The sequence below is a fragment of the Protomyctophum parallelum genome (genome assembly GCF_964188405.1).
Source record: "Protomyctophum parallelum genome assembly, chromosome: 3".
Classification (NCBI taxonomy): domain Eukaryota; kingdom Metazoa; phylum Chordata; class Actinopteri; order Myctophiformes; family Myctophidae; genus Protomyctophum; species Protomyctophum parallelum.
Genome location: NC_139698.1, coordinates 28,104,720 through 28,176,808, shown reverse-complemented (window position 1 = coordinate 28,176,808; position 72,089 = coordinate 28,104,720). Strand labels below are relative to the sequence as shown.

The 72,089-nt window shown below is 44.0% G+C and overlaps 2 protein-coding genes across 2 annotated transcripts; both read left to right on the top strand.

Annotated features, from left to right (window-relative positions):
* Window positions 1-20,415: 20,415 nt before the first annotated feature.
* phactr4b (phosphatase and actin regulator 4b) lies at window positions 20,416-56,752 on the top strand. The gene is made up of 16 exons (XM_083762099.1): window positions 20,416-20,693; window positions 29,568-29,744; window positions 32,827-32,907; window positions 33,507-33,763; window positions 34,254-34,584; window positions 39,562-39,939; window positions 44,337-44,468; window positions 45,781-46,342; window positions 48,422-48,647; window positions 49,505-49,622; window positions 50,263-50,458; window positions 51,184-51,239; window positions 52,454-52,509; window positions 52,849-52,986; window positions 53,574-53,650; window positions 53,752-56,752. Exons 1-16 carry the CDS (start codon window positions 20,621-20,623, stop codon window positions 53,765-53,767), a joined length of 2,874 nt encoding a protein of 957 aa, XP_083618225.1. The 5' UTR covers window positions 20,416-20,620; the 3' UTR covers window positions 53,768-56,752.
* A 2,283-nt stretch (window positions 56,753-59,035) lies between these two features.
* On the top strand, window positions 59,036-70,191 carry rcc1 (regulator of chromosome condensation 1). Its single transcript, XM_083760926.1, has 10 exons — window positions 59,036-59,102; window positions 62,098-62,214; window positions 62,535-62,722; window positions 62,944-63,126; window positions 65,325-65,421; window positions 66,218-66,340; window positions 66,866-67,009; window positions 67,765-67,884; window positions 68,797-68,949; window positions 69,963-70,191. Exons 2-10 carry the CDS (start codon window positions 62,112-62,114, stop codon window positions 70,136-70,138), a joined length of 1,287 nt encoding a protein of 428 aa, XP_083617052.1. The 5' UTR covers window positions 59,036-59,102; window positions 62,098-62,111; the 3' UTR covers window positions 70,139-70,191.
* Window positions 70,192-72,089: the final 1,898 nt, after the last annotated feature.

Here is a 72,089-nt window from a genome sequence, read left to right as displayed (position 1 = left end):
GAGACGGAGTTGCAGGGTCAGATTGGCCCCTCCGGAGACGCTGTGCCGGTCGTAATCCTGGCAGCCGTCATGTTGGCTGTTGGACAACAACGTGAGGCATTCAGTGACTATGAGAGCAGTGTGAAACAATAGCCCGATGCTATGGCTATGTCATAGATGAGTTGGTGTGGCACCTTGAAAGCAGCCTATCTGGAATGCTGAGCATGCTAGGGTGGCATCGGCCATCCAACGAGGTTGCTACTCCCGACCTCGAAAAGGTTAGCTAAACAGCTAAACAAACCTAGCTTCACAATGTACATACCTGTAATGTTGAGGGAAGCAGTCGGTAGTCGAGGGTCGTTGGGGAACCACGTCGAGTGAGACTCATGCCTTCGACCGCTGCGTGAAGTAGTAGTAGTGTCGGTGGAGGCCTAGGACTGCATCCGACATCCCGTTGTCGCAACCACCCGGCTCAGGGGAGCCTCGTTGGTGGGCTGACGAGATCCCGCTGGAGGGAGAGCAGCACCCAGAGCAAGCCGGTGAGGCCTGGCTGATGTCTTGGGTCTGGCTCCACAGGCCTGTTTACCAGTGCGGTGAAGAGCATGTGGAGTTTGTTGTCGGCGGTCCGAGCCGCCTTCCCAGCAGGGGAGGAGCCCAGGAAGGACTCATCACGGTGTCTCTGAGACGCGTCAAGGTTGAGGGGTCTGAAGAGAGAGGACGAGGCGGTGGGCTGACGAGATCCCGCTGGAGGGAGAGCAGCACCCAGAGCAAGCCGGCGAGGCCTGGCTGATGTCTTGGGTCTGGCTCCACAGGCCTGTTTACCCGTGCGGTGAAGAGCGTGTGGAGCTTGTTGTTGGTGGCCCTTGTCACCCCCGCAGGCCATCTTGGGTGTTGGTGTAGCTTGAAGAAGGAACCAGCAGTCCAAGACATTGTAGAAGCACTTCACTTTTAAGTTATAATATAATATCATTATAAAATAATAATATATAATATAACAAAAATGTTGTGAGGAAAACTGTCTGTAACTCACAACCGGATAAAAGAAGAAAAGTGGTGGTGGAGTAGAAGAGTAGGACTCGTGGTGCTGGGAACTGGGGAGGGCTGTCGCCACCCCCGCAGGCCATCTTGGGTATTGGTTGTAGTCTGAGAAGAAACGGTAGCCCAAGAGGAAACTTCGATTTTATTTTATTTAATTTTTCCAAGTTATAATATAATATTATTGTTTTCCAACTAATAATATATATTACAACAGTAATGTAGTGTGAGGAGAAGTAGTCTGGTACTCACAAAACAGTGTAGAAAGAAGGTGAAGTTAAAGTTATAATATATAATATTATTGTTTTCCAACTAATAATATATATATTACAACAGTAATGTAGTGTGAGGAGAAGAGTCTGGTACTCACAGAACAATGTTGAAGAACAGGAGTCTAAACAGAGAGAAGCCACGTTTTCCAACTGTGGCGACGAAGCTTACAGCACCTGGTAATCTCAGGCGGTCTCCCATCCAGGTACTAACCAGGCCCAACCCTGCTTAGCTTCCGAGATCGGTGAAGCTGTTTAGCTGCTGTTGCTTGAAAAGGAGCCGTATTACGGGGAAGGCCGCAAAGCCTGGGGCTCGCGTAGCGCCTGACGGCCGGACACTTAGCTAACGTCTCGCGGAGCTAAGAGGCTAGCGGCTGCGTTAGCGGGAGCTAGCTAACCCAAAGGGCTAGCGAAACTGCGGAGGCTAGATAGAGCAGCACCTGGTTAGCTTGTAACTGGGCAGGTGAGCTAGTGAAAACTTCGGGTCGTGTTCTAAGGCTTACGGTAGTGCTACGTTGTGCAAGGCTAAGCTAGCAGAACAAAGGGACGCAACGTGGCTAGCAAGGGGGAAACAAGTTTCGGGGATAGCTAGCAGAGGACAAAACCACAAGCCGCCGTACGGCCCACTTGAGTTTTAATGTCCTTAAATGAACTTACGGGCTTTTAATGCTGGAACGTCCGTGAGTGAAGAGAAGGACACCAACGTAGGACTGCGAATTTCCGCGGCACAAGTCTGAGACCCGTCCTTATGGAAAACAATATTCAACAGCCGAAAAGGTGATTCTCTTTGATGAGACGTGTATGCGATAGCACAGAAAGCGAGGAATGACGTTGCTCAGGGCGGACCTTAGGTTATATACCTGGTGGGTGATCCATATAACCACGCCATGAGCGACAGTTCACGATCCAATGAAATTGTTCCGTGAGTGTATGTTAGGCTGTGTGCCTGCGCCATCTAGTGGCTTGGACCCCATATGACTCTCTCCGAGAGATACTTAAGATAACACAAAGTGAACATTTGGATTAAGCTGTGTCAGTCACAGGCCTGCCACAATTATTCTACACCAATTATTGACCAATTATTACATAATCGTGTAATGCAATTATTTCAGATAATCGCAATTATTTCGCATAATCGTCGATTGTTTCCACGTTCAAAATATTTCCAAAAATAACGAAATAGCAGATCTACAAGCTTACACCATGTCACGTGTTGTATAAGCTTATAATGCTATTTATTAAAAATAAGAAAAATTACATACATTTCTTTTGTTTTCTAGTGGAGATATCCTAAAAATTGTAAACGGCTCTCTACAATCAGGCGTCTTCCCAGACTCACTGAAGACTGCCGTAGTTAGGCCCCTACTCAAGAAACACAATCTTGATCCCTCTGTTTTGGGTAACTACCGACCCATTTCAAATCTACCCTTTCTGGGCAAGGTTTTAGAAAAATGCAGCTCCCATCAATTGGATGTATTTCTACAGAACAATAATGTGCACAACAAATTCCAATCTGGCTTTAGGAAAGGTCACAGCACAGAAACAGCACTTGTAAAAGTAATGAATGATCTTAGGGTGTCTGCTGACAAGAAACATGTATCCGTTCTCTTACTTCTAGATTTAACGGCTGCATTTGACACGATTGATCATTCAATTTTAATACAGTGTCTGGAGCACTGGATAGGCCTGTCTGGTACGGCCCTGTCCTGGTTCTCCTCCTACCTATCAAACAGAAGTTACTTTGTCAATCTAGCCGAGTTTGACTCAGACAAACACAACATCAGTTCTGGTATTCCACAGGGCTCGATTCTTGGTCCTCTGCTTTTCTCCTTGTACATACTGCCATTGGGCAAACTCATTACCAATCACGGAGTCAATTTTAATTTCTATACTGATGATACCCAACTATATCTTTCTGTGGCCCCAGATGATCCCTGTGCCTTAGACCCACTGCTGACCTGTCTGTCTAGCATCAAATGTTGGATGAGTGAGAACTTTCTCAAGCTAAATGAGGATAAGACCGAAGTTCTCATAATCGGTTCTAGCGAGCAGAAAGAATCAATAATAAGCAGGCTTGGCAACCTGACTGTAGAAAGTAACAGTACAGTAAAGAACCTGGGGGTTATTATTGATTCTGAATTGAATTTTAATTCACACATTAATCATGTTACCAAGATTGCCTTTTTTCACCTTAGAAATATTGCACGAATCAGAGCCTATTTGTCCTTGGACGATGCAAAAACGCTAATCCACGCCTTTGTTTTTTCTCGGCTTGACTACTGCAATGCGCTCTTGTCAGGACTGCCTAAGAAAACAACTGACAGACTACAACTTGTCCAAAATGCAGCAGCTAGAGTTGTAACTAGAACTAAGATGAGAGAACATATTACTCCAGTTTTGGCATCACTGCACTGGCTTCCTGTTTCCTCGTTTTTAGGATTGATTTTAAAATTATTTTACTTGTCTATAAAGCTCTCAATGGTCTCGCACCTCCCTACCTACTTGACTGCCTGCCTAAATATGTTTTTGCTTTTTGCTTTTTGCTTTTTGCTTCTGCCTCTGTAGACATTTTTAAAGCTCAGCTTAAGACCCACCTCTACAACATTGCTTTTAAGTGATCTTTTATTTTTATTTATTATTTTTATTACTGCTTGTTTTTAATGTCGTTGCCTTATTTTATCTGTTCTTATCTTTGTACCATTGTCCTATTGTTTTAACTGCTTGCCTGTTTTAATGCTGTTTTGTTTTGCTTTTATTATCTTTTCTGCTCTGTAAAGCACTTTGAGCTACATTTATGTATGAAAGGTGCTATATAAATAAAGTTTATTATTTATTATTATTAGTAAAAACAATAAATTATTAAATGTGTCAGTAATTTATTTGTAAAGTTATTTGTCATATCTGCCCTGTGCAGTGTATGATTATGAAGGTTAAAGCCAAGCAGAATTTAGAATTGTATTCACATTCCAACGTTGAATGCCAAAAACACAATTCAATCGCAGTTATTTGTCTTTAAGTCTTACATTTGTAATAATCGTGACAGCCCTATAGTCAGTCGGTGCGCCCTGTTCTTTCTCTTCAGACATTCCGTGCAAAGCATGTTTCATCCTAAGATGGAGAACTGAAGCAGTGTGTACTAGTAGAGCAGGGAGTGAGTCCGTCAGCCAAGAAGGCTGCGGCCGCGCTGGGCGGGAGTGTAAGAAACTTCATCTCCAACCGCACACACATCTGCAACCTCTCAGCGGTCGTTGGCTTCCATGCTAAACTCTGTCGTCTCTGGTCTGCGTGCTACAGAAATACTTGGGGTGATGTGCTTTATGAAATCAAATGCGTCCTTTAAGGACGCGCTGCACTGCAAAACACGGGTCCGTTTTCCACTTTTTCCCCGGTAACATCCTCAGTGTTTCTTTGCTGTTGGGTAGAAACCTTGTATCTCCATATTTCATTTTGTTCCCTTAATATATTAACACCCTACTTCATCATACTGCAGTGTCACACAGAAGTACAGTACTGTAGCAGAAATAGCCGATCTATTCTACAAGTGGAAGTAGTTAAGTGTGTCCGTGGGGTTTCTAAATATTGAAGTTGAACACAATGAAAAGTATTAACAAGAGCTTGCAACTAAATAATAACTACTACTGGATTCAATCATCACAAGTTCTTTTTTTCCATTTTCTGAAAGGTAACTGTTTTGGACATACAAGGTTTCCACCCTGCAGTGATGATGATTTGTAGACTCTGAGGTTGTACAAAATGCAACCAAATGGGACCCACAAGGGGTCCATTTGGTCGCATTTGGACATGCTCAGAGTCACAGTAACACTCAGGATACATTTTTAACTGCGTGGGAGAGTTCTTGGTCTCAGGCAAAATGAGACATTTAATAGTAGAGTTTAGTTTTTTTAGGGACATGTTACTGTATGTCGAGACCATGATGATGTGTCATCTATGGCCAACTTCTGCTTTTTGACTGGGAAGTTGACCCTTGACCCTGGCAGTAATTATAATGCCTGACTGTGTAGAAAGAGGAACAACGAGGCAGGGTGGCACTGGCATGACAGGTCAATATGCATGTGAGGAATGATCCTCCTCCTCACTGTGATCCAGTTGTTCTCATACCCATACCAGTTCCGGAAAAGCTGCCGTATTGGAGAGTATGCCAAGTCTATGCCGATCCGATGCCACGTAATCTTTCACGTGACAATATGTCATTTACAGCCATGTTTTGAATGCTTCAGTATATGTTGCAAACTACCGTTTCATACTCTTACTGTACTACATTATTATTTTTTACTAACTAGTATAGCTTCACTTTAACAATTAATGGAATTTTCATTCTTAGATCCTTAGGTTCTCAAACTATTTAATTTCAAGGACCATCATAATTCTGACCGTGTATAAATGGAACCAAATGGACCAGGTCCATTTCATTCCCCTTCAATGAACCCCTGGACCCCACTTTGAGAACCACTGTACGTAGATTATTTTTTAATTTACACGATTTTGCGAATCGACGGAATCGACTGATATACAAGTTAATCGTATCGGGAAGGAAAAACTGGTTATCACCAGCAACATAACATGATATCAGTGTATCCTGCTGATGTTGTAACGACACTGTGATTGTGTGTATTAGCCATGCATAGACTCATGATTGCGTCTATGTATTAGCCAGTAATAGCCGTGCATACAATACATAGCTAGGCATGTGTTGTGAGTTCGGTATGGCGTTCTCCAAACACTGCTTCTAAATATGCTGCGTGTTCTTCTTGGAATGAATTGCAGAAGGATCTGATGTTCTGAACCTATCTGAGCTGATCACTGTATTGGCAGTTATGGTTGCTTGCTTCTACATTTTTGTGTCTGCTTCTACACAACTAAATTGTTGTTTTGCACTTAAACTGGATATTGTGTTCAGTTGTGTCTTATGTGTGTGATATACAGTACAGTACATGTATATGATGTTTGTTTATTGTTGTAATAGTGTTGCCTCTTCTTGGCCAGGTGACTCTTGGAATATATATTTGAATAATAATTAATATTTATTTTATTTTATGATATTTTAATCTCTCAATAAGTAATTTCACCTGGTTAAACAAAGGATATGAGGAGGCATAGACACTGTGATGTGTGTATTTGCTATGCACAGTGCGGGATACGGCATTGATAGATGGATATATACTTTATTAATACAGAAGGAAATGTGTTCTGTTCAACAGCCCCAGTTGCCATACTGTGTACATTCATACAGATTTGTCCGTTGTGTGTAACATTTACAATGCGTTACAGTCAATAGCAATGGAATGCATTGAAAAACTACTAACTTAAAAGTTCAAACTCCTAAGCAAAAAACAAGAACAACACAGTTAAAAAATACAACTATGTCTATAACTACAATCTAAATATATTAGCTGACAAACCCCCTCCCACCCTCTCCCCAGTGCTTCATTGTACAGTATAGTCTTTGGAGTTCTTATAGTCTGTCTGTGCTACACTTCTGAGTTAGAAACCTATCACTGATAATGTGCTCTTCTGTGAGTAACGTGCTGTGGGTGGCTGGCGTCATCCAGTATGGATACTGTCTTAGCCAAAGTCCCCCTCTCTGCCATCGCCACTGGGGCTCGCCTGTGTATTTAGTTTCTGCATAGTGCAGGGTGTATACTGCTGTATACTATCGTCCATTGTTGACGCCGTGCTTCTTTTGTGATGTTTCCTCTGTCTATTGACTCACTGCATTAGACAACTTGTTGTATGCCTGACCACAGCAGAAATCCACTTTTACACTGTCATTGTCAATGGACCGCCTAATAGACTGCATGGAGTGATGCAAGACAGGCAGGGGGAAGTGGGGAATACACACCATCATCAGTATTGCCAGATTTAGTGAGAGAAATAAGCAATCGAGTCTATGAAAAGAAGACCAAAAGAAGCGACTACAGGCGACACAAGCACTTTAAAATGGATTATTGGAAAATAGATGATCATAGACGAGCACACAACGTGTCGCGATGCAACGCATTGTGAGCTTAGTTGTACATTGGCTATTTTCAAAATAATCTTGAAATAAAATGTGAAATATTTGCAAGATTTTTGAAACATTTTAACAACACAAATCTGGTACGGGGTTCCCTGGCACAAAACCTATTCAGATGGGGGTTAGCGATAGTGAGGGACAAAATTTTATCGGTATTTTGGAATACATGAATATGTTTGACCACTGGTTTAAACAACATTAGGCAGGAAGAACAAATAAGCAACTACACTCTAGAAACAAGCCCAACAAAACTGACCAACATTTACAAGCAACTTTACAGAAAAACAAGCCCAAAGTCGCTTATGATAAGCAGACATGGCAACACTGACAAATGTGTAGCGGTGGTGTTGTCCTGGCTCGACCGTTAAACATCAGAGCAAGAAATTGATCCTGATGCGTGTGTGTATTAATAGTTGTTGTCAATAGGCCCTCTCAGAGCAGAGCATCACCTGACTGACACAGAGTCGTATAGATGAGAGAGTTATGACAACTCCAGTCCGTTCACTTCATGGGGCCAGTCCAATGGCGGCTCTTCTACATATACTTCTATTGGCGAATAGTGACAAAGGCCTGAACCGGAAGTTTACGGAATGCATTGGATTCAATGGGCTTTAGAGTGACAAACGAGTTACATGAACCACATGACCGGGCTGTTTTCTGCCCCGTCATTGGCAGGACTCTCCTTTCAATAGCTCAGGACTGATAGAGGCTTCCGTTGCTAATGCTGCCGTTAGCCAGACCTACAACCTACCAACCGCACACAAATAAAACTGAAAGCCGAGATGATATTCAAGCTCATAAAACATTAGGCCTGCTCCAAAGTATGCCTTAATGCATGGGTCTTCAACAGGGGTTCCAGGACCCCAGGTTGTCTTACCCCCTGGTAATGTTTTTTCCATTAACTATATGAACCATAGAATAGTAGAATCCCTATTCTGAGGGGAACATTAGCCAAAAATAGCAGATCTACAAGCTCACAACGCCTCATACAAACGAGGACCCCCTCGAAAATGAGATGCACCTCTATAGGAGCTTATCCTCCAATATCAATTTCTATATTAAAATGCATATGGGTGACATGAACACAAACACCATATCCATATGGCTGATTCCTTTGGTGACACACCATAAATACAGTACAGTACTATGTAGCTCTATTGTGTTATCTCTCTGAAAACCAGAAGTTATTCACAGAAACCGGAAGTTTCAGCCTAGTAGCCTACCTGGAACCTTTTAGAATGGTCTGTTGGTTGTTGCGTGCGTACAGACGTCACTGGTCGCTGCTTTCGGGCAGAAACCTCGTATCGCCATGTTTTAACTTTGTGTTCTTTCGTAAATTAACGCCATATTTGTAACTTGATCATACAGCCGTACAGCGTGACGCAAAAGTAGCAGATCTGCAAGCTCGGAATGTGGCCCGAAGCGACACGTTTTGAGCTTTGTCCATCTCGACTATCTGCTACTTTTGGTATTTTTGATTTTGAATCGTATCTTGAAAAGTAACGGTTTTGAACATAATGAGGTTTCCACTATATTATATTCTACTCCATTCGATGGCTTCAGCTTATACATTCTTGCTATACAGTCATGTTATATTGATGAAGCACGAGTAGCTTATCAACGGTGCATAAAATCACAGTTTGGACTTAATAACCTTGTAAATAGATGATGCATGCAGCCAAGGTGTGTAGCTGTATAAACAAACATGCTATCTGGATTGATGGCCTTCGTTCCCCATAAATCATTCCAGAGTGCGGTATAGCATTGACTAGTCCAGGGGTTTTCAACTGAGTATGAACCAGGGACCACCACCCTGACTGAGAATCAACCTGGGGACCACCACCCTGACTGAGAATTAACCTGGGGACCATTGTTGTGTTGGGAGGGGGGATATGGTCATGGTGTGGGGGAAAGAAATTAACCTTCCATATTAAACTCATGTTGCTGTTCATTGTAACTTATTCTATGAGTAAGTAGACACTTGCGATTGATTATGGGCACAGTTCCTTGTAATGGTGACTCAACCAGGCAATCCGGTATGGTTTCCCTTGAGATTCTAACTCACTTTTCTGTGGAAGTTCTTGACATCCGACTTCCCAGTAACTGACAACATCGATGCGTCATAATTTGTCACCAGATCATTTACTGCATTGTTTCTCAACTTTCTCTAACCCTAACCCAATACAATAAATTCAAATACGAATCTTCACTTTCCTACATTACTAAATGCATGGTCAGGGACCACATGCAACACCTTCACGGACCACCAGTGGTCCACGGACCACCTGTTGAAAACCCATGGACTAGTCTGTAGGGGTAAAACGGTTAATCAGTTGACAGAAAATGTATTGGATTCTTGTAATTGAATAATTGATTTTGTTGATTATAATTGATGATTTATGACTTTGGTTGTTCAATGTATTCTTATTGACAAACTGAAATATATACTGTACTAGATAGATAGATATACTCAATATAAATAAATTGCTAAAAACTCCAGTGATTAGTTGCCGATTCGATGAATCGATTACTAAATTAGTTGACAACTAATTGAATAATCTATTCGATTACGATTAATCGTTGCAGCCCTATTGATAACGATTACTTTCTGTTTAAACCCAGGTATTCTGTTGTACATATCCATGTATGAATGGATTGTATGCACCTGTCTGGTTTGGTAAGCAAAAGAACAGTACAGATCTGCAGTCCCATACACACTTGTCATTAAATAATTCACTGACAAACAATAATGTTGTAGTGGGTTACTGGGTTGGTTTTAGCTGCTGGAATATAATTAGCCTGGCAGAGGCTGACCAAGTAATAGTAATATTCTGGTTAATTGGTCATTCTCTCTCTCTCTCTCTCTCTCTCTCTCTCTCTCTATCTCTCATATTTAGATCTGATCTGTTTAATCTTTCACGTTTTTCATTATCTTCCTGAGTCCTCTGGGGGGGGGGGGGGGGGGGGTCTCATTGTAACACCTCCCTCAATGTTTCTACTTCCTGCAACCTCACTGCATTCACCCCCCACCCTCACTGCACACATGTCAAGACAACAAAACAAAAGTTTGGCATCGGTTTTTACTATATGCTGCAGCAAACTACTGAACGTTACAAAAACATTGTCTCTCTCTCTCTCTCTCTCTCTCTCTCTCTCTCTCTCTCTCTCTTTCTCTCTCGGCAGAGTTGGAATACACCTTTACCGCCTGTCCTTCCTTAAGCCCTGTGGGGGGAAAAAAGTGGGGGAAAAGGCAAAAAGCCCTCTGTTACAGAAAATCTGTTGACTTGGCAACACTATAAATACATTTTAAACGTGTTCTTGAGGTTTAATATTTGTCCTTCTGTCTATGACGATGATGACCCTCTACATGACTCTGCACTGCTATAGCTACGTTATTTTCCCCAGGAGCGTTGGGGAAGAGGAGTGCTTGTTTTTGTTACCGCAATGTCCTTAAAACCCATTTTGGACGGGAACCCCTTTTGGTGTTAGCTTTATGCTATGCTTTAGCTATTGAAAAATAGCAGATCTACAAGCTCATAGCGCGCCACCGAGTGGCGCTCTATGAGCTTGTAGGTCTGCTATTTTTGAAGAATCGTGAAAAGTGACATGAAAGTGTTTGAGAACGACTGACATACAAAAACATAGCTTTTTCAAGAAAACAGTCAGGATTTAGAAGACATTTGCAGAATCGTTCAAAATGGGTTAAATCACTTGATAACAAGGCCAGCGTGCAGCGCCCCCTTCAGGCCCATGAACTGTGGCTCCAGTGAGTTGCAGACAAATGTTCATCGGCTGCTCGTGGCGACGAGCCGTGGTGGACGGTGCACCGTGTGACACAAAATGAATCCCTTCCTCCCAGGAAGCTGGGGAATTATAATAATACATCGCTTTTATATAGCGCTTAAAATTATGCAAAGAAATCAAGGGGCCGTGTCCACAGAAAAGTGTTTTTGAGTGGTGCAACCACTCCTACAACCAGCAATGTCTGTGTCCGCCTATGTGGCATTGGTCATGAGCACGAGTATTATGAGTAGGGGGCGCCAGAAACAGAGAGGGATAGTGCATGCTCTGTTGCCAGAGAGAGAGAGAGAGAGAGAGATGCCAGCCCAGTAATTCTTAGCAGAAAATACTTGTTTTGGAGAGGAGCACCGCTCATCAGTGCCATGTTTTGTCCCCTCCTGGCTGTGTCTGACAACCTGGTTATTTACGACTTGAATTTGAATCATTAGCACAACAATACTCATGAGAATGAGTCCATGTTATTTCTCCAGCTAGGCTATTTGTGGAACTAACGCACATGACACGATTGTTTGAGCACAACACCGGTTCATATACGGTACAATCACTCAAGTCAATCCCTATCATATGGAAATGCCAGTTAAAGGACAAAACAATCACACCCGTGTGAACTGAGTGGTGCCCCCAACAGTGCAGCACTCTCTCTCTCTCTGTTTCTGGCACAACAGCGCACAACAGCGCCCCTACTGGTACTAATAGTCATACTCGTGCTCATTAACGTCACACGGACACATAGACACATAGGCGTGAACACGGACATTGCTGTTCCTTGGAGTGGTTGCACCACTCAAAAATGTCTTATTTTCTATCAATTACACATGAAGCCTTGAATTCACAGAGATTTTTGTTTTTGTCACGTTCCTAAGACAATAATTTGATGACAAATATAAGAACTTATTCCTCCCTGTAGCATCCAGTATGGGATCAAATTATACAACATAACACAATGTTCTCTCCGGTGAATGACCCCGTCTCGCAAATATATCCTACGTTTTTGGGCCATGACCCAAAACCTGAGAAACACCTTCACTTTGAAAGACCTCCTCATGCCTAAATGGAGCAAGACGGAGGGCCCCTGAGGCCGCGGTGCTTGACTCCTACCGTTCCCACACACTTGTTCTAAATGTTTGATAAGGTTGTTTATAGTGGATAGCGCTACAGAGCCTACAGTCCATTGCTCCCACATTTATATTTGATTACTGTTCCCTGCCTCTGATTTGTCGGCCACCGATATAGGGCTACAGTATACAGTATATCTAATAGGGCTGATATATAATGAATAAACAATTTAATTTCTGTTTGCCTTTTAAAATGCCACAGAGCAATATGACAAACAACTTAAATGTACAAAGAATTTTATACAAAAATAAATAAATTCAGAAATGGCAAATGTATATGTATCACAATGTATGAAAAATGTGGAAACGAGTATGACGATTATGCAAAAATAATTGCAATTATCTCAAATAATTGAGTTTAGGCGATTATGTAATAATTGTGACAGGCCTAGCCACCGATACAAATGGTCCCGATTTTTTCACTCCACATGACTCTGTGATCGGACAAATTTAGAAACTAAATCGGACCTTTTTATTATTTATTGTTTTGATTAAAATAGAGCTTACCAAATTCAAAGTCTGTCGCTTAGAATGTGCCTGATATACTATATAGTGAAACATACTGTAGCCTATAGCTGATATATGTGCTGAATAATATCTGGTGTAATAATAATGGGCAAACAATCAAACCCCAGTGTCACTATTGTATCTGTACACAGCCTGTACAGATGCAATAGTAGGTAAGAGTAATCATCTAATTTTCTTTAGATTTGTCGTTAACCGTAATAGAATGGGTATTGATAACTGTGGTCTCATTCTGCTTTGTTTTTGCTTGTTTGTTTGTTTCTGTCAGAGGGGTTAGAGATGGGAGCAGACCTGAAGAACCACCAGTCCTACTGCTGCTGAGGACCACGGCCATCTGAGCCCGATGACTTTCTGCAGCGTACGTATTTTACCCCCTTTTCGCCCAATTAGTTTCTCCCCCACTCACACTTCTGTGTTGTCACTGCTGTCGTATCCTACTGACTCACCTGCCAGTGAGGAGCCCTCACCGGGAGGACGTAGAGTCCTCGTCCGACTCCTCCCGCCCAACACTCCCTGCTGACAGGTGCTGCCCCCCAGCCCGTATAGGAGTATGCACAGTGACAAATATCTCCCCCGAACCAATTGTGTCCGAATAGTAGACACTCGACAAAGCCGGCCGGCTGCACCACGGTGGATTCGAACCCACACCCTCCATGGTGGTGAGCAGGCACTTTACCACTGCGCCACCCGAGCTCCGAAATACCTGAGAGCTAATGTAACTGTATTAGACGTAAGGTTCCATTTCTACACACTTCAAAGTTAGACATCTGTAAGGGAATTGTTTACACTCTCAATTAGTAGAGTAGAGACAACAGCTCCACCTACTACAGATTATTCTATTCTATTATACTCAGATTGCAGCTTTAAGGTAGCCTGGTTAATAAACCAGACCGAATCAGCCGTTGGCAAAAAACAATTGCCTGCCGGCGGATTACGGTCTGGAGAGGCTCAATTGTACGCCCATTTCCTACACCAGAGAAATGGGGCGGCCAATCGGGACATGGTATGCAATATGGGCGGGCTTTGGTACAGTGACTTTCAATGCTTGAGACCTTTGACTGACAGTAGCTCTGACCAATTGCGTCAAAGAGAAAAGGTTTCAACCCGCCCCCCCCTGGAAATGAAATCCAAGCTGAGCCTCCCCAGACTAATATCCCGCGGTCCGTGCGATATTAGTCTGGTTTATTAACCAGGCTAGCTTTAAGGGACCGTGTTCACTGAGGCATATTTTCCTAGCTGAAAACGCAAAAGCGCTCACATAAAAAACAAACCGCCCGAATATTTCAGCTCAAGCTTCAAGCAGCTTCAATCAGATATAAACGCCACACACACTGTATATTATCCGCACTAGCGCAAAAATAATCGCTCGGCACCATGGCACGCTGCTGGGGTTTCCATGGATTAAAGTACTCTGTTGCCACGACTGATTCCAGTCATTTTGATTCCATTATCTTCTAGGAAGCGTGTTCCACAATGCAAATAGCAGATCCACAAGCCAAGCATTGAGAGTTTATAGATCTGCTATTTTCCGTTAAGATTAGAGCATTCGAAGCAGTCAAATGTTCAGAAACATCTTCCGTGAAACCATAATAGTTTCAGATATTCCATATAGAAGCAAAGGTTAAAGCCTCAATCTGTGATTTATTCACCTGGTTGACAAACTTGACAGTATGTAGAACAGCAGGAACAATTTTATAAAAACCTAATCATTTTACATATTGCAAATTTTTCAGGGAGCAGTGCTGGTGTGGGGCGCTCCTTTTCATACTGTTAAAAACAAATTGCACATTAGGACTTGGCTATACAAACATTCTCAGTCGTGAGATTTTATTTTGCTTTAATCCATGGGTTTCCAAAAAACCAAAACTACACCCAGGAAAAAAAGAAAACATATTGGTGGACACTGCCCCTATAGATATCAATTCGGAATGCAAGCCACATGCTGTATCTGGAGAGCTGAATGATGTGAAAACGTCTTCTTCACCAAAGACGAGACCAACGTCGTAGATCACTGGTGAATTGAGCGCGAAGCGATGGTGTGTCAACACACTTTGGTTTGCCTCGCTGGGGTTTAGCATGTGTCTCACATCAAACCTTTATGGCTAATCATGTTGTTTGTTTTTCTCCTTCTCTTTTCAGGAACCGTTGGTCGTTGTGTGTCAGACTCTGTAATGGAAAATCGTGGTGAGTCCTTGCATGGTGATGGTGGTTGTGGTTTGTTAAGTGCAATGACCCAGTAGGTGTTTATGGGACTGTCTCGACTCTCTGCCGAGTTTTATTTGCCACTTAGGTCTACACAGCAATAGGGTCTTCTGGACCAGCCATTTGCGACCTGCAGTGGGCCATACTGAGGCAGAGAAATATCTACAACTCGGGGTGCTCCAAACTTTGACAGTCCCAGAGTTTTGACACGGCAGCAGCGCCCTGGACAGCGTGTGCACACAGTACAGACAGGGGGCGGGTCTTTGTTCATACGCAACCCTATCAGGGTTTTGAATGACGCGTATAGGCCACAAATTCTTTCTGGATTCTCAATGGGTTCCTGATCCTAGAAACGTGCAGAGAAGTGGTGTAGAAGGACAAAATGGAGGGGACCGAGTATAGGCCCCTGGGGGACGCCTGTCAACCAAGTGCGTAGGGGTTGAGTGGTTAATTAATTTGGAAACGACACACCCTGATGCTCTCATGCACACTCTCAGTAGTGACGTTTCTCTTTGTAGTATACCTCCATAGGGTTCTCATTCCTCTCTATAGAATAGGACTGTGTGTGTGTGTGTGTGTGTGTGTGTGTGTGTGTGTCTCTCTCTCTCTCTCTCTCTCTCTCTCTCTCTCTCATCCTGCCTGCCTTGCTGAAGCTGCCCTGGCCCAGTCTGCTATCCAGGTCAGGCCGGTAAGGTTCTGGGCTCATGCGGATTGGCCCAGCTCTCTGTTTGGAAGCCGGCCCGGTTGTGGAGCCTGTATGTGGGGCAACAGGGAAGAGAAACGGAACACTTGCTTGTCTCACACTCCTCCAGCCCTCCATGTTTAGAAACACTCCTCCAGCCCTCCATGTTTAGAAACACTCCTCCAGCCCTCCATGTTTAGAAACACTCCTCCAGCCCTCCATGTTTAGAAACAGCGGTGAATGCTTAATACGTGGTGGAAAGTAACTAACTACATTTACTGTAGTGCTGTACTTAAGTAAAATGTTACGGTATTTTGTAGCTTACTTTACTTGAGTATTTACAATTTTCAATACTTTTTACTTCTACTCCACTATATCTTGGATCCAATTTGCTTTGTTTACTTTACCTCCACTACATTCATTTGAAAACTTTTGTTACTAGTTACATTGTATGAACCACTTCAGCGACGCATTTTGGCGACGCATTATGATCTGATATTTTCAAAAGATTTATACATTTGAAAACTTGAAATGCGGCAATCTGCACAATGAGTACTTTTACTTGTTTGATGCCAATTCTTTTGTACGTAGTACATTTAGAATTCTGGACTTTTACTTGTATTTGCGAACGCAGTGAGCCACTTACTATGACAGCAAGGGCTGAATGTCTGTGTGTGTGTGTGTGTGTGTGTGTGTGTGTCACGCTGTTACACCACCCGCCCGCCACCAGAGGGCGCAGCTGTAGCACACACACACACACACACACACACACACACACACACACACACACACACACACACACACACACACACAGGGCGCAACTGTAGCACACACACACACACACACACACACACACACACACACACAACCACACACACATGAGCTGCGTTCGCTTCCCGCGTTTGCGCGTCTTACTTGTGTATGTACTGTATGTAGTATATCTACATTGCAGTAGGCCTATTGATACTTTTACTTTAGCAACGTTTACCGTACGTCAGTAAAACATTTGAGTACTTTTTCCACCACTATGCCTCACACTCAGTGTCATCTAAAAGACACATCATAATCACAGCCCTACACTCTCCGGATTCCTCTGAAGACGGAGATATACAGGAGGTATTTGTCTGAAGACACCTTGAACCTCAATGACACCTTCAATACTCTTAAGAGTTTGGTTTGATTGATTGAATACTTTATTAATAGTGTGTTCGGGCGGGCCCAAAAAGCTCCATGGCAAAAGTAGGGCTGCACATATTGATTATTTGTAATGTATACATAAACAGAAGATCTACAAGCTCACAATGTGTCACATCACAACGCGTTGTATGCTTGTAGATTGTCTATGTTCCTTTACCCTCCCCTTTTCTTCCTTTTCACCTATAATGACATCTAGCTAAATTTGTTAATATACCGTCACGATCCTTTTAACTAATTTATTTTTGTAAATGGAGGTATTTTTTTGCTTCTGGAGGTATAAACTAAAAAATATATATATATTATTTTGGAGATGGGGGTTCTGCAGCCAAATACATTTTGGGGGTCCTTGACATGTTGAGTTTGAGAATCCGTAGAGAAAATTGGTGGCGGCGTGACAAATGCACGGCGCGCCATGAGCCGGTGGCGTGGTCTGCCATTAGCACTCCTCCGACTAGACGAGGCGAGGGTATAGGAGAGGAGGCGCTGTGCTCTAATAGAGAGCTCCTCCATTCCTCCTTTTATTAACGAGTTCATTGACCTCTCTCACTCTGGTAATGGCGGCTGTAATTCTTCTGCTAGAATGCATGTGTTCGCTCTCGCCATAATTCACTTGTCGTGGGCTGAGAGAGGCACGCCTCCGCCCAAGATCCACCTGACCTTTACCTCGCTAAGTGTTACATCGTTAGGCGGCGAGGATGGATGTGGACTCAGGAGGTCCGTACCCTCTCGTTACCTTTTATATCACATTGTTCCGCGACTCCCGCCCACTCTGCCCACTTACAGCCACTTGTACTGAACTGGAGCTATGGTGTTGCACCACTTCACACTAAGTTTGAACTTAGCCTAGCTTAAATGGCCTTTAAGCCATCCATTTAAGCTATAAGTAGGCTAAGTTTGAACTTAGGTGGTCTTTACACGAGAACGGTGTTCATAGAAAACGGCAAAGGCAAAATAAAGTATCGTTTGCTGGTGTCCCTTTAGACGAGAACGGTGTTTTCAGGTGGTGAAAACGCAACAAAGTGAAAACACCTTCCAGAGTGGAAATCTTTGAGAACGCTGTTTTCTCCCTTCTCCATGTAAACAAGAAAAACAGGGAATCCGCAAAACCTATGACATCATGGCTCACGTTGGCTCACAGCGCATATGTTTATTACATTGATGCAGTGCCATATACGATTTAATGGAGTTCCTGAACAAGCCTCCCTCCTCGCCTATACAAAGCGCTGCTCATCAGCGATGGTGAATGTAAAACCATGATGTAAATAAAATGCGCGGCAGCAGCGTTTATGTAGCCTAATGTATTATAAATTATAACTATTTATAACCATCCCGTGGCGCGCTCTGCCTGCATGCTCTGTGCTGCCTGTCAGCCTGTGTGTTCTGGAAGCGTCATTCAAAACTCCGATAGGGTTGCGTGAAGGGGGAGCTACCTGGTTCTTCTTCTTGTACGTGGGTGACTGGTCTATTTGGCAGCCCGTTACCGCCACCTAGCGACATTATAGCGTTTTCATAAAGTGTGCGTTCTCGTGTAAAGGGTCAATGAAAAATGAGAACGCAACAGGACTTTGCCGTTTTATCTGGAGATGGTCGCCGTCTAAAAGAGGCCTTAGTGTGAGGTGGTGCAACTGGCTCCTGAGCCACGAGCTACGAGGCTGTCTTTACTATGTCACTCTGTCTGTGTGACTGTGTGTCCGCTGGCAGAGGCCAGAGGCTGCTGAAAACGACAAAACAAGCAACGCTTCTCAGAGAGCACAGTTTTCCACCACGGTTTCCTACCTTACCTACAGTAGGACCTGCAAACTTTAGAAATTCAGGTCATAGCCAATGGAATGGAATGGAATATGGAAAATCTGACGGATACATCTCAATCACATTACTGATTGTCTGGTTTCCGTTTAGTGGACAAATCAAACGAGACTGTAATCTACCCCTTAGATGAGTTTATTATTATTATTAGCTTTATTGTACGACCTAATGGTTCAAGAGTTATAGGCCAAAACCTGAAGCTGTACACCACGGTGTATCACGGTGTATCACCTCCTGTGGAACACCAGTCTCTATAGGGGGTGGGCAGACAACTTTATCCCTTAAAGTTGCCCTTTTAAATGTTTTATCAACCTATTGAACTCCATTGCTAATCTCCGTCTAGTTTAGCGGTATGAATCCGTATTGTGTGCCAATATGTACTTCTATCTAGGTATGAATAATCACATACAGTCACTGTATGGAATGTCTGCTCAGTCCTCAGTCCAGTGTAATTGAAATGTAAAAACCCGACAGTCTTTGTTAAATCACTGGCACCGCTTTTAAACATCCTCATTTAACCTGCGGTGACCTCGGCCGTCACATGACTCACTCAGCCTTTGCCGGGACCGTTCTTCATTCCCTCTTCATGCTTACATGACTACACATACATATATATACACACACACACACACACACACACACACACACACACACACACACACACACACACACACACACACACACACAGAGAGACACACACACACACACACACACACACACACACACACACACACACACACAGACACAGACACACACACACACACACACACACACACACACACACACACACACACACACACACACACACACACGCACGCTCACAACAAATTGAAAACATAAGCAGTCTTTTGCCCAGGAATGGTAGGCATTCTCTCTGTGAGTGCTGACCTGCTCCTGGAGCCAAAGTGGGAGGGAGGGTCGCTGAGCAGCTCCCAAGTGGTGTAAAGTAACTAATATAAGTATATTTACTCAAGGACTGCACTTAAGTACGATTTTGGAAGGGAGCTGAGAAGGGAGTCCTGCTCCTGGAGCGGAGGGAGGGAGGGAGGGAGGTTTTACTTCTGCAGTTCTGCAGTATAACTATTGTTGCTGTTGGGCAGAAACCTCTTATCTCCATATTCTAACTTTTTGTGTTTTCTTGGTAAGTATCAAAAGTAGCAGATCTGCGTCTGCTGCTTTTGATGCTTTTGAATTTTAATCCTGAAAAGTAACGGTTTTGGACATTAGGTTTCGTAACCTGACCATATATTCTTACAATAAGAATATTATTCTTACAAGTTAAAAAAAACACAAAGAAAAAAACAGAATCTTACTTGATTAGTATTACAAAGTTATAGCCATAAAAAAGTAAAATGTTATTAAAAACTTTCCCAAATTTGCCGTGCTTTTTCTTCTACAAGCTCACACACATGATGTGACACGCTATCAGCTTGTAGATCTGTATTTTACAATAGAACAACGTATATGAACTAGGGCTTGAGTGCATGGTTTTCCTAAATAAAAATGTAAACGTGCAAAGTATCTAAACATTTTCAAATAACTAGTGGACTAAAAAGTACACTATCTGCCTCTCGGATGTAGTGGAGTAGAAGTATAGTACTGCATCTAAGAACACTTGAGTAAATGTACTTAGTTACTTTCCACCACTTCGGGGGGGGGGGAGGGAGGGGGGCATATCTTTAGGAGATTGGAAGTGGGAGGGAGAGGGAGAGAGAGAGAGAGAGGGGGAGGAGTACACGGTGAAGAGGTAGAGAGAGAGACGGGAGAAGAAGAAGAAGGAAAACATTAGTGAAAAGGCAGCAGAGAGGAGGGGGACTCACCGGGAGGACGGAGGCTACAGGCAGGACGTCATCGGAGCTCTAGGAGGAGCAGGGGGCAGGTGTGGCCCTCTACCCGACCCCAGTGTAGAGTGCACATTCCTGGGTAGGAGGACAGCGAAGGGAGAGAGAGAGAGGCCCCTCCGTGGGGCTGGATCATGGGACAGAGCCTTCGTCTGGAGACCCCGGCTCAGGACCCACCACCGCAACAGCAGCACAACAACAATGGTGGTGAGTGTCTCCTCTCCTCTCCTCTCTCGGTTGGGATACACTCTGTTGCGTATATTTTACGCAGGCTTTTTGGACAGACTCTTGTCTCGTCTCTCCCTCTCTCTCACGTGCTCGTTAATATGCCCTCGACTACGCACCAGTAAGTGCTTCCCGTGCCCAGCCTCCGTCAAGTGGTTCATTTGGTTATGTTATTACGTTTCTGAACCACAGCTACTTCAGTGAGGTCAACGAGGAGGGGAGGGGAGGGGAGGGTAGGGGAGAGGAGAGGAGAGGAGAGGAGGGGAGGGGAGGGGAGAGGAGGAGAGGAGAGGAGAGGAGAGGAGGGGAGGGGAGGGGAGGGGAGAGGAGAGGAGAGGAGAGGAGAGGAGAGGAGAGGAGAGGAGAGGAGAGGAGAGGAGAGGAGAGGAGAGGGGGAGGTTGCGTAATCATCAGTGATGTGCTGCTCTTACTTTCAGTCTCTCTCTCTGTCCAGGGAATGTTAAATCAGTGATTCTCATTCAAGTGTTTTTCTTTTGAAGGACTACCAGTTTGATATCGTTGCTGTCGAGCAGAAACCTCCTATCTCCATATTTCAACATTGTCTGTCTGTCTGTCTGTCTGTCTGTCTGTCTGTCTGTCTGTCTGTCTGTCTGTCTGTCTGTCTGTCTGTCTGTCTGTCTGTCTGTCTGTCTGTCTGTCTGTCTGTCTGTCTGTCTGTCTGTCTGTCTGTGTCTCTCTCTCTCTCTCTCTCTCTCTGTGTGTGTGTGTGTGTGTGTGTGTTAAATCATCAAGATCAGATGGATGCCATGCTGCTGAGTTGGTTTTCACCCACACATGTGACACCATAATGTTATGTGTGTTGTTGCGGTGCGAGATTAGACGCACACGTGCAACTCACCGTGGCGCGAGACATCAACAAATATGTTTCACTGAAGAGATTAGCGGGAAAGTAGGCTTGTGTCTGTCTGCGTTGGTTTCAGCAAATTTTCTGCATTATTTTTGATGGAGTGAGATCTTTATCTCATACGAGGACAAAGCCTGTAATCCGTCAATTAAGAATCTGCTGTGGCAAATAAATATGTAGACGGGGAGAAAATGACATGTACAGTATGGCATAGAAAATAACCCATCAACCAAATCCATATACAACAAATGTATTCCCTGAACAACGAACACACTCACCAAGTTTAATTCCTTTTTATTTTTAAGAGGCGCTATCCCCTCCTACTGTATGCAGGTTTAATGTTTGTCTGTAGTTCAATGTTTATTTCAATGGTGCATCATGTTTCTTGTTAAAACCAGTGTTAAATACAGTAGCTCTATATTCCAATAGTAATCATGGCTGTTGAGTGTTTGTTCAGTAACAGTTGTCTTCCCTGTCTCTATAGCTCTTTACAACACACAGATTTGCTCCAATCAGATGAGATGAACTCGTACAAGATAAAGGAAGTGTAGTGATACAAAGAAATTAGCAAAATGGACAAAATTGGAACTGAAACACTATATAATTTAACTAAGATGATACATTATTTGTAACCCACCTGAATTTTCTTTCTTCTGTTTATGAAAGAGTTGGTGAGACAGGCAGACCCCTGTTACTGAACAACCACTCTATAGCAATAATTACTATCAGAATGTAGAGCTTTTATTTATTTTTAACAAAAACTAACCAAATATCACTTACTTTACCCTATTCCTTTAAGTATGCAAGATCCCATGAGAAGCCACCACTGTAGTGTGACCTCTGTGTGCCTCCAATCAAGCAGATTACATGTCATAATGCCAGCTGGCGCCAGTGCAGTGCAGTGAGGTTAAAGGTATATTCAGTGATTTCACTTAATTCAAATATCACTTATTTTTTTGTTTTGTTGTGATAATCCTCTCTACTATAGAGTGTGCTGACCATATAAGGAGTTCCTCCCTGTCCCCAGTTAACCCCTGGGGGTCAAAAAACCTTAGGTTTCGTTTTTGACTCTCTATCCTGATTGGACGAAAGGCTTAGGTCCCAGCCAAAAACGAAACCTAAGGTTTTTTGAGTGAAATCACTGAATATACCTTTAAGGCTGCAACGATTCATCGATTAATCAAATCGATTATTCAATTAGTTGTCAACTAATTTGGCAATCGATTAATCGAATCGGCAACTAATCACTAGTTTTTTTGCAATTTATTATAGGTGATTTCCTACTTAACCATATAGTTTTTCCAGTGTTAAGTGTACTGTAACTAAGCTAAAGAGGAGTGATCCATCTCTCTTCCCTTACAATCTGGTTATAGTTGCACAGTAGCGACTGCAAAGCAAAATATGACACATAACCATTATAGTATCAGGAACAAAACATATGGCTTGAATATTTATTTTTAAATGACCTATTTGAGTTCAGAAGAGTAGTGTTCCTTCTAGACTGACACATGTGTTGCTATTCTTTAATCAAATGTACGCAGTCAGAATAAGCCTAAAGACACCATGAGTTGCTTTAATTAATTTAAATTTAGTTTGTCTTTTATTTGAATAGCAACCTAATCAGCAGCTAATCAAATGGATTTTTGAATGAATTATATTTTTTGTTAATTAGAAAATAACCTAAAATATATTTTTAAGGTGATAGCTAAATAAGTGTAATAATCCGATTAATCAATTAAATAATCGGCAGATGAATCGATTATGAAAATAATCGTTAGTTGCATCCCTAAGTGAGGTACAGGCTACATGTACGTGGATGGAGGTATTTCCCAACTGTTGCATCCTGCTGAAGCTGACTCTTATGTAAGGGATACTGACTGACTGACTGACTGACTGACAGGATGGGTGGCAGAATGGCTGACTGACTGACTGACAAGATGGGTGGCAGAATAACGGACTGACAGGATGGGTGGCAGAATGACTGACTGGCAGGATGAATGGGCGTCTATTAACCAATTAAAGTAATTCAATTGGGTTGGCCGGAGTCCCTCAGGGCTCTCTCTACTGACTTTTCTGTTATTGCGCTAGTAGTCCACACTAAATATCTTGGCAGGAAAATAGCCGATCGACAAGCTTGTTGCGCTGTCATTTTAGATGTTTGGTTTTGTTTTGGAAAATAACAGCAAAGCACAATGCGAGCATGTAGCCTACTACTGCGATTTCTGAAAAATCACAAGTTTGAGAACTACCAATTTCAGATCTTAAGTGTGTCACTCACTGAATCATGGAGCTCCGTCCCGTCCTGAAAGGCCACTTGGTGGAGGGGTACGTGTGGGAGATGACTGACAGAAGGGTGTAGTAGGCGTGGCTCCGAAAGGGAGGTCCTAACTGCAGCAGCACCCCCTCCCTGTCTGTCATGTCTGGCCCCGGTTTCCTGATTGGAGGAAAGCCTTATCTAAGTCAAAAAGACACTGATAGGAGCGTGTGAACTGAATACTGATGACGGAACCTCTTGAGTCGCGTTCACAATCCAAACCTCCTCTGAGTCTGAATGTTGTCGGCCTCAATAAGCTGCCACTATGACACCAGCTAGTATTCAAAAGTGTGCTCACTCCGGAGACGCCCATGAGGCAGGGGATTCTAGAGGGGGTTCCAGGGGTCCCTGGCAAACTCTTTTAACTTTTAACCCCCTATACTTTGGCTAGTCGAACAGTACAAGATACAAGCTCGCGGCAACTGTTTTATCCGTATATACGTACAGTACATGCCGTATCCAGTGCCCTGCGGTGCTGTACACTGTGTGTGTGCGTGTGTGTGCGACTGTGTGTGTGTGACTGTGTTGTGTTAGCGCGAGGGGAAGAGGTTGTCTTTGTTCTCTGGGTGGAGTACCGTTTCCTCTCTGTGTTTCCAGCCTGACCCCCCCCCCCCCCCCCCCCACCACCTCCACCTCCACCCACCCCCTGTCCCAGAGTCACACAGCTGCAGCCAGAGCCTCGCTACCCACACTGGACCTCCACTCTGTGAGACAATGACATGACAGAACTGCCTCCCTCGCCGCTATCCGTGAAGTAGGAGCCCACCTCAGTCAGCAGCATAGCCAGGCCAGCTTTATCGAGCCAGGAGGGGCCTCCCTCAAGATTCCTTTTTCCGAATATATATATATATATATATATACAGTCAATTAGCCGCCGCACTGTATACGTAACGAGCCTTCTCGAGATAAGGTCAAGTTATTTGTCTTTCCCCATACGGAGCGAGCCTCCATTCGTTTGGATCGAGCTCTCTCTCTCGCTCTCTCTCTCTCTGCGATCGCCAACCGGGCCAGGAGCGATCACCGGTGGCAGCGTGCTATAGCCTGGCTGGCACTGCCAGGACCTTACTTATCCCTGCCCTGGACCAGGACCCTATCCCTGCCAGGACCTTTAGCCCTGCCCTTGACCAGTGCTTTTCAGCTGGAGCTGAATCGGCAACTCTTCACTCCGTCCAGAGGCTGCTGCTGCTCCTGTAGGAGAACTCTGGGCTCCGTTGGTGGATTCAGAGACGAAGGAGCTGCCTGCCTTTTTAAGAGATGCATAATAATGTGGATGTTTTGTCAGCTGGGCTGGATTCTCAAGTTTCTGCCGTGCCATTAGGGGCTTGGATTTCCATGGTTTCTGAGTAGACACACACACACACACACACACACACACACACACTGCTGCCCCCCGAGCTCAGTCAGCATCCTCTGCTGTAGTCTGAGCGGTGCTTCTAAAAAGCTCCTGGCTTTTTTCTTCTTTTGGATATAAGTGGTTTTAACCGTCCCTGTGAATGCTGTGCCTCTGGGGGATCTATCCGTTCAGTAGTTCAGGAGGTTTGAGGGCCTTTCCTCCATGGCATGCTGCCTCAAGTCCCGCCGCCGTCGCAGCTGGACACTGAGCAGCAGCCCTCTTCCAGGTAGAGAGAGGTCTCTGTGAAGCATTGTGTGTCCAAGTGAGAAGAGAGCCCTCAAGTTCAACTATAATTTTTTTTTCTGGCACAGCACCACATTGGTCAGCTGTTTGGAACGTGCGTGTGTGTGTGTGTGTGTGTGTGTGTGTGTGCATGTCCACCAAATATTTTGCACAGGAAAGCCAGCCGTTATTAACCCATTCAGTCTGGGAAAGCATTTTTGTCCTAGATTTTAGCTATACTGTAATAACTAAATCGTCGCGTGTCGGGTAGAAACCCCACTATGTCCACAACTGTTACTTTTTCAGGATTCAAACTCAAAAGTAGCAGATCTACAAGATCAAAACTGAGATTGTGGATCTGCTACTTTTGATGCTTTTGTGTGATGCCGTAGTATGATCAAGTATGACGTTAATTTATGAAAGAAATCTGAATATGGAGATGAGAGATTTCTTAGCAACACAATCAGAAAACTAGGCTACAGTATATTTAAGGCAATTCTAGAAGTGGCCTCCGGTCAAAACTGGTTGTTTTTCTTGTCGTTGGCAGTTTGGCACTTTCTTTTTGCACAATTTACAATGAAAAACATAAGTGCATTTTGTCCAGAAGGCCCGTCTGTCTGTCTGTCTGTCGGGTCGGTTTAGCAGGCATTGTGTGTGTTTTGACCAGAATTGTGTTGTGGGAACCTGCTTGTCGCCAGGACATCCTGTGTGAGGCACAGGGCCGGGCGCTCCATATACCTCCTCAGGCCCATTCTCTCTCTCTCTCTCTCTCTCTCTCTCTCTCTGTGCTGCATTTAGTTTATAGTTCATAGTCTTTTGAATACATTTCATCATTGTCATCATCATAGCTTAGTTTTTATTTAGTTTTTGTCAGTGAAAAGGTAGTTGACAAGTCATAGATTGATGACATCCACACTGGTGTGCTCCCTGGTAAATATTATGTGAACATTCAAGTAATAGTTCTTGAGTAATCTGTCCTTGTTGGTTGGAAACATATATCCAAAAATGTTACTTTCAATTCATTGCTCTATATATATATATATAATATATATATATATATATATATATATTTTTTTATAGCAGATCCACAAGCTCAAAACACATACTACAGTGACACTGTAGTATGATAGGGCATTAATTTATGAAAAAAATTGAATATACCGGTATACTAATTGTAATAATATAAGAGGTTTCTGCCCGACAGTAACAACATGTACTAGGTTGCTTCCCCCCTGCCTGCACTGTTGCTGAGTTCAGCGGTCCCTTGCAGCCCTGGGAGAGCTGGCTCCCTCACAGCTCAGCAGCATGTCAGTTAGCTGTCAGTCTGCCTGGCACACTGGCCCTTTAGAGCACAGGTCAGGCCTTAGCAGCAGGCTCTCTGTGAAAAGCTTTGGGCTGTGTTGGTATCCATTGGAATGTGTGTGTGGATACGCCTGTCAAAATTATTACATAATCAGTCACCTAATGTCCTGATGGCAATTCTTTGAGGCAATTATTCTCACTTATAGTATAAATAGACGTTCAGACAGTATGCGTCACATCGCAACTATTTTGGCTAGTACATTATTTATCATTGGTACCGGTCATTGTCATTCATTTCTTTGCATATTTATGTTATTTGTTATATCTGCTTGGTGCAATGTTTGTTTTCAAAAACCTAAAAGGCAAACTTGTAACAGCATTTATTTTGTCGCTGTCGGGTGGGAACCTCATATGTTCCAAAACAGTTTTTCAGGATTCAAATTGAAAAGTAGCAAAAATAGCAGACGCTTGTCAAGCGTGTAGATCTGATACTTTTGCTGCTTTCGTGTGGCGCTGCGCTGTAGTAGTAGTATTACGATGATTAAGTAGAGGGCATTCATTTACGGAAAAGTCGCAAAGAGTTAAAATTTGGAGATAAGAGGTTTCTGCCCGACAGATATGATTTACATACGTTCCAGACGGTGTTCAATGTCAAAAGCACAGTTAAATCGTCAATCTCAATCAATGGTCAGTTCACCGTACTCCACGATCCCTTACCATATCTGATAAGCGACCCCCACCCCCCCGCCTGTGGAATGTGAACACTGGAGTGTGGGAAGCTCTGGCAGGGAGCCAACGGACGTGGGGTCTCACCTCCTCCACCCCTCCCTCCCTCCCTCCCCTGTTGACCGTGGAGGAGTTCATGATTCTCAGCCACCCCGCCTCCCCCATAAATAACGGCCTTAATGAACACGCTCTCCTTCTCCTTAGGGCTGTCACGATCAGTATGTAGGACGGTCGGTGAGGCTTATTGTCGCCGGTATCAGCAGAGAACACGGGAGTCTATACCGATGCTAGGGTTGAAGAGGGTTGGAAAAAAAAGAAGCTTCCTAAAGATTTGGGATTGCTATGTAACCTGCCCTCTCTTTAGCGAGAGGGCAGGGAAGGGTTAGTTCACGTATCGGCAAGAAAACTATACAGCTCTGTTCTGGAAATGCTGTGCGTGTGTGGTAGTCATGACGACGTGCCAAAGCCACGGCCATGTGGCCTCCAACCCCAAACCGCAATTTGTTTCTTTTTTCCAAGAGCCAAGTTAGAAAAATGCACAAATCAAACCCATTAAGACCTGAGGCAGATTCTACAAATGCCTTCTAAATCAGTTAATTTCATGTCAAGGACCCCCAAAATTATATATTATGCTTGGACCCTCCATCTGAAAATGCTGTGTGCCAGGGACCGCTAGAAGAGAAGATTTGTGTGTTAAGAAAATTATTCAAACACTTCAACACAAGATTTTCCAAATATGTTCAGCAATAGCAGATACAATATACGCGGTATGGAGTGAGCTTTTACTGTATATCTGCTATTTTGAGAACTACTGTTCTAAACCATATTGTTCAAAATCCTACGAGTTGTCTGAAACAGGTACGTTGCTATATACTATATAGCTACATGTAACATCTACAATGACACAGATGCTTCCCTGGTTTTAATGGGGTAAGAATAAATATATACAGACTACAGTATAAGCTAGCCTAGAAAAAAGTATTCTACTATATTTTAAAAGAAATACTTAAAGCAGTATGTTAATGCAATATAACTTATACAATTGGGGTGGATGTGTTTTGTCTCCCTGCTAGTCTATTGTGACATTTCCGTGTCAAAGGTCATGTCTCACCTAGACACCTTTTGACCTGAAGTTCAAGATTTTTATTGGCTAAATGGTAGACATTTCAGCACTTGCGCAGGAGACCAGGTTCTAGAGGAAAGTTACATATTGCAGCTTTAATGTGATTTAGATTCTTTGAGAAATTAAACACATTTGAGACACATTCTGAGTTCAACGGTCTTGTCTATTAATTTGTTACTAATTTGAGCATTTCCGTGGAAATCAGGAACATTCCAAATTCATTTCAACATTGTGCAAAGAAGTCTGACCCTTCCCAGGCTGTGGAATAGTGTTTTTTTAACCACTTAAGTTATACCCATACTGAGTTGACCGGGTCTCTAGTCTTCCACAGAAAATAGCTAATCTACTGTACAAGATGGGGCTAGGCAATTAACTGGAAATATATACCAAATACATTTGGGACCAATAACCGGCTTGCATGGTGTATATATGGTTAAACGGATAATCGCGTAGTAGTTATTAAAAAAATATATCAATGAATACATCTAAACACTAAATTGATTAACCACTTAACCCTGTATTCCTCGTAATCTTGAACCACTTTGAGTGCCGCGTGCCTTTTCTGGGGGAACACTCGGCAAAAATGTCAAATCTACAAGCTCAAAACACATTTATATAGGCCTCTATACAATGCGCTTTACAGTGTGCAAGTCCATGACATTAACCCATTCACACCGACCTGCTCATCGGGAGCAATTAGGGGTTCAGAGTCTTGCTCAGGGACACTTTGACACCAACCCTGGGGGATCCAACTGGGAACCTTCTAGTTCCCAAGTGGCCACTCTACCTCCTGAGTCACTGCCACACCAGCACAGTTACAGCTCAAGTCCCTTTTACTAGGACTACAAGTGGTTTTAAAAACCTACATCTCTCTCTCTCTCTGTCTCTCTCTGTCTCTCTCCCCCTTGCAGATGATGAAGTTGAGCAGCAGCAGCACGGCACACCGGAGGGAGGGGAGGGGGGCAGCACGGGCGACGGGACCCCTCCCCCCAAGCGCAAGGGAAAGTTCTCCACCCTGGGCAAGATCTTCAAGCCCTGGAAGTGGAGGAAGAAGAAGAGCAGCGACAAGTTCCAGGAGACGTCAGAAGGTCGGTCAACCTCAATATATCAATTGCTTTATTGCCCAAAATGTAAAAAAAAAATGAACTATTTTAATGTAAAGTATGATTTGAACATGCATGGTAGGATCATTATCAGACTTACATTTACCGTTCAACTTCTTGTTTATGCCCCAAATGATTGGATGTACAGGTTTTGTATCAATTTGCAGCAATTGTAGAAATATGAGGCCTTAACTCCTTCAATGCCACATGACGCCCTTGGACGCCTTTCCCGTGACGCCCTCGTTGCCACTGGCGCCTGATGACGCCTTAAAAATAAATAAAAATAAAAATTCTAAAACATCCAGATTTGACTTCATCCAGATTTTGAAAATTCCTCTAATCTGGTGTTCAGGTGATTATATGCACATTACATGCACAATATAATTACAAATTCTTTCTTTTATTTATAATGGACTTCGGTGGCAACGAGGGCGTCCACTCAGTGTGTTCACTCAGTGTGTTCACTCAGTGTGTTCACTCAGTGCGTCCACTCAGTGTGTTCACTTGTGTTCACTCAGTGTGTTCACTCAGTGTGTTCACTCAGTGTGTTCACTCAGTGCGTCCACTCAGTGTGTTCACTCAGTGTGTTCACTCAGTGTGTTCACTCAGTGTGTTCACGCAGTGTGTCCACTCAGTGTGTTCACTCAGTGCATCCACTCAGTGCGTCCACTCAGTGTGTCCACTCAGTGTGTTCACTCAGTGTGTTCACTCAGTGTGTTCACTCAGTGTGTTCACTCAGTGTGTTCACTCAGTGCGTCCACTCAGTGTGTTCACTCAGTGCATCCACTCAGTGCGTCCACTCAGTGTGTTCACTCAGTGTGTTCACTCAGTGCATCCACTCAGTGCGTCCACTCAGTGTGTTCACTCAGTGTGTTCACTCAGTGCATCCACTCAGTGCATCCACTCAGTGCGTCCACTCAGTGTGTTCACTCAGTGTGTTCACTCAGTGCATCCACTCAGTGTGTTCACTCAGTGCGTCCACTCAGTGTGTTCACTCAGTGCGTCCACTCAGTGCGTCCACTCAGTGTGTTCACTCAGTGTGTTCACTCAGTGCGTCCACTCAGTGCGTCCACTCAGTGTGTTCACTCAGTGCGTCCACTCAGTGTGTTCACTCAGTGCGTCCACTCAGTGTGTTCACTCAGTGCGTCCACTCAGTGTGTTCACTCAGTGCGTCCACTCAGTGTGTTCACTCAGTGCGTCCACTCAGTGCGTCCACTCAGTGTGTTCACTCAGTGCGTCCACTCAGTGCGTCCACTCAGTGCGTTCACTCAGTGCGTCCACTCAGTGCGTCCACTCAGTGCGTCCACTCAGTGTGTTCACTCAGTGCGTCCACTCAGTGCGTCCACTCAGTGCGTCCACTCAGTGTGTTCACTCAGTGCGTCCACTCAGTGCGTCCACTCAGTGTGTTCACTCAGTGCGTCCACTCAGTGCGTCCACTCAGTGTGTCCACTCAGTGTGTTCACTCAGTGCGTCCACTCAGTGCGTCCACTCAGTGTGTCCACTCAGTGTGTTCACTCAGTGCGTCCATTCAGTGCGTCCACTCAGTGTGTTCACTCAGTGCGTCCACTCAGTGCGTTCACTCAGTGCGTCCACTCAGTGCGTCCACTCAGTGTGTTCACTCAGTGCGTCCACTCAGTGTGTTCACTCAGTGTGTTCACTCAGTGCGTCCACTCAGTGCGTCCACTCAGTGTGTTCACTCAGTGCGTCCACTCAGTGCGTCCAGTCAGTGTGTTCACTCAGTGTGTTCACTCAGTGCGTCCACTCAGTGTGTTCACTCAGTGCGTCCACTCAGTGCGTCCACTCAGTGTGTTCACTCAGTGCGTCCACTCAGTGCGTCCACTCAGTGTGTTCACTCAGTGCGTCCACTCAGTGTGTCCACTCAGTGTGTCCACTCAGTGTGTTCACTCAGTGCGTCCACTCAGTGCGTCCACTCAGTGTGTTCACTCAGTGTGTTCACTCAGTGCGTCCACTCAGTGTGTTCACTCAGTGTGTTCACTCAGTGCGTCCACTCAGTGTGTTCACTCAGTGCGTCCACTCAGTGCGTCCACTCAGTGTGTCCACTCAGTGTGTTCACTCAGTGTGTTCACTCAGTGTGTTCACTCAGTGTGTTCACTCAGTGTGTTCACTCAGTGCGTCCACTCAGTGTGTTCACTCAGTGCGTCCACTCAGTGCGTCCACTCAGTGTGTCCACTCAGTGTGTTCACTCAGTGCGTCCACTCAGTGCGTTCACTCAGTGCGTTCACTCAGTGTGTTCACTCAGTGTGTTCACTCAGTGTGTTCACTCAGTGCGTTCACTCAGTGCGTTCACTCAGTGCGTTCACTCAGTGCGTTCACTCAGTGTGTTCACTCAGTGTGTTCACTCAGTGCGTTCACTCAGTGCGTTCACTCAGTGCGTTCACTCAGTGTGTTCACTCAGTGCGTCCACTCAGTGTGTTCACTCAGTGCGTCCACTCAGTGCGTCCACTCAGTGCGTCCACTCAGTGTGTTCACTCAGTGTGTTCACTCAGTGTGTTCACTCAGTGCGTCCACTCAGTGTGTTCACTCAGTGCGTCCACTCAGTGTGTTCACTCAGTGTGTTCACTCAGTGCGTCCACTCAGTGTGTTCACTCAGTGCGTCCACTCAGTGCGTCCACTCAGTGCGTCCACTCAGTGTGTTCACTCAGTGTGTTCACTCAGTGTGTTCACTCAGTGCGTCCACTCAGTGTGTTCACTCAGTGCGTCCACTCAGTGCGCCCACTCAGTGTGTTCACTCAGTGTGTTCACTCAGTGCGTCCACTCAGTGCGTCCACTCAGTGCGTCCACTCAGTGCGTCCACTCAGTGTGTTCACTCAGTGCGTCCACTCAGTGTGTTCACTCAGTGCGTCCACTCAGTGCGTCCACTCAGTGCGTCCACTCAGTGCGTCCACTCAGTGCACTTGAACCTAATCGAGAGACAATTCCATTGAAAAGCCAGTAATTTTGGGGCAGCGTTAATAGTAATGGTAATAGGCTTCTGATCAGAAACACACAGCGACCCTGCCTGACCGAAGATCTGTGTGTGTGCGTGTGCGTGTGCGTGTGGGTGCAGTTCTGGAGAGGCAGATGTCGATGAGACGAACGCGACAGGAGCTTATAGAACAGGGAGTGCTGAAGGAGCTCCCAGACAATGGTAGTCTCTCTCTCTCTCTCTCTCTCTCTCTCTCTCTCTCTCTCTCCATGTCCATCACCGCCACACACACTCATGGATTAAAGATCTCAGCCTGATTTCAGTCATTTGGATTCCATAGAAGCTATTGTAAATAAAAATTGAAATAATTGTGTCCACATCCCTCCTTCATCTGATACACAGACCAAGTAGGAAACTAATGGTACCATATTATCATGGAGTATTAGAGAGGGCCAATTATATGACGATTTTTCAGTTATGCAGGTCCATTTGGTTTCATTTTACACTCGCAAGAGTTAAATTATTGTTAAACATCTGCATTACATAATTTACAGGAAGTCTTAAAAAAATTAGAGAATGTTGCCTGTTGTCTCTCCTATGATACCACATCATTCAATACAACATGGAATTGTGGACAAAGTCCTATCCGTCGACAACACAATATTCTGTCTCGGGTCGGAGAGGCTACGTCTCATCAGATGGTGGTCTGATGGCGAACGGCGGCACAAATGGCCAATAGATAGAGGAGTATGAGAAAGGGTTGAAAAGCCCTGCGTTAACTCGGGTGTCTCTCACTCTCTAACTCACGTCTCTGTCTGCAGCAGAGGCCGACGACGCGCAGAGCGTCAAGCAGCCCTACGTGAAGAACGGCCACACCCTGCCCGTGGGGGGCGGCGGGGGCGGGGGCGGGGGCGGGCACGGCGTTGGGCGGAGCCCGTGCAACCAGGGCAAGCTGCCCTCAGAGCCTGACTTCAGGATGAACCAGGCCTGGATAGCACAGCAGCAGCAGCAGCAGGAGGACCGTAGGGGGCGCTATCATCCCGACGCAGGAGCAGACCGACGGGGTGGACATCCCCAGGTGAGATCCGCAGAGGAACTGTGGATTATTTTCCTGGCTGTCGGGCAGATGCTGTGTGATGCTGTGGGACCTACAACACCACATACAGTATTAAAAGTAGCAGATCCACAAGCTTGAAATGTAGCGTGAAGCGACGTGCTTTGAGCATGTAGGTCTGCTACTTTTGTTGTTTTTCAATTTGAATCCTGAAAATGTCATTATTTTGACATATGGGGTTTCCACCCGACAGAGACAATTTGATCAGTGGGTCTCAGACTTCTTCTTCTTCTTCTTGTGTTTTTTCTAATGTTTTTTTCTTTTCTTTTTTACTTGAATTTTGGGGATTCCAAAAGCACGTAAAATAGTAGATATAATATCTGCTCGTTTTGATGCTTTTGTGTGACGCTGTAGTGTGATCAAATATGGCGTTAATATACGGAAGAAATATATATCAAATAATTACAACCAGGGTGATTATTATGTATTGACCCCCCCCCCTAACCCCCCCCAGGGTCACAGAGGAGGTGGTGGGCTGCAGCAGGAGGACCTGCGGCGAGGAGGAGGAGGGGGAGTGGGGCCGCGGGCGGTGCCACCGCTGCACGCCGAGGGCGAGTGGAGGTCCAACATGGCGTGGCAGGGACAGCTGGGGCCGGGGGACATGAAGGACACCGGTCACCACACTGGGCGGCGCGGAGGCAGGCTCCACCCGGAGGACGGCCAGAGGTCACGGCCCCACCTGCAGAAGGCCCCGTCGGAGGACGGCAGGAGGTCCCGGCCCCCCGAGGCGGAGTGGAGGCCCACCCTCACCCGACACACGTCCGAGGACGGAAGGACCGGCAGAGGTGAGCCGAGCCGCCCCGACCCCATCCCCCCCCTCTCTCTTCTCTCAATAGAACGGTCAAGAACGCTCGTCTAATCCGGCGAACTCCTAACCTCAGCAAAACTATGACTAAACCGATCTTTATTCCTAAACTTAACCTCAGCAAAACTATGACTAAACCGATCTTTATTCCTAAACTTAACCTCAGCAAAACTATGCCTAAACCTAACCCTATAGAGCACCGAAGTCTGACGTCAATAGTCGTAGAGGGTGCTAAGTCCATGGGTTTAGGACCCCATGTTATTCTCCATAGAGAAAGTACTTCCGTGAACCAGAGGATGAGCGAGTGACGTCAGGACTTCGGTGCTCTATTCCTCAGTGAAACTATACCTAAACGTAACCTCAGGAAAACTTTGCCTAAACCTAAACTTATATTCCTAACCGTATTAACTGCATACAAGAACGGCTCCATCCCAGACTGGCTGTGAAAAACACACACACACACACACACACACACACACACACACACACACACACACACACACACACACACACACACAGCCTAGACTAGATCGCACTGGTCAGTTCAGAATGAAAGCCAGACATTCCTCTGCCTTGTGGAACGCCTGGAGGAGACAAGAGGCTATACTCCATGATTCTGATCCTCCTGCCATCATGAGGTCCATCATGTGGCCCCAATGTTATGTGCAGACTGACTGAACGTATGACGCATGGATTAAAGCTCTCAGTCACTACGTCTGATTCCATTACAAGTCTTCTATGAAAAAAAGGGCATAACAATATGCTAATAATGGCAACAGTAATAACAATTCTAATAAAAATAACTATTTCTAGATAGTTAAAGGTCTTGTTGACACTCAGTCTGAATTTTCATTTTGTTTCACTTCATTATTCAGACTGAAAGCCCTCCCCACGGCAGCAGTTTATGGGATGGGTCTTCGGTGATTGGTTCATACCAACCAATAGTAGGAAAGCAGATGACGTTGTTGTCAATCATGTGGCTATGGCTAACCCGTTTGCTAACCAAACAAACACAGCCAACGAGCGCTACTAGTATGTAAACAAAAGCGGTAAAATATGTCGGATGATGATGTTTATAAAACCTCTCGTGTCTGTAAAGAAACTATTTATCATACATTGATTTAATAGCCAGATTGATACGGTCGTGAGTTACCGCAGTGGGGGCAGCAATGTTTGTTGTCTGACGCTGTTGAGTGGTGGGGCTGATGGCCAATCAGCTGCTACGATCAGATTTTCGATCGAGAATGACGTGGTCGTAGGGAGAGACTCCAGACCTGAATCGCCAGAACATATTTTCTTAATGGGCGTGGCTATAGTGATTCAGGGCTGGAGCCAGGCTACTTGTTTCCATTAAGGTCCTGTGTATTCGATTCATTGGGACATTTAAAGACATATATAATATAGTAATACCGGTATGCAAAAACATCATATATACAAGTATATAATGATGGGGGGCCAGTTACAACTTGAAGTCAGTAGGTGCTCTTTTAGAACGGTTTTAAAGGGGGGTAAGGATTAAATCGTCATTCGCAGTTATATGTATGACAATTAATCGTCACTTTATATGTTGTAGATGTCTGTCTGTCTGTCTGTCTGTCTGTCTGTCCTCGTGTCCTGTCCTCCCCAGATATAGACCCCATGGGCTCCCAGGGGCCATGTTCCCAGGGGCTCTGCTCCAGCTACCGCTGTCCTATTCCAGAGCTACAGGGAGAGGGAATAGCTCGTCCTAGCTAGCTCCTCCTAATTAATGCGACACCACATCAGTAGGCCAGTACTGCCCTTTTAGTGCTTCAATGCTGTTGGGCTCGGTGCTGCTAATGGGTGCTGAGGAGCTGACGTTTATTGGTTTAGCTTTAAACCATTACGCTTTGAGGGGATGCTATTGCTCCTACTACTACACGCCTGTTAGATGTCAGTTATCCTGTTGAATGGCTTCCATCGTGCCACACACACACACACACACACACACACACACACACACACACACACAACTCACTTTGTCTCCACAAGTTGAGTTCCTATTAGTAGTTATTCTACACTCTCTCTTTCTCTCTCAATCTCTCTCTCTCCGTTACTCTCACTCCCTCTCTCTCTGTCTCCCTCTCTCTCTTCTTCCCCCCCCCCCCCTCCGCCACACACACACACACACACACACACACACACACACACACACACACACACTCTCTCTCTCTCTCGTACTTGGAGCTTACTCACTCACTCCCTTTTTCACTCGTTCTCTTTCCCTCCCTTCCTCATGGTTTTGCTTCATCCCTTTCCCGTGACCTACTTCCTCCTTTGGTCGTGTGACATCATCGCCATGAAGTGTGTGTGTGTGTGTGTGACTGTGTGTGTGTGTGTGTGTGCGCGCTAACCTACTGTACTTGCAAGAACCAAAATGTGTCCACAAGTATAGTAGAATTTGAGAAATGAGGACAATGTTCCTGGTCCTCACAAGAGAAATGATTGTTTCATGGGTTCAAAAGGATTTTGAGGGGCTTACCGTTGGTTCACAATGTATAGCAGTGCGACACATTGTGAACCTGTAGATCTGCAATTTTCCGGCTTATGGTAAACGGCCCCAAAAAAGTGTGTGTGAGTGTGTGGTTGCAGGAGCATGGAGGGTGGTGGTGGGGGGGGGAGGCCTTCGGGTGGTAATTACAGCCGCCTCCACTGTTTATCTTGGCAGCTGATCCCCAGATAACGTAATTCTCAAGGCAGCGCTATCGCTCGTGTGCGCGCGCGCACACACACACACACACACTCACACTCACACTCACACTCACACTCTCTCACACACACACACACACACACACACACACAGAGAGAGAGAGCCTGGAGTGGTAAAGCGGCAGAAAGCGGCCTCGTTTGCTCAGTTCCCCTCGCTCACTCAAACATTTAAATATGCAAATTCCCAACCTGATATTGCAAGTGTTTTGCAAGTGGGCAAAATACTTGAAAACAATTAATCATAATAACATGAGTTTAAACATAATGAATGTATGTGAAAAGTTGTATGAGTTTTTATTGTGATACAGACAGGAACTTAACCCATTAAGACACGATGAGGCCGATTCCACAAATACCTTATAAATGAGTAGTGCTCAAACGTTTTCATGCCAAGGTAGAAAATAGTTTGTTTCAGGGACCCCCCAGAAGGGAAGATTTGTGTTAAAAATATAATAGTAATAATAATAATCACTCAAAATGTTTTCAAGACTTTTCACAAATAGCAGATGTACAACTGTTCTACCACTCTTATACTGTAGCTCAAATCTAAACTGACATAAATTATTTCTTGTTTTTAATGGTTTAAAGTATACCATGTTAGTTCCTATTGATACGAGCTGGAACACTGGTTTGATTCATCATTAACATTAACTTGTCTTTTGCCATCTACGTGAATATTCGTACCCCCCCCCCCCCCCCTATTATTTATATGATGCAAGTTGTCCCTTCTACCTTTACTTCTACTGGCTGAAGTGTGCTGGACTTTAGCTACTTCACTTTACCTACAACAACAAAAATAGTTTTTGGGGTGGAATGAATTGGCATAACGACTACATTCACACTTGTGTGAAGTGAGCAGCGCTCGTATCATCACACATCGCATTCCTTGCTCAGTCAATCAGCTGAGCACATTCCGTGCTCATACAGACACACAAAGCTGTGCATATGAGTGGCTATAGCACCGCTCAAAAAAGGGGTAAAAAGAAAAAGAGAAAATGTTTGCGAACCACCGATCTCACGGAAGGACATTGTGTGATAGAAGCTTTTCTGTCTGTTGTCCTTTCTCCTTCCATTGATCCAGACGTATTGGCCTCAATCTCTGCTGAGTAGAAGGGATACAGGCCTGTGTGATGACAAGCCCATTTATCGGACACAGTCAGGTGGGATGAGCTCTAATTCCATCCTAGCTATTTACACCTTTTCCGTAGGTATAGAATGTAGGTCAGGGTGCTTTCGAAGCAGCACTAGGACATATGCAAACCTATAGAAACAACATGAACATACGATGGTCGTCAAAGACAGTGATACTCAAAGCTGGGACCAGGAACCCCCTGCTGTCCTTTAGTACGTTCCACAGGGTCCCCAGCCAAATTAGTTAATATAATGAGAATCAGTTTAACCACATATACATGTAGACTATATTAAAAATAAAGAAAAAAGGTTTATATTTTTTAAACATTTGAACAACATATATCTTGTATGGGCGACGTCGTCCCTTGCACAAGTTGTTTTCAGATGGGGTTCTGCGGCCAAAAACATGAATTTGAGGGTCCTTGACATGAAAAGGTTTGAGAAGGACTGGTCAAAGGCTCTAAATACACCGCTAGCGCCCCCTTAAGGCTATGCTGATCCTCACACCCAACCAGGCCAAGAGTGGTTTTGAACTGACAGACTGCTATTCCATCTTCAAGCTTAACCCATTCTGACCTGAGATCAGATTCATACGAGGTTTCCGCCGGACACACACTGGTCTGATTAACCCATTCTGACCTGAGATCAGATTCTAAAAAATGTCAGTCGTTCTTCGATTTTTCAAAAAATAGCAGACCTACAAGCTTGTATCGCGCCACTCGGTGGCGCGATATGAGCTTGTAGATCTGCTATTTTTCAATAGATAAAGCATAACATGATGCCAACACCAAAATGGGTGCCCGGACAGAATGGGTTAAAACATATCATGGTGTGTAGCATTATTTTGACCTTGTAGATCTGCTACTTTAGTTTGACACTAGTATGACGAAGTAGGAATTAAAAGTTAAAACCTTGAAAAAAATCATTATGACCCGTTTCTATGCTGTCTCTTACTTTATCTCCATCCTCTCCTTTCTCACCAAAAAAACCTACAAAATGACGGAGCGCACATGAAAAACAATTCCACCAGCTTCTGTACACCTGTGAACCTGTAATGTGACAATGAAGCCGACTGTCCCTTTGTGTTCCGTCTCCGTAGATCCAGACAGCCATTATGTCCCCGACATGGACGCGCTGCGGGACACCCTCCGAGAGCCGCTGCCCCCCAAGCAGTCCGTCATGCCGCCCAAGTGGTTGGTGAGCCCCGCGTCCCCGGAACCCGGCGCCGGAGAGACGGGATCGCTGCGGACCCCGCCCAACCACCACCCCCACCACCATCACCACCACCACCACAACAACAACACCATGCCGTACTCCTCCCCCTCGGCGGGGCCCAAGCCCGCCCGGTCTGTCTCTGCCGGTGCCGGCAGCCCCCAGGGGCCTCCGGCCGCGTTGAGCCTCACGCCCACCTCCGGCGCCAAGCAGCCGCCCATGCCCCCGCCCAAACCGGTGAACAGGACCAACGCTGCCTTGATGGGTGAGTAGTACCGTACCGCCCTGCGATGTCGTCATGTGATCTGCACCGGATCCATGCTCGTTCTCTCAACGTGGGGTACCGCTAGTGGTCCTTGAGGAGGGTTCCAGGGGATCTCACTAGCAAAATGAATGATGCCAAATGTCCGTGCCAAAAGATAAAATAATACAAAAACTAAATTCAAAACATTTATATACCAGAACTAATAAAGGTAAAGTATTAAGGGACAGGCTTGGGCATATTAGTTAATACAGTGTTTACCAGCTTAAATTACACATAGTTTATTTATATCATCAAAATCATTAATATCTGCAACATAATCGGACCACACCTTTATGAATGGAATGATAGACCAAATGGACCCTCGTGGTCTGGAAGTCGAGGAGAAACGGAAACAAATGGACCTGAATAAGGGGGCCGTGTTGACCAGAAAGTGTGTAGTTGGCGGCTCCTGTTTTCCATGCATTTATATGGTAAAGATGTGCTGGTGATACTCTTCCCAGCAGCTATTAAGCATCGTGCTTCAAGCACTCTCGTCCGTCTGTCCTGTGTTTTTGGACGGGCAAGCACCTCAAGAAAATAGTTCAACGTTTAGGATGAGTACTGCTGATCAATGTCACGTTTGATCCACCTGGCTGTGTTCGACAGCCCGGTCATTCATGACATGTTTACCGTTGTTTCAGCGAGGCTATTTGTGCTAATAACGCAGACGACAGGACGTTTAAGCAGAAAAAGGGTTGATATAGTCGAACCATAGACTCTAAAGAATATGGACAAAGGTCACATAACCCATCGGTTTCTACTGACCCGTTTTGAAGCTTCTTTTTCGGCTAAATCAAATCAACCATCTTGGAAACATCCGGTTCCGAAAACGACTGCTAGGCTGCAACCAGCAAGGGCGCGTCTTCACTCGGTAGAACCAGTAGAAGCCCTAGAAACATACCATATTTTATCATACATTCTAAAATTAATGGGACTACAAAAAAAACGCATATCATGATAATGAATAAAAATACTTTAAACTAGCGAACTAACATTTAAAATATTCATGAAACGGTTTCCTAAAATCAAGTATAAAGTCCGGCCAAAACCTCGTTAATTTGAATGTAGTGCTTCTGTAGCCAGTAGAAGGGTAAAATAGCAACATCTGCTGGGCCATTAATGGGAACTGCAGGGAATTGTGTTCTTCCGTGTGAGCCTCAAGAACTGTCCCTTGCCGCCTGATGCAACCTTTGTGAGCGTTCTGGACGTGATATCCAAAGCACTGCTGCAAATGCGTGCTGTGGACGTCAGCCCCTAAGGGTCCACTCCTTTCCACTTGTATGTACACTCTCAGAGATACATGACTAAAGATTTTACAGTCTATACATTGGGGTCCCAGATATGCAATTTGCATAAGATATTGGGTCCGTGGCTTAATGCATATTAAACTGCATCATAATTGGTATAATTATAGAGCTAACATATCCACTTGTTAAGTCATGCGTTATGCGCAGTCAGGCGCTCACTCGTTGGAACATGTAGTCGCATTTACCCACAGGCGTTCACACACAGGAGTAGTTTTCTGCATACTGTAGTGCACTGCACAGTGCACACAACACGTGCGCACTCACGCATTGCACAAGTGCACAAGTGACAGCACAAAGGACTCTTCTGTGCTCGTATGACAAACAACATGGACAGGCTCTCCCCAGAGAGTCAACATAGTAAACCATGCAAACACACAAGTAACTAAGTATAAATCATAACTCTAATTATATCATCATCATAACCCCAACCCCTAAACCTAACCAGTCTAGATGTCTAATTTGTTTTTTTTTTATGTTTTTTTTGTGGCTTTATTTTATATTTTTTATGGAGGGACAGACAGTAGGCTGACAGTAAATGGGGAGCAAGATGGGGGGAAGACATGCAGTAAAGGCCGTCGGGATCGGGAGTCGAACCCGCAGCACACTGCCAGACTGGGTTACCAGCCAAGGTGCCTGGACCGCTGAGCCACGGCCCAGGCCCTAGATGTCTAATTCTAACCCTAATCACAACCATCTTTTTTTTTTCTTTTACCATTAAACAGTTTCTCCTGTGAGGACCTGGAAAATCGTCCTCACAACGTATATTTCTCTAATTCTGCTCTACTTATCAGACATTTTGTCCTCACAAGTATAGCAACAACAAGTACACACACGCACACGGAGCGAGACGTGCTGTATACTGTATCCTGGTAATGATGCTAGGTGAAACAGCTTGAGCAGCTGTTCCCCAGATGACTGCTTAATAAGCCTGTGGACTATTTGGAGGCAGTGCTTCACTGTACTGTATGCAGTGAAGGAGATAAGAAGGGACTCTGGTGGCTGATGATAGGAGCTGTTGCTGCTGGCTTCATGTCTCATTGTTAACGTTGTTTACCATGGGCTTCTCTCCTTGGGGGTTCTGGACTTTATTCCCTTTAGCGCATGGCTGTCTCTTTCTTATCTGCGGGGATGGTGATAGAACTGGTGCCTCTATCTTGTTTTGATATCGCTTAATGCAATTATATCGGCCTTGATAGTGGCGGCTGAAATGTGTCCCCGTTGCCGGTAATGTAACTTAATGTAACAATGGGCCAGCAATGTAACAATGAGCCAATATGAATGGTGCAATGCTAAAAGTGTTTTTTTTTTTTTTTTGTTACAACCAAATGTGCATTGTTAAAAAGTGAAATCACTGCGGTAAAAGGCGTCTCTCGGTCTCCCCAGCTCTTTAATAAACATAAAATACACTTCCAGGTGGGTTACGGATTTCACCCAACCTCACAAAGATCATTTAATAGCTTGCGTTCCAGTTCCCATTTTGTCTGCTCATTTTCATCACGTCACGGTTAAATGAGTTGGTATCCTCTGACCTGAAAATGTGTTTTCTGTTTACCATAGAGCCGGAGAGCATAGAGACCTCTGTTACTGAACAACCACACCACAGCAATGATTACCGAATATAGAGCTATTTTAACACTTCTTTTAACAAAATAAATTCACTTAACTGCTCTTTTAATTTAACTGAGGGTGTACAAATGAAACCAAATGGACCTCTAACTAGGGTCTATTTGATCCCAATTGTACAATCTAAGAGTTACAAATGGATAAAAGAACCCAGATTCTCATCTGACCTGTGCTTGTTTACTGCGCGAGGATAACTCCTCAAATCGGGCAAAAAATGGTCAGACACCTCACTTTGTTTTGTAGTTTATCGCCAACGTCTAGCAGATGGAGCGAGTTGCACCACGCTGTGTGGAAATTAGCAGTGGGCGCCAGCATTTTCTGCTTCACAAAAGCAGAGCACCAGGCCAATGACCAGACTGGTCCCACTGACTCTCCTGTCTCTATTTTAGAGCAAGAAATATATTATTATCTGTCGATCCTATGGATTACAGCAGGGCAGGGCTTCTCAAAGTGCGTGCCGTGGCACCCTAGGGTGCCTTGACGCGAGTCCAGGGATGCCGCAGAATAGTTCGAGAATATTTGGAATTCATCAATATCACTTCAGTTTTACCACTTCCTTGGACTCTCTATACTTAATAACTAGATCGGCTATTTTTAGTGAATGTTCCCCCCAGAATAGGAATGCTGGGGTTTAAGTAAACGTTAAGTATAAAAGTCATTTTCAGTCTGTCCTAATGGAAACAAATAATATTCACTCCAGTTTTCCTCGTAACATACTCTCAGATTTACATATTTACGTACTGTTAATATGGCAAAAGGTGCTATAAAGTAAGAATGTAATTAAGGTGTGCCGTGGATGACAACGTTACAGGGTTGACCTGAGTGTGTTTATAGTCATGATTCACCAGGATCCTGGATGGCTTGATTCTATGCTTAAAATCATTTATATACCGGTATAATTTTTTTGAAATCTCTATGTATCTATCTATCACTGCTATGCCCTAAGACCTGATTTAGTAGGCCTACTGATGCATGTATAGTCCACACAACGTAAAATCTGTAGTTATATTTATCATGTTCCCAATTTATGTTGAGCCTTTTGAAAGCATTCCCAGTAAACACTGATCGAAGCTGTAGTCTACATCATCACAAAAGGCTTTTTCATCTTTATATTCAAACTGATTCAGACCGATTATCTTGATATCGGCTCAAATCTAAACTGATATTGCATTCTACGGGTGATATCACCACCGACTCCGACATGACAGCCGATTAATCGTGTACAACCGGAGCTGTGAATATAATTATCAATGGAAGCAAAGTATTTAAAAGGTGAACACTGTAAACGATGGAAGGTTATTGGGAGCGGGGGCAGACATGAGGTAGAGGAGAAAGAGAAAAGAGCCCCATAAGCGCCCCCTGCTGCGTACACTGTGTCCATCCACATGCTTGCCAGTCATTCCATGGTCTCCTCCCCTCCCCCGTCAGCCTCCGCCCTGCAGGGGGCAGACCATGCCCAGCTTCCCCTCCACTGGTCCTGCTGGAAGCGGGAGTGCGACTATGACGTCTACCTGTCCCTGCCCGTCTACCTGTGCCGGCGGGCGGGAGGCCTGCGCTCAGGTAAAGCAAAGCCACGCCCCCACCCCCCTCCTCTCTGGTGGTATCCCGCCCCCGCACGGCCCGGGGGGCGGAGCCTGAGGCTGCTCCTCCTCCATGTCGGCTCCGTTTCTATAGCTGTCCTTTTTTAATGGCCGTCGGATGCTGGCGTTGATTAACTTGCCTATGGCCTGGAATGTACATGGCACTTTGATTTGACTGCATGAGCGTAACAAGTGTGCGTGCGTGTGTGCGAGCTGCGTGCGTACGTGTGTCTGTGCGTGTGTGTGTTAATAAAGGGGGAGAGAGTAAGTGAGTGTTGGTGTAAGTGCTTGTACCTCAGGCATGTAGAATGAGGAACGTTTGTTCTGAAACATTGAACTGTGGACTGCTCTGCATCAGGTGAATGAACCTAAGGCAAAACAACAACAACAACAACAACAACAACAACAACAACAACAACAACAACAACCTCCTCTTCGGGTCAAAACCACGTGCTATAGTTCCACAACGAAAGCAATCCAGCATATGGAAAAACAAACAGTCCATCAAAGGGAAAGTGCTCCAGTGGCAGGCCAGCCTGGTGACAGGCACTGGGGGATGGGTGGCTGTATGAATGGATGGATGGAGCAGGGGGAAGGGTTATAAGATACTGGCTTGATTGTGTTTACAGAGGAAGTGGTAATCTAATTCACTCCAGCTTCTCGCATGCTTCAAGTCTGGCAGCTCTGAATGTCTTTGTCTCTGTTGTTGCTCTGTAGCACGGCTATCGGCTATGGCTGTTCCATGTACATGTAAAAGAAAGAAAAAATGACTCTCATTGATACAAATGTGCATGCATTTAACCGCACGGTTTGCCATTTAGCGCTCATTTGTGTGTGAGTTAAAGTGTCACGGTCACATTTGGGACGGAGAAGACGGAGAAGAACACACATTTGAGGTTCTCAATCACATCAATTTGTCTAATAATTGGCATTGTGTAGTGCAGGGGTTTCCGAGCTGAAAGGCTTGGGAATCCCAGGCGTACAGCCTGTAGGCTTGGCCAGCAGCACTGCAGCCATGTGTAGGCTTAATGTATGCAGTCATGTGTGAGCCCAGTCACTACTTGAATGCATTCATGTAGAACATGTTCAGTGCATTTGCTCACAGTGCTTGCACAATATTGTTGCACATGTCATGCGCTTACAGCGGCAGCCTGGGGAAAATAACTCCTCGTACTCTGCAAAAACTATGACTCGCTATAATGAATACATTGTCTCATAAGCCTAAAAGATAAACGGCTTCATATTGTTGTGTTATGGAAGTCTGTTTTAACTCTTCCCCTGCCGACCAACAGCAGACCTGGCTCAAGCCACCGGAGGTGCCAGCCTGGTGCCGGCCAAGCCCTCTCCGCCGATGCCACCGAAGAGGACCACCCCGGTGACCAAACGCAGCCCGGACGACGCCACGTCCCCCCAGTGCCACGCTGCCCCGTCCTCCCTGCCTGCCCTGCCCTCCCCCGACGACCACGGCGGCCTGTCGGTGGGCTTCCAGCTGCCTCCCCCTCCGCCGTCCCCGCCGCTGCCCACCCACATACCGCCGTCTCCACCCCGACAGCAGCCACACGTCCACCACAACCACCACCACCACCTGCACCACCAGCACTCCTACCCCCACCCCCTGCCGCAGCCCATCATCCCCATGCTGTTTGACCCGCCCAGCCCGCCCAGCGACCCCCCGCACCAGCGGCCGGCCCCCATCCCCCTGCACATCATGATCCAGCGGGCGCTGTCCAGCCCCGGGCCGGCCCCCGGCCAGCACCCGGACGGCTCGCTGACGCGCACGGCCCACTCGCTGCTCTTCGAGAACCCCCAGGACTTCCAGGGTCCTCTTCCTGTCAGCATCCAGCCGCTCAAACTGTGAGTTCACTCGGGTCAGGTTCGGGAGGACCCCGTTTTTTATGCAAACGTTTGGGAACCACTGTGCTAGACGCCACTCACTGCTTAGTGTTGTGTCTGAACTAGCTGGGGCTTATTTCATTACTTATCTCATTACTTACCTCATTACTTGGAGCTACAGTCCGGTAAGTTATTTTATAATGACAATGTGTTAAAGCTTTACTCTGTAACTTCCATGTCCTACTGGGGGCCTCGAACATCGTCTGATCTAAAACCTTTTAGGGAGACCCTCTGTGACTACTATATAGTCACTGTAATGTAGAGTCACTGTAATGTAGAGTCCATGACTACACCCAAGGTTTTTAGCTTGTTTTTGTTTTTTTTACATTTACCTAGCTGGGAGCTGACTCTCCCTTGCCTCCAAAAATAATTACTTCCGTCTTAATGTTATTAATAATATTAATAAAATAATCAAATGTTTGTTCCTTCCTTTGCTTTATGTAAAGCGACTTTGTTTTGGAACGTCACTCTCCACGATAGCTCCAAGATGAGCTATCGTGTGTAGGTCCTGGCAAATGCAGTGAAGGTCATCTTTTCGCGACATCGTATCCAAAAAGTAAAGGTAGTCTGAGCTAAAGAATATTCAGCTACAGATGAAAAACCATTAAATGGCTTATTTAGTCTTTAGCCTTTAGCCTCTGCCATGTTTTCCCATTCAACCAGGAAGAACCCCCGACGGCAGGTGTCAGTAGGCTACTGCCCCCAATTCGGCTACAATGGGAAAACATGGCACATGTGTGACTTAATAAGAGATTTAAAGTTATTTTCTTCATTTTTGTAATCCTGTACATTAACCCTTGGCCTACAATTCACGGAAAAAACGGAATTAATCGAAAAATCTAAACCTCCCGTTAACGGAAAAAACGGAATGACAATCAATATCAGTTATCGCGGGGTTTTTACCAAAAAACGGCCGAAATCCGCGTGATCGTGCGCTATCGTACACGCGCGCCGTCTCTGTGCGTCGCTGTAAAAAATTTGATATTTTGCGATCTTTTGGGGTTGATTTGAGGTAAATTTGACTTAGTTATGAAAAATATAGCATTAGCTTAGCAATCCGGACCAGCCAAGCTATTGACTAGGGTCAAAATACTACAGGTTGTTGTTGATCGTTGAACCGGAAGTGACTTAGGAAGATCTGTCTATTTTAGCCAAAATCAGCATAATGATGCTTTCCCGCCATCTGGTGGCGAATCGAGAGAATACATTTGCAATGAATGAAAAAAGAAAAACATCTCTTCAATCCACCAGATCTTTCTTGTATGTTAAAACGATGAATTAAAAATATGCCAATTTGTTACCCAAACCAAAAAATTGGGACTGGTAGTCTAAGGGTTTGTCTTGGACTAGCTTTACTTTTTGGATACGCTGTTGCAAAAAAGGTGATCGTTACTGCATTTGGACGGAATCTACCTCTGCTGAGACCCTACAGCCTACAGCCCTACACAGTTGGGTCTATATAATTCTCAGCTATTATTATTATTTCCATTTAATTAATTGAAGATTGATACTTTTTCCACTCGCTGCAGCAAAATACACTGCTGGTGTGAACAGGCTCTGTGCATACTGTAACCGTTATCCTGGGTTTCCAGAAGGTGGCTTCAGTTTCCCATAGCTTTGTTTGCTTGACTTGGCAGCATATTGAAACCACATGTTTCCTGTTCCTGTCGGCTGCGGAGCCAATCAGACAAAGCTATGGGCAACCAGACCGGAACAGGAAACGTGTACATGCCAGCTTCTGGAAACCCAGGGACTATTCAGTGTCAACCCATTAAATCTCGCAAAGCATCTGTGTAATTTTAGATTTTTGCGTTGGCTAATCAAAAAGAAGAAAGTGTGATATACTGGTTTAGAAGCCATTTGTGGAATCGGCCTCATGTCTTAACACATTCGATGCTTTAGACGAGCATTCTTGACCTATTGAATAAATAGAAATACACAAGGTGCTGAGCATCTGAGCATCCAAGATGGCGACAAACTGAACGCCCGTCATACTAAAATTGGCATCCATGGGTTAAACTGAAATGTCCCCCCGACTAGAGCTGAGGATGACTACTCTGAGGAGGAGGAAGAGGAGGAGGAGGAGGAAGACGATGAAGAGGAGGTGCCGTACGATGGGGAGATCCCGCAGCCCGAGCTGGAGCCTCGGAGCCGGCGGTGCCTGGTAGGCGATGCCGGAGGAGTGACCATCATCCTACCGGAGGGTAGCAACAGCAGTGAGGAGGAAGAGGAGGAGGAGGAGCTGGAGGAAGAGGAGGAGGACGAGGTAGGCATGGGACTATTAATCGCTTTCACTAATAACCACGGTTTAATGGAACTCTTCCATGTATTGCTGTCTGTGGACACACACAGCCCCTAAAACATCACTCCACTCGGATCCAAGGGGGATGTAGAGCTGAAAATACTATCTTGTAGGTACAGTGTTGCCAGATGTACGATAATTATCATATTACGATAATTTTATCCTCTGTATGATCTACGGTCAATAATTCCAAAAATGCCATAGTGTAGTGGAATTATGGTGATTATTTCCCTCACATCAAAGGAAAACTCCCAGCTCGCATCAAAGCTCCCCCACCCTTGCCACGTTTAAAACCACACTCAAAACCCACCTTTTCAGACTCGCACTCACACCTTTTATTTCTATTTTTCTTTTCTATATCTTCTTAGTTTGTAACATTTTAACCCATTTAAAAACGGTTATTTTAGATTGTAGCTATACTGTATATGACTTATGAGTGTGTCATGATTCTTCAAAAATAGCAGAGCTTTTGAAAAATTGTGAAAAATTGTGCAAATCTTTGAATATGTTTTTAAAGCGATTTTCTTTTTCTTTTTTTACTTTATTTTGAGGTTTGGGTCTGAGGCCAAATTCATATTATTTTGGGCGTCCTTGATATGACAATGCTTGAGTACCACTGATACAGCGACATAAGCTTTTCTCAAAACTGTTAGGATTTAGAAGACATTTGTAGAATCGGCCTCAGGTCTTAATGTGGTTAAACTTGTTTTGCCCAATGCATTTGTTTTTATTTAGTTTCTGTAAAAGCGACTTTGAGTACTTAGAAAAGGCCTTTCTAAATTATTATTACTACTAATGGTATGGTGCCATCATCCCTATAGGAAGAGGAGGAGGAAGGGGAGCGGGGCACGGCCATGCACAGAGAGGACAGCGACTCTGACGGCCCCGTGCTTTACAAGGACGAAGACTCAGAGGATGAGGAAGACGAGCCTCCACCTAGTAAGCACAGTTTTATTTTATTTTTTTCACGCTTTGAAGGTTTTATGTAGAAGACCACTATTCATCAACATGGGGTCCGGACCGTCCAACGGTAATATTACCCAGACCTTTCCATAACCTTCCAGAACTCGTGAAGTTCTGTTTTTTTGTTTGTTAACAACCAGAACCAGGGAGAAAAAAACCCTGTAAACAAGCTCATCTACAAGCTTGTAGATACCAGAGTATCTTCTGAGAATCAGTGTATGGAAACACATGTACTCCCTGGGAAATACATTTGATGGCATAGCACTGTTGAATGGGCGGTGGGTACACTGTCGCGTTGCAAGGTGTAGGGAAACTTTTCCATAGCGTCGTATTAGCAGCGGGCTTGTTGTTGAAAAAGACTTCACGCCAATGCATATATGCTATTTTTAGCACCATCTGCCGTCTGTCTGTCCGTCTGTCGGTGTCTGCTCTCAGGTGCATTCAGCAACTTTTTTTCCACACCTTCCAAACGACTGATCTCCTGACTTCATTCGACTGCCCCTGCCAGTCTGTAGGAATCTGTAGTAGTCTGTTTGGTGGACGCTGCCTTTTGTACAGTATGTTTGTGTGCCTGCCTGCCTCACCCGGCCCTCTGTGCTTGGCGTGTCCCCACCAGGTGCGCTCGCCAACAGGGTGAAGAGGAAGGACACCCTGGCTCTGAAGCTGGCCGCGCGGCCCTGCGCCCCGGAGAGGGACCGCTTCGCCCCGGACAGGAGCGCCCGGGAAGATCAGCCTCCAGGACAGAGCCTCACCTGGCAGAGCCGAGAGCAGTGGGAGGCCATCCGCACACAGATCGGTACCGCGCTCACCAGGTAAACACAAACGCATGCTCATCCCACTGCTACTATATCAAAACCGATCTCTTTTAATGTCCAATCTGTATGGTAGTGTATGTTAATTCAAAGCAAATTACACAATTGGGGTGGTTGTATATTGATTGTCTCCCTTCTCTTCTATTGAGATCTATTTGATTCTATCAAAGGTCACCTAGACACAGCATCTGACAGGAATGTATCCCCTGAGCAAGCAGGCAGGCTCTATTAGCTCAGTGGTAAAAATGTCAGCACTTGCACAGGAAACCGCGTTTAAAACCGGGGTAGAAGAGGAAAGTTAAATAGTGCAGCTTTAATCTCGAGAAGTTAAAAAGTTAAAGACTAAATTGATTATTATTCTGATTATCAATCTGATTGATTATTCTGATTTATCACTTCGTTGTACGATGGTGGCATACAAAAATAGCGAAAATAGCCAATCTCCAATCTTACTTCTATATCTGCTATTGCATATGAATATTCTTTACATTTCTTTCATAATCGTTCATTCATCATAATCAAGGCAAAGGTGTGAATTAATGGTGTTATTGATTTGAAGTCCTATCGCCAAGCTCTTAACGCACCTAAACGTACTGTTACACCGAAAATAGCGACGTCAAGAGATTCGTTTCATACATTGTATTTGGCCTACTTTTATTTTTTTTGCTTGTATGACAAAGTGATGAATGCGTTTTAAAAATAGTGCTCCTGTTTTTCATGTGCAGGCGACTTAGCCAGAGGCCCACCGCTGAGGAGCTGGAGCAGAGGAACATCCTTCCACGTAAGTTCCTCCTGTTCAGCCACGTGCACACATTAAAGGGGGCTTGAGCCCCTGCCCTTTTACCCGTCTGTAAAAAACTGCCCTCTCCAGACCATGAATGCTGCATTTACGCAAATGAGTGCATTGTTGCGGCTCGAAAATAGCTGATCTACAAGCTCTCAATGCGTCGCAGCACGTTGATCAGCTATTTATTTTGCTACAGGTGCCCTTTTTAGGGTATTTCAGCCCCTGCCTCTCTAACATGCTCTGCGCGTCCGTGCTCCCATTGCTCCTCAAACATCTCAGTGCCACTTGCAATACCCTCGTTGCCCACAGGTTGAGAACCAGTGGGCCCCCAAATAATTGGCAATACACTTCAGATTGTAATGATAATCCTACTAAGTAAGTAATTCTGCGTTCACACGGGCAGATGACAAAGATGCAAAGCTACACAGTGTATTTGTAGCTGTCGTAGCTTTTGCAGCAGCTATAAACGTCGGATGCATCTTTGCATCTTGATGTCGCTGGCTTCCATTGACAATGAATGATGGACTGTAGCTTTGCATCTGCCCGTGTGAAAGCACTCATAAGCCTTGTCGAGCCATGAAGCCCTTAGGGTGGGAGCCTATCTCCTGTTTCTGTAGCGTGAGGCAGCTTGATGTACACCCCCTGGACATGATGTACAAGTTCACCCCCTGGACATGATGTACAAGTACACCCCCTGGACATGATGTACAAGTACACCCCCTGGACATGATGTACAAGTACACCCCCTGGACATGATGTACAAGTACACCCCCTGGACATTACGCTAGCATGTCGCAGGGACACCGCGTCGCTCCAAATTTGGTGATGTCAGTGATCTCCGCTGCGTTCTACTGGGGAGGGGAGCAGGGATGGCTCAACCACGACCTACACCGTAAAGTCCTGACTGTTAGTTTAACTGAGAGTGTCTAACCGTTTGGTTTCATTTGTATCCTCTGTAGTTACAAAATGGGTGAATTAACAGGATTGTACAGTGTACCAAAATGTATTTGGAAAAGTTGTCTCTTTGCTGATTGTTAAAAAAATTATAATAATCACCTATTGATATATGCTTTTGAAGACTACTGTAAAATGGGCTTTGATGGCTAATTTTAGACAATTGCAAATCTTTGTATCGCTTCTATGTTCCCAATTACCGGTAGGCTAAATTAAGACCTGCTGTTTTTCTTTTCTTTATTTCCTCTTTACAGCCAAGACTGACAGACAAGCCGAGGTCAGAGAGATCAAACGGAGGCTGACTAGGAAGGTACGGGATATGTCGTTGTTGTCAGGCAGAAACCTCTTATCTTCTCCATATTTTAACTTCTTGTGTTTTTCGTAATGTAACGCCCTACTACTACTATCATACTGCAGCGCGCCACACAAAAGAAACAAAAGTACCGAAACGGGGCGCAAGCTTGTGGATCTCCTACTTTTGCTATGTTTTCATTTGAATCCTGAAAGTTATTGACATGAGGTTTCCACCCGACAAGAGACGATATATAAATATATAATAATAATAATTAAAAGCTGTATGTGACCTGTGCTATTATTAAGTGTGAATGTGTGATGATCCCATGATGTGGTCCTGTCCCTGTCTGTCTAGTTGAGTCAAAGACCCACCGTTGCAGAACTCCAGGCGCGGAAGATCCTGACTTTCCACGAGTACGTCGAAGTGACGAACGCACACGACTACGACCGCAGGGCAGAGAAGCCGTGGACCAAGCTGACCCCTGCAGACAAGGTGATCAGTCATTTTGTTATGTCGTTTCAAAATGTCAGTCATTTAAATATTGAATACTCTCATTTCCCATGCTGATCTATATTTTTTTTAATTAAAAGGTGATAAACCTTTCCTTAATCTTAAACTTTTCTGGATGATGATCATGTCACTTCGTAAATCAAACTTTTCTCCAGGGACTATATTTGTCTAGTCTTGGTCAAATCACTCCACATTCCACAAATACATTCCACGATAACATGATTTTGGTGGACAAGAATGTAATTTTCACAGTTTCAGATTATGTATTTTAACACATTTTGGGCGGGAACCCCTTTTGGTGTTTTAAACATTGTTATAATTTAGCTATTGAAAAATAGCAGATGCGCTACGAGCTTATAGGTCTGCTATCTTTGAAAAATTGTGAAAATATTTATTTCAGAAAACTGGAGGATTTAGAAGATTTTTTTTTAATTTCAAGGCCAGGCCTAAATGGGTTAATTACGTTCGTAATGATAATAAATAACGTTGTATACCATATTAATCCAACAAGGGACATTGAGTTTAAGCTCCACCCAATTGTCATTTGCATTTCTGCTTGTTATTTTTAGGCTGCCATCCGGAAAGAGCTCAATGACTATAAGAGCACTGAAATGGAGGTCCACGAGGAGAGCAGAATCTATACACGGTATGCCATGTGATGTCCTAGCATTTATCACCAGTCGGCTCTCTGTTACAACCTGCTGTGCATGTCTGGTAACGGTTCATTAAATGCCCCTCTCTCTCTAGGTTCCATCGACCTTAGTCTCCCTCCTCCTGGACAACGAAGCACTTACATGCCGGACCAGCTGAGTGTTCGCTGAGGAGTCGCTCTGCTAAAGAAAGAAAACGGACCGCCCGCCCGCCGTTTTTTTTATTACATTTGTGAATGTACAGTAACAGAAACATCAGGGACGACCTGGAACTGACTGAAAAAAACAAACAGGAACGCTCCTCCCTTTCCTCCATCCATCAACCCCTGACGCTTAATGTTGCTTTCTCTCCAACGGGAGGTGGAGTGGAGTAGAACAGATGCAGTATTTCTCCCGGACGGATGGATTGGGACAGGAGTGTGGGAGGAAGGGGGGACCACGTGCCAACAACCAACCTGAGAGAGGGGGGGGGGGGACTTGGATCCAATCCCCTTGATCTGGAGAGGACCTTCTGTCCGCACTCTGCTGATATGTGGTATCCCTCAGGGACCGTGTTTCGAATCACAAACCGTTAAAGCCCAGTTTATTCTCCGTTGCACGGCGGCGGCGTGTGCCCGAAAGCACCCGACCTATACAAGCTCACATGCGACGCGCATTGAGCTTGTAGCGTCAGTGTATTTTCGGCGCACGATGTCGCCGCGCAACGTTAGTATAAATCGGTTTTAACGCCGCCTCATTCTATGTTGCCTTGTTCCTGCTTTTACTCTGTATGGCACAGCTAACTCATGATGTTGACATAATAACATACGGTAATAATAGTAATAATAATAATAATAATAATAATAATAATGATGATGATAATAATAATGACGGTGACAATAATACACGCAGTCATAATTAGGTTATAGAGTTATAGGACAGGAGAATGAAGACTGACTGGGACGTGCTATTAATGATGACTGGACAAGCTCTGGGATTATTGTGCGTATTCTGTGTACAATTGTGTATAGATTTGCTGTGATCGCTTTTGACAAACTCTTGAGAGATCCTATTCCTATATAACAAAAACACAAACAAAAGAAAAAAACTATCTTTAATGCACAAAGATATTTTATATCGTAATTCTGATCACATGACTAGTGACAGCTTTTATTTGAGCCTTCTTTTGTTTTGTTTTTTATTGTTTGGCTTGCCTGTATTTATGGTTATAATGTGAGGTGGCCATTTGGAGACTTCAAGCTGAAGCAACGGTCACACCAAGCGCAATATAACTACAACGATAACTTTAAATTACGTTAAAAAATCGTTGTAACTGAAGTGAGTGGCACGGTCCACGATGGTCATATAAACGATGTCGTAAAAATCCACCTTAGACAAAGTTACTTTGTATATTTTGATTATTATTACAACACATACACATTAACCAACTCATTTCGGCCATTTGAAATTAGACAATCTACAAGCTCAAAACTCATTTGTGAGCTTGTAGATTTGCTATTTTCAAAAGATGTTTATACATTTGAAAACTTGAAATGGCACATTCTGCATAATGAGTACTTTTAATTTTGGTACTTTAAAGGGATAGTTCACATTTTTTTAACTTAAGTTGTATGAAATACTTGCCATTATAGTGGTTGCAACTGTATTAATTGATTGCCTGAGTCCCGTGGTGGGAGTTCTGCTCTGGTTTTGGTGAATATTAAGTAGTTCCGGTCATTTTGTGGGGGGTACTGGGGCCAGTGGCCACGCATTAAAAGTAAATTAATCCACAAAACTAGCGTCATTTGCATTGTTGACCTACTGTATTTCTAAAATATTAGCGCAACTTTCATTCAACTTTGACCCCTCTATCACATGGAACTATTTTTTGGTTGTAGTGATATGGACACAAAAAACTGTTCCGTGTGATAGAGGGGTAAAAAAGGAACGAAAGTTGCACTATATGGTAGAAATAGGTAAACGATACAAATGACGCTAGTTTTGTATATTAATTTACTATTAATGCGTGGCCTCCAGTACCCCGCACAAGATGACCGGAACTACTTCATATTTCACCAAAACCAGAGCAGAACTCCCACCACGGGACTCTGGCAATAAATTAATACAGTTGTAACCACTATATTAATGGCAAGTATTTCATACAGCTTAAGTTAAAAAATTCTATCCCTTTAAGTACATTTTGATGCCAATACTTTTGTAGTTTTACTCAAGTACATTACTTGTAACAGAGTATTTCTACATTGCAGAATTGATACTTTTACTTTAGTAAAAATTGCAAAGACTTTTTCCACCACTGGTTATCATTATAGTTACAGTTGTGGTGTTTGGTGTGAACTGTCCTTCTTGTGATAGGAAAGGTCAGAGCACGCTGCCAAGATAACCTCTATTGCCTAAAGGACTGTGTGGAACACTTGTTCTCATATTACTGAATTCTGCAAAATCCCCTGCATGAGCCAACACACAATCCCAGGAGAATCATTCTTCATTTATACTTTTCTATGAGTTTCTTTTTTGTACTTCCCTTAAAAAAAAAAAAAAAAGGAAACGTCAAAAACATGCAATGCAAAATTGTAGTTGTCGTCAATGATGGGCTCGTGCTAGTTGTATCTATGCTAGGAGTTTTAAATGTTCTGGAAGTAAGCAGAATGTTCTCGGTGCAGTGAGTGGAGATCAGGGATTATACAAAAAAACATCTAGTTATGAATCAAAGGCCAACATGGAGCCATTTTAGCAGGTTTGTGAAACTGCAGAGGTAATGCCAGAATGCCACTTAGATTACAGGGTTCTCTTTGCTGTGTACAGGATGATGTGGTTTAACTGACGCTTGTGTATATCTTGTCTTCCTATTATTTGGAAAAGAAATTTTTAAATATGAGAGTATTATAGGTTGCTATTTTTTTAAGCACAGAAATATTAGTGTATGGTTAAAATGCTACAAGAATGGGAATATGAAAGTACCGTTTCTGTAAAAACAAACAAACAAACAACTAAGGAGTTCTTTTTTAAATTGAATGTGGAATTTTAGTAACCCAAGTTATTTTCTTTTTAGTTGTAAATAGTCACATCTGGATCTAATTAAAAATCTAAAAATTCCTGAAGTCTTGTGTTGTACCAGTTGTGGTCGCATGGCTTTTGGTCAGGCACTTTTGGCCATGTTCTGGTCCAGTCGGAGAGTGAAAGGGATCCAGCCGAGACGAGACAAAGACATGGGGAGATGTTGGAGACAAACAAACCATACAATACTGACACTTCATCTCTCTCAGGTCTCAGCTAAAGGGACCTTGGGCTGTTGAAGACCCCTGATCTAGATTCTAGAGCCTTCCCCTGTGACCAGACAATCCGGTTTGACCCGGGATTGTTCAAACTGGGTGTCCCGAAAAGTCTGACAAATATTTCTAAAACATTGTTTCCACTTATGACTTTTTAAATACAGTACGTAGAGGGTCAACCTAGCCTGTCACTAGTACACTAATTTACGAATATGTATTATTGTTCAGTTGTCCGCCAAAGTCATGCTGTAATGATGGCAGCACTGGGACATTTAAGTGTTAAAAATTTATAATAATAACCCTAACCCAATTTTTTCAACATTCACTACCAAATTGTCCCGCTTTTCAAAGGTTAAAATAACAGAGATTTTGTCTTGTTCTGGTGAAGGTGCAGTCACCAGGTGTAAAAAGTAGCAAAAATAGCAGATCTACAAACTAATAATGTGCTGCAATGCGGCATGTTGTGAGCTAGTATATTTTTGCTGTTTTGTTGTTGTTTTTAATCTGATTTAAGTGATTTACGGTCCCGGTTTGGGGTTTTGAAAATTTCTGGTCATCCTAGTCCAGCCAGAAGCAGAGGGGATAAGAAAATGTCAGAGACGGATGAATGAACCACACAATTGAATAGGCTTAGCTTCTTCTCACAGGAGTCACAGAGTGATAAAATCAAAGTAAATCAACCAAAGCCTATTTTCCTAGACCACAAATAAAAGAAAAAGCTATCACAAAATGCATAGACAAAAACAAAAAGCTAAATGCTATTGCCAGGTAATCACCCCTGAGCTATATCTCTGAGAAATATGGGAGGGGATGTATACCACGTGAAAATGTGAGGTTTCGGCGACACCTGCTGACAAGGTCATGCCATAGCATGGAGGTACATGATATTGGTATCTTTACTTGGAGACTTCAAGAATACGAGACATTCAGTACAACAAACTTGATCACAAAAACTCAACAACCATTCAATACATGACATGCATCAATATAGATGCCAGAACTGGGCTGTAAAAGCAGAGAACATGAACTTGTATAAGATTTGTAAAAGTCAGGTCTTTTACCATTTAAAAACAATTATAATAAAGACTGTCTATTTTAATATTTTCTCCAGTTTGAAAAATAATGTTTACACCATCTGTTGCCTAACCATGATGATCAATAAATTAACCCTTCCTGCAGTATATGAATGATATATTACATTTAATATAAACAAATTCAACTATTCATATTTTTGTCATTACCAGCCAAGATGCCCAGGCAGCTAAGCCAGCAACCTGGCAGTTAAAACAAAAAATGTGTTTTAACTATGGCTGACCCCTTGTTTGTGCAGCCGTACAAACAGCCGTTATTTTTCCACAAAATAAATGTACACAGTACACATAGGCTACCTGCTGATATTAAGGTGTCATACGTAATACACTATAATGCACACATACTTCACATAAGGAATAATTATGCATATTCCTTCTTCTGACCCCCCTACCTCTCTCTCACGTCACCTGGCTTGTGACGCTTGACCACCACCTGGTACAGGCTACAGCTACAGAGTACAGACAGCTTGTTAATGGGAGGACAGGACACATTGATGGGGCAGTGATTGTGACATATTACTGTAAATGTAGATCATGTAGTTGTAGACTAACTTGGTCTGGTGGGAACATCTACACTGTATTAGGGTTGGAGCTATAGGTGGGGCAGGTGCCATTATGGGGATAATAATGGGGTAGGTCTGATATAGGCCTACAGTAATTGTGCCATTTCATCTGCTGCTTTCTGGTGCTGCTGTCTGTCGAGGTGCACGTGCACGTGCGTGATGCACGTGCATCACCAAGAAGGTCATGTTTTGAATTATATTTTGTATGTTGACCATAAAATGCATTTACGTTTACGTTGTGTATTGTGGTGGCCTGATATGTTGTATTTATAATATTGCTTGATTTAATTAATTTACATTTGATCTGAAGTAGCCTATTTGGTTTACTTGAATATATTTTTATTTTCACACACAGTCACGCACGCACGCACACACGTACGCGCGCGCGCAAGAAGGGGGAGGTTCCGGGGGGGAGGTTCTCATAAAACCGCGCGTGGTCAGCAGCAGTGCATGCCGGGAAGGGAAGCCTCAGCACGTACAGAGTACAGACTGCACTGACACACAACAAACACACAACTGTCCCAGGTAAGAACAAACACACAAACTACTACATACGGTACAACGCCACAACTATTCAACCGCTTCATCCAAATGCTATGTCTCGATTTGCCGTTTCATTCATTAATGTATTCATTCATTCATTCCGGTCTCATCAAGCTAGCGAGCTAACTTAGCCGTTAGCATCGCGTGGAACCAATGAACACATGACGTTAGCTCAGGTTACCTCGTTAGCCTGAATAACGGTTTTTCTAATGACAAGACGACAACTCTGGTCAATAATGTGGGTACGCTTGACACTGTTTATGTCCGGAATGGACCGACCACAACGTATCTTTAACTGTAGCTGTTAAACTTTCACTAGCCATTGAACAGGAGTCCTTCTACACTGTGAAATCCTTAGTGTTAACTTAACTCTGAGAGTGTACAAATGGAGAGTCCATTTGACATGACAAGCACAGTCACATTGGACAGACCAGATGCGTTGCTTTGAATCCAGTCAGTGTTCTGGTCATAGAGGGCTCCAGCACAAGTGCAAATTTCCCCCACACCTGTCAAATGTCAGTTACAAATGGACATGTGTTGTGTACACTTTGGACTAGAGTTAGCTATAGAGCACCGAAGTCTGACGTCACTTTCAGTAGAGGGCATCAGTTAGTACACAGGTTCATGTATAGCCCTGTAAACATGACCCTCGTATTCATACGAGGGTCATGACGCAACTTCACCCTGGTTTTTGCAGACGCTACATTTACAAATAATTAAAATATATAAACATTCGCATTTCAAATATAAAGTACTCACAAAGTGTCCCACGGGTGTTAGTTAGTAGCAGCTCCAGCGATTAGAATTTCTGCATCCCGCATTGTTTAATAAAAAGCATTTTTATCCGAGGTGTTATTTTGCCATTGGCTTTCAACTACGCGCCCCTATCGGTCGGGAGGAGGGTGGCACTCGGTGTGTTCGATATACGTACGCTGACCGCCCTGCCAATACAGACTAATAGGCGAGTGCGCTCCCGGTGTGCAACTGTGGATTTCCCAAACGAACCCCGTTTTAAAAAAGTAGCCGGAGAGCTTGGACAAAAATGCTTTTTATTAAACAACGCGGGACGCAGCAATTCTAATCGCTCGCGCTGCTACTAACTAACACCCGTGGGACACTTTGTGAGTACTTTATATTTGAAATCTGAATGTTTATATATACGGAAATCTTGTAAATGCAGCGACTGCAAAAAACAGGGCAAAGTTACTGCATGGCCTTACGGAGCTGTGTATGGCTGGGTGGGTGTGTCTGAGCACGAAAACAGCATTGTTGTTTTTCACCACCTGTGTGCAACCTAACACACACGCACATATTAACTGTATATATGGTGATTTCGGGTGTACTAGTACAGTAGCGTCAGGGCTGATGTCACGCCTACCTAGTTGTGACGTCATCCCCTCCTTATATAAGGCATCTTGCCAGAATTGTTCTCTGTCGGATTATAATCTTCAATCAAGTCTGTTAGCCCCTTTCGGGACCCTCCATAAAGCTTTTCTGAAATTTGGATGAGTTTTATGTAGGGTCCCTGCTCATAACTATATTTTCGTATGGGAATTCTGGAACGCGGACATAAATATTCTCTCTAAGATCGTATCTGCGGCGTTTGACGGCCTTTTTTAGTTTAAGTTATTCTGAATTCGTGAACTATAAGTACCTATACAAACCGCTGCGAATATCTCCTGTGGCGTGGAAGCCGTTAAGTATTTTGTTTGACCGATTTGGTTGCTTTATTTCTTCTTGTTTGTTTACCGTTTATTGTACCGCCTCCCGGTGTGCGGTTGGCTTGTGCGGCTACGTCCCTGCCTCTGATCTGCTGTGTCATAGCTATAGCGCCACTAGCTAGCCAGATAGGCGGTACAATGAGGTGTCAATAAACAAGGAAGGAAGAGAAGAATCAAAGCGACCAAATCGGTCAAACAAATTAACAAATACTTAACGGCTTCCGCGCCACAGGAGATATTCGCAGCGGCATGTATGGGTACTTATACTTCACATTCAGAAGCCCTCACACGAAAAAATGTCGTCAAAGAGCGCAGACAGGTGTTATCCACGTTGTTTATGTTTTATGTATGTCCGCGTACCAGGTGGCAGGATACTGCTGGAACAGGACCCAATGGTCTGTGTCGTCAAAAAGTCAGAAACTTCAGTACCATTGGGTTCTGCTCGGAGGGCTACAAGTCTGTATGAGAATCTAAACCTAAGCCTTGCAATTCAAGCTTTCTTAACTTGTCCATAAAGATAAAGATAGACAAGACCTAACTTCGCAAAAGAGTTCCAGCTGGTCAGCACTTCCCACTCTTGTGACCAAGAACATTCTCAACCCTTACAAGTGGAGGGTACAGTACCCCCACACGGTAACTCTGTCATTCCTCAACTGTTTCGGACATGGGGCGGCTCGCCGGAATCGGGCCGCCACCCTGGGTGTGTTCCTGTGGGTCTGGAACCCCCACACAGAGTTGCACCACTCACTCCCACTAGTCTAGACTAGAGAACCCCTGCTCTAGTGTAACAAGGGACCAGTCTGGTGGGGGTTCATTTGGTTCCATTAACGGAACACTTGGTGTTTCTTTCTGCAGTGCAGTTCCTTACTAAACGGCTGCCTACATGGTCCAAGAGTAAGACACCATGGAAAGGAAGTGTCTCTCTCTGACTGGCAGCTGTTTGAGATCTTAACGTCATCTGGTCGGTCACTCACGCTACCTCTGGGGCACCATTATATTTGTGGACACGTGTTATATAAACAGGTTCAGTCTATTAATGATGCCTGACTACACACATCAACATGTTTAAACCTCTGTACCTTGCAAACGTTTAATCTCTTTTGGGTTACTGAAAAGTTTTGGAACCACTGCTTTAGACATAGGCACTGACTAGTGATTAGATTGTGTTTTATTGGATTGTTTATTGTAGGTTGTTCAGGATAAAAGCGCCTGCAAAATGTGTAAATTTGTGATTGTTTTTTGTTTTTTTGCTCAAGGTTTCTTGCCAACAATGCCGCCTAAAAAGTTGAGTAGCAAGACTCCCAGAAAGAGGGCATCTCCGTCAGATGATGAAGAGGGTCAGAAGAGAGTGAAGGGTAATGTTTCATGCAAAAGTAAGAATATATATATATATATATTAGTAAGAATATTCGTGCAAAAGTTCAGATAGATATGAGGGGGTCAGTCTGTGTAGAGATTTATAAACAAAAGCACCTTAAAATGCATTCTAAACTTACCAGGGGGCCAATGAAGAGCAGCTAGGGTTCTAGGGGGTCTCCAGCAAATTAGTTAAACATAGCATCACAATCATCTAAACCACTTCATCCAGTTATCTGCTCTCTGGCTGGCTACATCTGCAATTTCTTTGGATGTTTTCTTTTGTATAATTAAACCACAAATCTCTTTTCTTCTCTGCTTCCTGTGTACCAACCAGTTCATCACAGGAGTCACGGGAAGGAACCAGGAGAGGTCCTGGTGCTGGGCCAGGGCGACGTTGGACAGCTGGGCTTAGGAGAGAACACCATGGAGCGGAAGAAGCCGGCCCTGGTCACCCTGCCGGAAGGCGTGGTCCAAGTGGCAGCCGGGGGCATGCACACTGTGTGCGTCAGTGAAACCGGAAGCGTAAGCAACAAGTCATGAGTCATATATTGTTGTTACTGTCGGGCAGAAACCTCCTATCTCCATATTCAAACTTTATTTTGTTTTTTTATTTCTTTGGTAAATTAACTCCCTATACTTGATCATATTGTTGTTGCTGTCGGGAACAAACCTTAAAAAAGCAGCATGTATGTACTGTACATTAGGTTAGACTTCCAGTATGACATTGTGCGTACTCTTTGTAGGTGTTCACGTTCGGCTGCAACGACGAGGGTGCCCTCGGTCGGGAGACGTCGGAGGCAGGCTCTGAAGAAATGCTCCCGGGAAAGGTCGTCCTTGAGCACAAAGTGGTGCAGGTTTCTGCTGGGGACAGCCACACAGCTGCTCTCACAGAGGACGGAGCAGTCTATATCTGGGGCTCATTTAGAGTAAGGACATAGGCCCTCATTTATCAATCAAGTGTAAAATCTGCCACAGATTCGAGTGCAGATTTCGTAGTACACCCACGTCGCCACGGCATTTATAAAGTGATCGCAAACAGCTGATCCTTCCTTAATTTCGTTCTGACGTTAATAAATGTCACGGCTGAAATATATCTGGCACGCCCTATTAAATCTAGCCTCGCCCTCGTTTTTGCGACATGAACAACGGCAATACGTTTACTGAAACCATGGTTACATGAAAAAATAGGTTTCTCCCGTGCCTTGCTGCCCGCCTCACCCCCCTCTCTCATACACACGCACAGCACGCACACGCAACTTGCAAGCCCAACTAACTGGTGTGTTGTTAAACAAATAAAGAACGAACACCTGCATGAATTAAATAAAGTTGTAGGCCTACCCTGTCTGTTTCCCTCTCACCTCGCTTGCCTTGCTGTCATGTCCACGCACGCACCTACATGACACATCGACATCGCATCGCCATGAATGGAATACGTTTGGGCTGGCCTATATTAATTTTACCCATTCGTGCGCAGTGCACGGCGAAGGCGTGAGACTGCGCACTGCTGTGATATTAAAGTCCTGTGGGTGAGTGTCAGTGATGCCTGCATGAGAGATAGGCTATCATGTCGTCAAGGCAGTCATAATCAACGTTTATGTAGTGATTTGTAGTGATTTGATCATTGATGAACGAATCATAAACATATGGATGAAGGCTTGCTTGCATGTGTGCTGGTATGTATTGGCGACGCACGCCGCGGTCCCGTCCTCAGGCTCCCGACCCCCGAAAATGATCTCGCTTTTATCTGAACTGTCAAAACCTGTCTAAGCACTTATTTAAATGGTGAATGATTAAGCCCCTTACGCCTATAGCCTGCTAGTACTTACTACAAATAGGCAAGCTGTATGCTTGTCATTGTCACTTGGAAATAAAGGCGTGCAGTCCATTTATGCCTTTTTTTTTAAATAATATCATATGCCGCATCACCGCATGCGCTCCAAAATCATCTCACAAGTGCGCTCGCATAACAAGGCCAGTAAGCACTGTTTGATTAAGCACAAACTAATACATTGTAAACATGTTATATTGTTTTTAATTGAGTGATTTTAATTACTTGTAAAGTTGGAAATCTCTCTTGTTTTTTACTGCATACACATACCGTTTTATATTAACATTTTGTTGAAAACAAAAGTGAAAACATATGTTTAAATGCCTGTGACAGCCTCTCAGCTGGTCAAACAATGCTGCTCCGCCGTTCTACGACAGAAAAACAGGTGAGGACAAAACGTACGCCAGGTCCCGAGCAGACGTGGGTTTTGAACGTTGTCTCGTTCAATTTCAAGCTTTGCCGGAAATGTTAAATGCCGAAAATGACGGTAATTTCGGCGTGCGCCGCGTACCCACGGTTGATAAATGAGGGCCATAGCCTTTTGGCTCTTTGACTGCCAATATTGATTTAGTCTGTATTTCACTAACTGCCAACGGATGCAGCGGGTTTTTTATTTTGAAGAAATTAAATTAATCCAAAATGAAATTATATTTAATTTTGTCTGTCTCTGCCGGTTCCATATTTGGAGCTCTAGATTAACCACACCCAAATGGGCCTGTCAAAATTATTACATAATTGCCTAATTGCACTTATTTGAGATTCACAATTTTTGCGTAATTGTCAATCGTTTCCATGTCCATACATTTTTCAAAAATAGCAGAAATAGTTTATCTACAAGCTTTCAATATGTCATGAAGCTTGTGAGCTTGTAGATCACCTAATTCTGCTATTTTTGAAAAATGTTTGTAAAGGAAAACAAAATTGTGTCAGTGTTGTCTTTTTATTTTCAAGTTATTTGTCATCTGCCCTGTCCAAGTTGTGTTTACGAAGCCTAAAAGGCAAACAGAAATACAAATTCAATGCAAAAAAGAATCAATCGTTAATCGCAATTAATCGTCAACTTAAATTTGTCACACTTCAATAGGTTAGTTAGATACCTCGTTAGACCATATATGGAGTGTGAATATTCGGTGGGGAAACTAGCAATAATGACGTGAAGGTGAGCGAAAGCCTTCGTTACACAACCTGTTTATCGCAACTTTGGTCTTATCGGCTTGGTCAAATTCAACTTGCCATGAAATGTCAAGTTTATCCCCTTGTGCTTAATTAAACATAGCAATGCTGTGCTTGTTTCAGGATAACAACGGGGTTATTGGTCTTTTGGAGCCAATGGAGAAATGTAGCCTTCCTGTTCATATTCCCATCCAAGAGCCTGTTGTGAAGATTGCATCAGGTATGTGTCTCATGCTCCACTGGGCAATTAACTTAAAATTTATCTAAACCAACATTTAGAGTCTCTCGCTGACTTAAATCGTAATTTTTGTCAACGAAGCAACATGGGGAAAACATTTTATTTTTGTCTTAATTGTTTAGTATGATTAACTACTACTACAGTGCTGTACGAAAATAGACATCTACAAGCTCACAACGCTTCGCAGTAAGTCGTGAGCTTGTAGATGTAGATCTGCTATTTTTGAGGACCATTTTATTTAAAGTGACTAGCAAATGAAGTTGCTGTTGAGTTGCTGAGTCACTTATGTTCAGAAGTGATCTTCCATAACACCCTAATGGTCTGGGATATTTCACGAAAGCAAAGGTTAAAGACTTGCAGTGTCTTATTTCTTCACCTGGTTGGCATTGTGTAGAACAGCAGGAACAATATGACTAAAACATCTGAATTTTACATTATTTTAATTGTTTTGGAAACGACGCTAGTAAGGGGGTGTTCCTTTTGCACTTTGTGTCACAAATCGCATATTAGGACTTGTCGTTACAAATTATTTAGCTTTCATCCATGAACGTTTTGTCTTGACGACGCATGCGATGCAATGCACCAACTCCTGAATCACTGCCCTCCACACTCCCCTATCTAACATCAGGGTCTTGAATTCTTCAATGTTAGCTAAGCTGTCGCGCCGCCATGCATATACGTAGGTGGTGCGCTTCTTGCCTTTGGGTTGGCTCTTGACTGCCATAGTGTCTGTTTTCTCCCCTTCCAGCCTCATTCCTCTCTCTCTGACCCCCCCCAGGTAATGACCACCTGGTCATGATGACTCTGGATGGGAACCTCTACACACTAGGCTGTGGAGAGCAGGGCCAGCTGGGAAGGGTGCCGGAGATGTTTACCGAGAGAGGCGGCAGAATGGGCCTGAGTAAGTTACGGCTCTTATCCAATACAATAACTAAAGAGAACTGTACTGTGCTGCATTTCATGCCTTCTAGGCTGCGTTTCAGATGAGGCTCTCTACAACAGTGGTTATCAACCCATTTCAGTCCGCAACACCCCAAAATGATCATATTTGAACTGGGGACCCAGGACCCCCACCCTGACATGGCCGATCTACAAGCTCACAACTTGCACAAATCACTATTTTTGCTTTGTTACCCTTTCATAGTCAAAAGATTTATAATGTGTCCTTTTAAGTCACAAGTGAGACAGCACAGGAACTGTTTATGTTTTATTTTAATGTCAAGGACCCCCAATTGATCTCCAGATTTTGAAGGTTTTTTCAGCCAGCTTCGTTTGAGAACCACAGCTCTAGTAGCCAGTAGGATGCTGGCGTCCTTTAATCATTTCATATACATTGTGTTTTGTGACATCATAATACCAACTGCTATGTACATCAAAAATCCATGTTTTGTATAATGTACTGTCTGTGTGTTTTGTTTGATTTCAGGCCGGCTGCTGACCCCTCAGGTTGTGAAGTTCAAAGGCAAGAAGGTGAAGCTGGTGGATGCCTTCTGTGGAGCCTACTTCACCTTTGCCGTTTCAAAAGAAGGCCACGTGTACGGTTTTGGATTAGCAAATTACCACCAGCTTGGTGAGTGAGTCTGCCACAAAATGTTTTGGGCGTCGTTTGATTTGATTGGTGTATGTTGTGGAAATAGTCGCTACAGGAAAATATCGATGGCCCCTTTTTCTTTGACGCGCTTCAATTCACTTGACCTTCTTGAGATCTGCATTGAGTTTGTGTTTACATCGTGTAGATAGATACATATGGATGAAGTATGTGATCAAAGCAAGATGGTCTGGTTGTGAGAGGACGGTATTACTCTCTGGAGAGATGGGAGCTAGGTTCCTGAATTTCAACATTACTGTGGATAAAAGGATGTTCTGGCAACAATTGGTTAATTTCATAAGACAGAACTTAAGTGATGGATATAAATATAAAGGTTCTCATTCAATGTAGATGTTACCATTAACCTCCTTGCATTCTATCCAGATTATTTGTGACATTTACTTTTCTAACCCTTGAGCCACATTCTGCAGGGAACATTTTCCAAAAATGGCAGATCTAAAGCTTGCGTTGTGGGCTCGTAGATCAGCTATTTTTAAAAGATTGTTTTTTAAATACATTTTAGACATAACTTGTGAAACGGGACATTCTGCATAATTACTTTTGTACTCAATTCAAATAAATCTTTGAATACCAAGACGTTTACGGAGACCTTTCTCCATTGCAGTAGTATATATTGCAGTGTATATACTGTATTGAAACTTTTATTTAAGTAAAAAAATAAAAGGAGTACATGGAGATGTCCACAATTTGATTGAATGTGTTTTTAATCGTGTCAGGCACACAGAGCATCAAGACGTGCTACTTCCCCGAGAAGCTGACCTGCTTCAAGAACTCTACAACGGCCTGGGTGGATTTCTCTGGGGGACAGCACCACACACTCTGCCTCAATGCTGAAGGTTGGCATTTCACCACACTACTTTTCTGCCTCTTTTCATTTCATATTTATTTCATTTCAGTTATGGTCTTACATTTGCTATGTTTGTACTTTAATGTCTGCATTAAAGCCTCAGTTGGCTGTATGTAGAACAGCAGGAACGTATACTGTAGGTTTAGAACTATAACACCTGAACATCATAATTCTGCACATTGTGCCTAATTGTTTATGAAACAATCACATCCGTATGAAGTGAGGGGTGCTCTTATCCTCATGCATCATCTCATTCCGGCCAATCACAATTTGTGTTCTCACTTTTGTCTTCAATGTTTGTGTTTATGTAAAGTTTGGTTTTACACAAACACTCAAAAATGGCCATTCATTTTCAATGGCATTCAATGTTAGTGTTTACACGCACCCTCAAAGCTAGATATAGGAGGGGCTAGTGCCCCTCAACAATGGCTCCTCCTTTCACTCAGTTTTCACAAAGAGACTTGGCCTTAAAAAATCTTTCAGTCGTGAGATATTTATTTCTTCTTAAATCCAGTGGTTTTCAACCCTTTTATATCTAGGTCAATTATTTATTTGGCATTTGAGCAATGGACCATATAGCCTCTCAGACCCAAAACGTAGAATATTTTGTTGTCGTTGGGTAAGATTTTGTCCACAATTCCATGCTGTATTGATGTTGTACCATCAATACGGATAACGGGCAAATATTGATCAAAATAACACATTCTCTAATTCTGATTTATTGTAAATTAAGTAATGCATGTGTTTAACAATAAAACTCTTTACACTCCCAAGAGCTAAAGATTTATAAGGGCCATTTAGTTGCCAACTCCATTATTTAGCTTGGCACCACTTGGAACCCCCGCAAGGACCAGACCACTGGTTGAGAGTGCTTTAATCCATGCTGCTGTGTTGTTTCCAGGGCAGGTGTACAGCCTGGGCAGGTCGGAGTACGGTCGTCTAGGGCTGGGCCAAGGAGCTGAGGAGACGGCTGTGCCCACAGCCCTGGCTGGCATGGAGCTGGCCAGCGGAGTGTGTTGTGGAGCCTCCGTCAGCTTCGCTGTCACCAGAGAAGGTGAGCAGTTACACACGGAGGCAGCCTCTCAGTAGGGTTGGCATCCGGATCTGGGGGAACCTGATCCAACATTGAGGAACCAGAATCGGTTCCATCACATTTTTAACAGTTTCTAATTGTACTGTCAGAACTGGTATGTGGACTTCACATCTGCTATGCAATTACAATAAGTGGTTCTCTAATGCATCTCATGGACCACCATAACTCTTAAGTGTGCAAATTGGCTGACCCTTATCTTGCCAAATACCCCCCCCCCCCCCCCCCCCCATGTCGACTGCAGTGAAGCAGTCAAAGTTTTTGAACACTAGATGGCAGTAAAGACGTTAAGGGTCCACTTGGAACCCCCCTGTAGGAATCGTTAAAGGGAATCCTTAAGGAACCGAAATCGTTAAAGTCGCCATAACTGATTTCAGTCAATGCTGCTATGGAAGCATGCCATGCACCAAAAATAGGCACCTACCACCTGTAAGCTTGTAGATTTTCGGTTACTCGTTATTTTAATATTAATAGTATTTGAAGTGGTCAAACTAGCAACAAAATGCATGTTCAGTTGTCAAAGAAAATCCCAATGATCTCAGATGTTTCATAAATGCAAAGGTTAACCCTCTGGCATATGGTTTTAAAATACAAAATTACTATCTTGTCAGTGCTGGTATGGCTGACTTTAACATCAATCTGCAATTTCTTAACTGGATGTGCACACACACACACACACACACACACACACACACACACTTTTTCATTACGTCAGGCACTTAACCCTCTTACGCACCTGTCGTCTGTAGGTGTGCGAAAGACCTTTTTAACACTACATTTTAAGCTGATAAATGGAGGAGACTCCTGCTATTTCTATAGCACTAAAGACTACCTTTTAACAAAAATAGCACTTACCCAGCTTAAAAATCATACCGTTAACCCAGAATTCTGTATTGAATCTTGAGTTGAGTGAATGGTTGCATTCCTGCTGTGTACGTACGTGTCCACTGAAGTGGTGGCTGTGTGTTCTCTCCCAGGGGCTGTGTATGCCTGGGGCATGGGCACCAACCTCCAGCTGGGCACAGGTGAGGAAGACGACGAATGGACCCCCGTGAAGATGACTGGCAAACAGCTTGAGAGCCGCACGGTACTGGCAGCGTCCAGTGGCGGGCAGCATACCGTTCTTCTGGCCAAAAGCAAACAGGAGAGCTGATGACGAAGACAAGGACTTTGACCTACTGTAACCGTGGAGTGTGTGTGTGTGTGTGTGTGTGTGTGTGTGTGTGTGTGTGGGGGGGGGGGGGTAGGGGCTGAACACAGGTCTAATTTGGCCATAATACCGTGAGGTTTGAATCCCACCACGTCCTCACTGCTTCTGAAATGTGTTAGGCTTCGTACACACATATCAGACGAACATGCTCTGTGCTGTCCGTGTTTCATGGCCGCCTCAATGTGTTTGGTCAAACCACGTGACTTCCATTGGAAAAGCATTGGGGCGGCCATGAAACACAGGCAGAGCGCAGCACTGTTTTTCTTTATGTGTGTACGAAGCCTTAGGCCTCGCTCACACATTCAAAACGCATGTTCTGGGGACAGAGCAGCTCACAATTAATTTTCAATGGGAGTCACGTGGTTTTGACGAACACAGGGCTTAAAGTTCTGAGGATTTCATAGAGGTCATTTAATGAGATCAGTGCAGATTCCTTTTTTTTTGCTTTAAGCCCTGCGAACAGCCTTGCTTGATGGTTTTGACAGAACAGCTCTGCTCGATGGGGAGGGCAGAACAGAGCCATCAAGCAAGGCTGGCTTTCAAAGACTCCCATTGAAAATGAATTGCCCCCCCTCTCCCCAGAACAGAGACAGAACACGCGTTCTGTCTCTGTTTCGAATGTGTAAGCGAGGCCACACAACCTGTGGAATACCTCTGCAGGAACAGATCACTGGAACAACAGGTTGGACATTTCTTTTATATATATATATATATATATATATATATATTAAAAAAAAGATTGGTATTTGTGAAGATGACCAGAGCAGGTCATTGCTGTCGGGGCGGAAACCTCTATCTCCATATTTTAACTTTTAACAAATTAATGCACTTGGTACTTGATTGTACTTTGGCATCACACAAGCATCAAAAGTTGATGCTTTTGTATTTGATTCTTGAAAACAGTTCTGGACACATGAGGTTGCCACTCTACAGACGAGATGACAAAACGATAAATGTTGTTCTGAGGATGTTCCGTTACGATGACACGCCCATCTTCCCCTCTCCACTGCAAAACGCCACCTGTGTGTGAGGGGGCGGGACGTCCTGTGTTGAGTGTGGATGTATGGTTGGGCTTTGGAACCGGGTGGGTTGTCGGGTCCCATCCACTTTTATGTTTTCTGTACATGGTGACAAAATGAGAGATCTATTTTTTCTAAATCTTAGGTTTTTGGACATTTGCTTTTCTTTTCCTTGTAGTAATTGTTTGCAATAAGCGTGTAATTGGGACGGGAGGAGGCATGCCTGTATTTTGTATCTTTCGAAACGTATTCTCTCTAGCTCAGGTTGATCGAACATTTACACAGGTCCCGAGCTATGAAGAGGATGCAGTTAAAAAAAGCATTTTACAGTCAAATAAAAGTTTTAAAAATATGTTTGTGTCGGAATGTGTTTTAGAATGTGATGTGTTTTTTAAGTGTTGGATACAAGCTAAGTCAGTGGTTCTCACAGCGGTCCACAGCAAAATGTGTTAACCACTTCATCCATAATTTCATACATTGGATATAAAAAAATAGAAATATGAGCTCGCAGCACGGCACAAAGTGGCGATCTGTGTCCTTGTGCATACACTATTTTTGAATATATGTTTTTTTTAAACGGCGTTTTGAATAACTAAATGAGAGGTTTGCCCATCAATGGTTTTCAGTGGAGTGCTAAACCCAAATCCAGCTTTTTGAATAACATTTTGTATGATCTCGAGATGGGGATCCTTGACAAATGTTTTGAGAACCACTGAGCTAAAGCAAAGGTTCATACGTAGGTCACCTGTGAAACCTGGAGAGCAGTATGTTACTGTCGTGCAGAAACCTGTTTCTCCTTATTACAACTTTTCATGTTTGGGGGTTTATTTCCACTAGAAGTAATGCCCCACTTTGTCATACAAGTGTCACACAAG

Bases quoted from the DNA above. Each gene is read 5' to 3' on its own strand.
- phactr4b (XM_083762099.1), top strand. From the start codon at position 20,621: ATGGGACAGAGCCTTCGTCTGGAGACCCCGGCTCAGGACCCACCACCG. The intron at 32,908-33,506 runs GTAGTCTCTCTC...CTCTGTCTGCAG, and splicing joins GAAGGAGCTCCCAGACAATG to CAGAGGCCGACGACGCGCAG. The intron at 46,343-48,421 runs GTGAGTTCACTC...CCCCCCGACTAG, and splicing joins AGCATCCAGCCGCTCAAACT to AGCTGAGGATGACTACTCTG.
- rcc1 (XM_083760926.1), top strand. From the start codon at position 62,112: ATGCCGCCTAAAAAGTTGAGTAGCAAGACTCCCAGAAAGAGGGCATCT. The intron at 62,215-62,534 runs GTAAGAATATAT...TGTACCAACCAG, and splicing joins GGGTAATGTTTCATGCAAAA to TTCATCACAGGAGTCACGGG. The intron at 63,127-65,324 runs GTAAGGACATAG...TGCTTGTTTCAG, and splicing joins ATATCTGGGGCTCATTTAGA to GATAACAACGGGGTTATTGG.